The sequence below is a fragment of the Archocentrus centrarchus genome, chromosome 18 (genome assembly GCF_007364275.1).
Source record: "Archocentrus centrarchus isolate MPI-CPG fArcCen1 chromosome 18, fArcCen1, whole genome shotgun sequence".
In the NCBI taxonomy this organism is placed as follows: Eukaryota; Metazoa; Chordata; class Actinopteri; order Cichliformes; family Cichlidae; genus Archocentrus; species Archocentrus centrarchus.
Window position 1 is genome coordinate 6,352,414 of NC_044363.1, and position 72,089 is coordinate 6,424,502.

At 39.2% G+C, this 72,089-nt stretch overlaps 4 protein-coding genes and 1 long non-coding RNA gene across 11 annotated transcripts in view; 4 read left to right on the forward strand and 1 right to left on the reverse strand.

Moving 5' to 3' along the window:
* LOC115797113 (zinc finger protein 883-like) overlaps window positions 1–3,150 on the forward strand; it is a 13,059-nt gene extending 9,909 nt beyond the window's left edge. For 2 of the 7 annotated variants that reach the window (XM_030753589.1, XM_030753595.1), the window contains exons 6-9: window positions 1,744–1,793; window positions 2,302–2,319; window positions 2,439–2,542; window positions 2,735–3,001. Coding sequence is in view for 3 of the 7 variants with exons in the window: in XM_030753595.1 (XP_030609455.1) it covers window positions 1,744–1,793; window positions 2,302–2,307 (56 nt within the window). In the remaining 4 variants the exon portion in view is untranslated. The other 5 variants (XM_030753594.1, XM_030753590.1, XM_030753591.1 and 2 more) reach the window with 5 other exon arrangements.
* Window positions 3,151–3,694: 544 nt separating this feature from the next.
* LOC115797119 (uncharacterized) lies at window positions 3,695–5,985 on the forward strand. Its single transcript, XR_004021386.1, has 3 exons — window positions 3,695–3,731; window positions 5,144–5,209; window positions 5,290–5,985. It is a non-coding gene; the product is annotated as an uncharacterized LOC115797119 (long non-coding RNA).
* Window positions 5,986–14,763: 8,778 nt separating this feature from the next.
* LOC115797403 (fibrinogen alpha chain-like) lies at window positions 14,764–24,172 on the forward strand. The gene is made up of 8 exons (XM_030753974.1): window positions 14,764–14,921; window positions 15,897–15,998; window positions 16,214–16,397; window positions 18,845–18,990; window positions 19,488–19,586; window positions 20,994–21,158; window positions 22,073–22,709; window positions 23,448–24,172. Exons 1-8 carry the CDS (start codon window positions 14,871–14,873, stop codon window positions 24,146–24,148), a joined length of 2,085 nt encoding a protein of 694 aa, XP_030609834.1. The 5' UTR covers window positions 14,764–14,870; the 3' UTR covers window positions 24,149–24,172.
* Window positions 24,173–24,844: 672 nt separating this feature from the next.
* Window positions 24,845–29,059, forward strand: LOC115797153 (fibrinogen alpha chain-like). The gene is made up of 4 exons (XM_030753646.1): window positions 24,845–25,865; window positions 26,726–26,909; window positions 27,010–27,155; window positions 27,879–29,059. Exons 1-4 carry the CDS (start codon window positions 25,803–25,805, stop codon window positions 28,215–28,217), a joined length of 732 nt encoding a protein of 243 aa, XP_030609506.1. The 5' UTR covers window positions 24,845–25,802; the 3' UTR covers window positions 28,218–29,059.
* A 598-nt stretch (window positions 29,060–29,657) lies between these two features.
* LOC115797154 (fibrinogen beta chain-like) lies at window positions 29,658–37,569 on the reverse strand. The gene is made up of 13 exons (XM_030753647.1): window positions 37,411–37,569; window positions 36,002–36,025; window positions 35,767–35,873; window positions 35,374–35,476; window positions 35,002–35,070; window positions 34,664–34,778; window positions 33,351–33,457; window positions 33,060–33,174; window positions 32,417–32,536; window positions 32,202–32,324; window positions 32,001–32,095; window positions 31,234–31,424; window positions 29,658–30,264 (listed from the first exon to the last, which is right to left on the reverse strand). The coding sequence occupies exons 1-13, from the start codon at window positions 37,552–37,554 to the stop codon at window positions 30,033–30,035; spliced, it is 1,545 nt and encodes a 514-aa protein (XP_030609507.1). The 5' UTR covers window positions 37,555–37,569; the 3' UTR covers window positions 29,658–30,032.
* Between the last annotated feature and the right edge of the window lie 34,520 nt (window positions 37,570–72,089).

The window sequence follows — 72,089 nt, forward strand, 5'->3', positions numbered from 1 at the left end:
CACAGATTCAGTCTGCACCATCATGTCTGTGTGCGTAGTCCAGCCAGAGGACCTCATCTACATCACAGGCACTGTGGTCTCTTGCCAGGCAATTGGAGAAAATCCCTCTTGTGCTGAATCCAGCCTTGACAGTTCTCCACAGTCATATTGTCATGCATGCTTTGTTGCCTCCAATGAATTCTCCCTGGTGTAGAGCTGGCAGTCAAACACCTTCCACCGTCACCAGAAAACAACTACTCTTAGGGCTGTATGGTGGCAGGAAAATGTTCATGTGTGAACCACTGATGTATCTGGACAGCACAGTGGAAGTTCACATTGTCTCAAACTATGACATATACAGGTGGCACCACATGCTGATCCAGTTGATCATGTACAGCCATGATATCCTGTAGAACACCCAGAAATGTGAGGACATGTTAAATATTGTATGGTCCCAGGTTTGCATGACGGTGAACCCCCCAGTTACTAATGACTGCACAGAGGTTGACATTGCCACCATGCTGGCCAGGGACCTCCACAATAGCACGATGACCTATTATATTCCTGCCTCTCTGCCTCATTTTTGAAAGATTGAATCCTGCTTTATCCATGTAGATATATTCATTGGGCCCTTCCATGGCATCCAGTTCAAACACTCTGTGTAATAATCCCAGATAAATGGTAGCGAAGTGAAAATGGTACAGAAAGACAGTATGTGCATTCCTGATGTTTGTAGGTTACCATATAGTTTACAGTACTGTGGAAGTTGCAACTGGAACTACTAGCCTGCAGTAACAGCAGGCTTGTGAGAATGAAATTGCACTCTGCCTATCAGTCCTGAGTGTGTGTGTGTGTGCGTGCGTAGGTAACACTTGCTTGCACATACTGGTTTCCTAGCTCAGTGACCCTTGCAGAGTTGCGCTCAGTGGGTGCTCTGTACACCTGTTTCATGCTGAGTCTGTTGTGTTGGAGTACCCGGTCAATCGTTGACAATGCCACTGTTGATGCCATTAAAGTTTTGTCATTGTCTTCTATCATTCTCTGCTGGATTTCTCAGAGAGAGATGCCATTGTTCTGAAGGACCATGTTGACAAAGAGTGCAGTCAATCTGCCCAGATTCAGTTGTACACTCAGTTGTCCTGCTTCCCTCATTGACATCCTATGTACGAGGACATTGTGTACGATAGTTGCCCATATCAGTGATGAATGCTCTCGGTCATCCACGTCCTCATCCTTTTCCTCTTCGTCCAACACCTCTCACACACACTCTTCCTCCTCTGCCTCTCTGTACATCTATGTCCATTGTAGATGCCCATGTGCCACCTGCACTTTGACCCGACTTTTATCCTGCCCGTTTGGTCTGTTCACATCATTGGACACGTATTCAATTGTGAGTTGCTGTGTGTAACAGATGACAGTGGTGTTGGAGTTTGCATTCTGCTGCCAGTGTTTACTGTTTTGCAACGTAGGTGTGACGTGTGTTTAGTGACAGAATGTGTTTGCTGTTGCGCAAAACGAGTGATCGAGTTGCACCAGTGCCTGAACTGTGTTAGCAGTTTTACCAAAAGAGTGTGTGATTCATGAAATTCATTTAGGCCTCTGTCGATTTTGTTTGGGGAATGGAGTTTAGCATTTTAGCAATTCAGAAATACTGTAAATGGCACCTACTAGCTGGCTCAGTAGGCCGTTATCACCAATTAGATTGGTAGATGGCGGTTGGGAGGGACTATGATGATGATGTTGATGATTCCTGATCCATTCCAGACATCCACTCCAGTTCACTTCACACCGGGACAGGGCCTGGGGCATGGCAGGTAAACACCAAAATGTGTATTTAGCCTCTTTTAACATTATTTTGTCATTAACTGAAACAGTTATCATAAAGAAAATATGTTCAAACCTTATTATTTTTATGCTAATGTAGCCTGGAAATTGGTTGTTACTGCTGTATTACTTTAAGTGATGCTAACGTCAAAGCGCTGCATGCCGTGCTTTTAAAATGAATAGTGTTACTAGTGTTCAGTTAGACTTTACTTCCCATGTGTCAGATATGTCACTTAAATAAATTAGTAAAAAAAAATAGGATCTGTTTCATCAGGTCCTTGCTGCTATCCTTTGGCTAGACCAGGTAGGCCCAATTGAATCCATTTTTGTTGTTTGTGTACACATCACATGCTGTCCATGTATAGTAGGTTACCCTCATACTTTAATATCTGTTTCATAAAAAGAGTAGCATATCTGACAAATACACATGCAGCACATAACAAAAAAAAAACAGTTTCTTCTGTTTCATCATGTAAGTGTTTTCTGTCTTTCTTTTAGGCCTAATGTCAAGCAGAGGTATGTGTAACTGCTTTTGGTTGGTGTTTTCTCTGGCAAAATGGTATAAAATTTGTGCTTCTCTTTAATATTGTTTTTGTTAGTGCTGATTTGCTTTGTCTTTATCGTTTATCGAGAAGACAGAACCATTATAACAAAGGAGCAAAAGAAATTCCTCAAGTGTTGGCACTCTAAGATCCCCACAGCAGCAGAAGCCACTGGTTTGGCACCAGGCGTTATAGATGTAAGATTCATATATGTTGTTACTACAGATACATTTGGTTTCAAGTGAAGCATTGTGATATGAAAATAGTATCAACACAGTTACATTGTTATCTTTATAATGTCGTGATAGATTTCTGCCCCCCTGCGACTCTGAAAAGGATAAGCGGAAAGAAATGCATGGATGTTGTCTTGATCTTTATTTATCTTTCAGAACTGGATTGGCAACCACAGAAGGTCTCTTAAAGTGCCCTCTGGCCCAACACATCTAAAGAACAAACTTTGCTCCATCACAGCTGTGCAGTTTCATAGAACACATCTTTAATCAATGGCATTGTGGAATTGGTTTTATGTTTATATGGAACACCCATTTTCTTTTTCTTTGCAGTACTTTGTATCAACATGTACAGATAACTTTAAATGTTAATGAAAATTTTCTGAACTGTTATATTTGCATGAATGCTTAATATTTACGTCTTTTTTTTTTGTCCTAAACATTGTTAAATGTATCCAGTCTTGAGAAGCTGGGGGGTGGAAACAGCTGTTATTTCATTTGACTGTCAGAGATCCAACTTAGAAGTCCATGAAATGAGCAGCAAAGGCGCCGCTACTTTTCTGGATTCAACAGACACACTAAACTTTGCACATTAAAGGTTGGCGCGCACACACACACACACACACACACACACACACACACACACTGACAAACCCAAACTTGTCATATGGCACAGTTAACTCCCCTATTTACAATGTTTTTACAGTGAATTTTCAGCAAGCTCCTTAACTGCCTCTGCTTTCAAAGAGCCAGTTGATGCCCTTGCCAAGAAGGTGATTAAAATATTCAACAAAAAATACAGAAAGCATGTTTTATAATACTATAACATTTTAGACTCATAAAAGAAATGAATTACTGACCTATGTTTTATTAAATGCCATTCAATATGTGTCTTTGCACATATTGCTCTGAAATGCAGTGAACATTCACAGTATCATGAATAACATCTGGTCTGCAGTCTGATTATTCAGTTGTCTGGTGTGTGCTGAACTATAAATGTTTACAACATTTTGAAATGTCTGCATGTCATTTTAGATGAGGCTGGTGGTTTTGGCAGGGTACCGTACCAGTCTCTTCAAAATCATAGCATCACCATAAATGCACAATGTGTGATTATCTGTAGCCTGATAAGCAACTCAACAGTTTGCCGTACTCTGTAAGTAAAGCAAACTTGAAATTGGAAATAGTTTAATATATGGGATCACAAACAAAAGAACTTTGCTGCTTTAATATAGAAATGATCTTCCTCTCATTGACTGGCCTCTCCCTTAGAGATAGGGTGAGGAGTGCAGCCATTTGGGAGGAGCTTAAAGTAGAGCTGCTGCTCCTCCACATCAAAAGGAGCCAGTTGAGGTGGTTTGGGGATCTGCCTAGGATGCCTCCTGGGCAACTCTTAGGTGAGGTGTTCCAGGCATGTCCTACTGATGCTACTTTTCCACCGCCGAGGTACTGGTTCTCGTGCCAGTGGTGGTGCTGGTTTCAATGAACCGGCAAAATGCTTAAGAATGAACCTGCGTTTCCACCGCGTTTCTGTGAACTGCTCCTTTTCGTATGAGTGTGGGCGGGTGCTCGTCTGGACACGGAAGCTGAAGAGCGCAAATGCCACTGTTCTGGTCCAAACCAAACTACTGCAGCATCTGTGTGCAGCACAGAGGTAAACACAGACAATGATTAGAGCAGGATGACAAGTATGCACTTTTATCTGTGATATGAACTGATACAAAGCAGCAAGTTCAGCCTTAAGACCCAACCCATCGCTTTGCTTTTCTCATGTAATACACATGTAATATGGTAGAAAACTTGATATTGAGATGGCAGAGTCACCTTCTTCTGCCTCTTTCGTCACGCGTTCTTGGTTCGAGACCAGCTAGTTTGCAGGGCTGGAGTTGAACCCGTTTTTTGGCCAAGCACTGAGTGCGTTTGCAGTGGAAAAACCTCTGAACGGTTCAAATACTGGCACCGGCACCGAAACCCTGTCGGTGGAAAAGCGGCCTGAGACACCTGAATGCTGCAGAGTTTAAACGAAGCATCAAAGCAACAAATTTGCTACAACGATTTTTTGTAATCAAATTATTCGAGTTACTCGAGGAATTGTTGCAGCCCTAGGGATCAGTAAAGTATTTATCTATGTGGGGCATCATAATGTAGGAGAAGCTCAGTGCAGAACTGCTGCTGTTTTATCAAAGGTAGCCTGCTGAGGTGGTAGAGGATTTTGTCTAGGATATCTTGTGGATGGCTCCCAGATGGGGAGGTTAGGGTTCCCCACCAGAGTTAGACCCCAGGCCAGACCCAGGAGACACCAGAGATTGGGAATACCTTGGTATTGCCTTGGAAGTCCTGGTAGATTTGGTGAGATAGAACAAGGTCTGGATAGCTTTGCCCCACTGACTCAGATCCAGATAAGTGGTGGAAAATAAATATATAAATGTGTGGATATCAGCTCATCGCATACAGTGATTTCATTGTATGATATGAACTCATCATTAGTTCCATATTCATCTTAACACATTAACTTGCATCTGTGCTTCTTTCAATTACAGTGCTGCTAACCTGTGACATTTTCTTTAGGTGCACGCAGCACTGAGGAGCCAGTGGAAAAATCAAGAATTTAGACCGTGTCAATGACTGTAGATGGTATGTCTTCAAAGAAGGTCCATCTTTAATATTTAATAAATCCAGTATCCTGATCCAAAAACCCCACTTTGTTTTTTTAGTGGACTTTTACATTTGCTGCATCTGCCATGCTCAGCAGAAGAATACAATGAAGAAATGGCGTTAGTGGTGTCAGTGCAGTGCGTGCCAGCTGTGGTCATAAATGGCATGTGTTTTCAAAAAGAACATGTGCGTTCGTTGCCAGCATCACAGCTTAAAGTGCAAGATGATGTACTGCCAGGAGTTTACTTTCATAAAGTGTTCTTGGAAGTTGATACTTTGTTCTACATAGTTCAGCATTCTGAAAAATAATGTTAATACAACTTGGATTGGAACACAAAATGTTTGCTGCACAGCACGTACAAATATATGCAGGCAATGTGTAATTTGTACTGTGAATGGATGCAAATGTGTTTTTCTAATAAAGTGAGGTGACAGTTTTGTAAGTGGATGACAGTTTGAAATTCATTTAGATTGTCAAACTACAGAGTACAAATACATTTTCTACAGCAAGTGGAAGCAAGCCATTTGGGTAAGAGGAAGCATTCCAAATATATTAATGTAACAACTGCACATTTCATTCTCAGACAATATTAGAACAGCAACACTGCACCCATACTGATAATAGTGAAATATTTCAATCTGTATAGTTGCTGATAAATTATTTCACATCAACATATGTACAGATGAAGGAGCATTTTCTCTATATTTTTATTAATTTCTGTATATGATAAGGTTTAAAATTGATATACATTAAAGTCAGGCTTTCAAATGGCTTCATGACTGCTGTGTATCTGTGCTTGCTTTTTGCTTTCAACATAGGCACCTTCCTCAAAATTATGTTCAATAGACCCCTTGCAATGCTTTATTGCTTTAATGGTTTGGTTAATATGATCAATATGGAACACCATAACTGTTAACAATACAAGCAACACCACCAAGGAAATAAAGTAAAGGAAATGCGTTACACTTTTGTTCTGTGTCCGATGACCATAAATAAATTCCACTTAATATAGGAGTATGACTGAATTACCCTTCAGTCGGAAACATATTTAAATACACAAAAAATGTTGTCCTGTTAAATTGTATGATCAGCGTTATGTTCTACTTTGGAATCACAATCTTGTGTCCTCATTTGCTTGATGAACTACTGACATAACCTGCTCTTGAATGAAGGAAGGAAAATCTCATTTTGGAATAGAAACAGCAATTTATAACAATCTCTGATATAACATAATTATTCATTTAATATATTGCTAAGATATCAGGTTGAAATTGTTTATTATCTCAGGAAAAGTCAGATTGTTTTTCCACCGTAAATTTTTGCAAAATCCCTCAACACAAACCTGGCACTCTAAAAAAAGATGATGAAACCGTTTGTCTGGTGTTGCAGGCCAAAGCCCATACTTTAACAGGGGTGCAAGCTTTGGTTTCACATACACAAAAAGGAACTCTAGTTGCACAGCTGGCCTAGCAAAAAGAAAGAAAGAGATAAAATGTCAATCAGGATTTTTTATCCCAAGACCTTGTGTCCTCATGGGAACATTAAATTTTGTCTTGCAGCTTGTACTTAATTCTGGCAAATAATGTATTATAATTTATGCATGCTGACTTTTTGTTATGCTGTAAAAGGAGCTGGAAAATACATCCTAAACAACACCTCAGGTTTTTATGAAGGTGATACAGTCTTTACATAGGCATCCATATTTAACTGGCATATATTTAAAAATTATATTAAAACATTGCATAATGAATTTCTAAGAACAAACCTGTGTTCACAAAAATGTTCACGTCTCTTGTGTACACTGCATGGGTGATGTGATCATCTGGTAAATGCAACACTATCTCAAGCCAAGCTGCCTCATAGTAGGTTCTCTAAAGAGAAAAATGACAGAAAACAAACATCATGAGATTTCTTTTTTAAAGCTATCAAGAAACCTGTTTAATACATTCTAATTTATACTGCAAATTAATATACATTCATGAATAAGTACTTACATTCCATTTCTCTGGAAGGTGCAGAGAATTCATGTGTGTTTTCCTAATACAAGTTGTGCAAAATACACCAGTAGTGCTGCTTTCCAGACACCGATATTCTCCATTTTCATTGCAAACAATGCAAATTTTGGTGGATGGTGCTGAGGACTCATATAACACTTGGAAAATTTGATCTTTCAGTGCATCCCACAGGCTGACCTCTTTTCTCTTTGCCTTACTGTGTGCTGGCTCTTCATCAAAAGTGTTGCAAGTTATATCACCCATGTTTTCAGCCAAAGGCATGACTGGTCTGAGGACAGGTGTGTCAGTCTGACCTAAGCTGGGAGGTGAGGAGCTCTTTTGTAGATATGAAAATTTCATGCCTCCATGAATGGTTTTCCGTTTTACTTTTATGTGGTTTCTCCTGAAGTGGACACTGTTCCTGAGTTTGGCCATGATACCAAAGTGGGAGAGAAAAGAAAAAATAGGAACTGAAAAAAAGACAAGCAAGTAGACACAGATCAACTCAAATGCAGTTATACTGGCAAACAGCTGAACAGAAGCCTTTATTAAGTTCATTGGTTATCAGTGATTAGAATGGTAGACGTGAACCAACTGAGCCGGTGTTGTACCAAAAAGTGATCGCCTGTCAAAAAGAGATTTTCGGTGTTTGCCAGAAGATGCTTGCCTGTATTTAAACAGCTGTAAATGACTTGTTGACCTATAATCTGTGAAACATGTCAAACTTCTGTAAACAGCTGTAAATGACTTGTTGACCTATAATCTGTGAAACATGTCAAACTTCTGTAAACAGCTGTAAATGACTTGTTGACCTATAATCTGTGAAACGTGTCAAACATCTGTAAACAGCTGTAAATGACTTGTTGACCTATAATCTGTGAAACATGTCAAACATATCTCTCATGAATGATATCAGGTCATTTTGAGCAAGAAACAGCATTTCTATAACAAGGTAGAAGCTGCGATCAGTTTGTGGCAAAGCAACTTCATTTTTTAATCAAGGTAAATGTCATTGACATTAAAAATATAACATCACAGTTCTATAAAGATATTTTAAGTGGCCAAAAAGCGCTGGATTGATTATAATGTAGGTACAATAACACAGACTACTAAAGATTCTTATTTCTTCATTTTATATATAAGCCCTTCATAAATCATGCTGACTGCACTCTATTTACCAATATAAGCAAAAATATTACACATAAATACACATAGAAACATTGGAGTCACTTTATGGCACTTTTTGGCACAACAGAGGCTAGAGGGTGCGGGAGGGTCTGTCTGAACTATACTTATGGAAGTAACAGCAGTAACAATTTCCAGGCTACATAAAAATACAATGGTTTGAACACATTTTCTTTATGTTAATGACAAAATAATGTTAAAAGAGGCTAAATACACATTTTGGTGGTTACCTGCCATGCCCCAGGCCCTTTCCCAATGTGAAGTGAACTGGAGTGGATCGGGATTCATCGTAGTCCCTCCCAGCAGCCATCTACCGACCTAATTGGTGATAACGGCCTACTGAGCTGCTAGTAGATGCAGGAGGGCCAGTCTGAACAATACTTATGGGACTGATAACTGCTAATAATGTCCATGTGATGGACTGATAACATTCAAAGCGGGTGTAGTGGTTACCACAAGTTCTTGCAGCTGGTAGCCAAATGTGGGAAAAATCAGTGCAATTTCCAGGTAGCCAACGAGACAAGGATTTTGCTCTTATTTATACTCTGTGACCTCAGTCATCACCCAAATCAGAATCAGAATCAGAAGGTTTTTATTGCCATATGGGTGAACAGGTTCACAGCATTAGGAAATTGCTGCGGTACTTCGTGCTTACAGAAAAAAAAAAAACAAATAAGTATAAAAACTATAAGACAATATACAAGTATACAAATTGCAAATATACAGAGATATTAGAGCTTACAAAATATACAGTGCAGAGACTAATATTCCACTAATATGTACATCAGTGCAGTCAGACAGGTGCATAGACATAGGGTCATCAGCGTTTGTGGAGGGTGGTGGTAACAGTCTTAGGGTAATTGTTCATGAGTCCAACAGCAGAGGGGAAGAAACTGTTCTTATGGCGGGAGGTTCTGGTCCGTATGGACCGTAGCCTCCTGCCTGAGGGGAGAGGGTCAAAAAGTCTGTGCCCAGGGTGAGAGTGGTCGGCTGTGATCCGACCTGCACGCCCCAGTGTCCTGGAGGTGTACAGGTCCTAGAGAGATGGGAGGTTACAGCCAATCACCTTCTCAGCAGAGTGCACAACGCGCTGTAGTCTCTGTTTGTCCCTAGTGGTGGCTCCAGCGTACCACACAGTGATGGAGGAGGTAAGGATGGACTCAATGATGGCAGTATAGAACTGCACCATGGTCCTTGCTGGCAAGTTGAATTTCTTCAACTGCCGCAGGAAGTACATCCTCTGCTGGGCCTTTTTGACGACAGAGGTGATGGTGGGCTCCCACTTGAGGTCCTGGGTGATGGTAGTTCCCAGGAAGCGAGAAGAGTCCACTGTGGTGATGGGGGTGTCAGTCAGGATGATGGAGGGTAGAGGGGCTGTGTGCTTCCTAAAGTCCACTATAATCTCCACTGTCTTCTGGGCGTTCAGTACCAGGTTATTGTGGCTCCACCAGGACACCAGACGTTTGACCTCCATCCTGTAGGCCGACTCGTCCCCGTCTGAGATGAGTCCGATGAGAGTCATGTCGTCTGCAAACTTAATAAGCTTGACAGACTGGTGGTCAGAGGTGCAGCAGTTGGTATACAGGGAGAAGAGCAGAGGAGAGAGGACACAGCCCTGAGGAGTGCCAGTGCTGATGGTCCGGGAGTCCGAGACATTCTTCCCCAGCCTCACGTGCTGCTTCCTGTTCATCAGGAAGTCCACAGCTGCTTCAGTTTGGGAGTAAACCAGGGTTTGTCACTGTTATAACTCACCCTGGTGCGTGATGGCACAATGCTGTCCTCGCAGAAGTGGATATACGAGGTTACAGTGTCTGTGTAGTCATCCAGACTGTCACAGGCAGCCCTCATTGAGTCCCAGTCTGTAGTTTCGAAGCATGTGCGGAGCTCCTCCACAGCCTCACAGGTCCACTGCGATGCACTGTGATGCAACTGATCTGTTTGCAAAATGCATGTTTTAAATGTGATATAAATATTTGATTTCAACCCTCTGGAGTCTAGGGTATGTACCTGTAGTTTCCCTTGCCTTGTTTGGTATCATTTATTTCAGCACAACCTCACATGTGTGACTGTAGTTATGTTTTCATTTTGACCTACTGTATTAACAATTTGAACCTAAAATCACATAAACACAAAATCGGAGTAGAAATTTTTTTTTTAATACAAAAACATTTTTAACAATTTTTAATTTAAAATACAAATGTAAGTTGTAATTTCTAAAAACTTAACGCAACCCAATGCCACATGTTGCCCTATAATTTTGATTGGTTAATGTGGTGCATTTTTCCATCAGTAGGAAAGGGATACCATGATTTTTGTTTTACTCACAAACACTTCCTGCTAGTGAACGTTTCATTTTTACAGTTTCTTCCTGCACCAAATGTACATCAAACATGAGGACAGTAGTCAGGAAAAAGCATGGTGTAAGTTATTTATCCTCTGATTTTTCTTGGTCTATCGGCACAATTCAAAAACTGGTATTTAGTTTGAAGTTGAAATAGAGACTCAGTGAGGCAGCGCCTTGCTGCTGCATCATCTTAAATCTACAATATAATTTGGATGTGCCGGCCCGACCACTGACTCCAGAGGGTTAACCCTCTGAGGTTTAATGACTGATTTAGACTTCTGCTCTGAATTTTTGTATAGATCCTACAATGTAACCTACGCAAGCAGCCAACAGTTACCAGCATTCAAGCTTGTGCGTGGTGCATTATGTATTAATTACCTTATGGTCATGAACCAGTGTTTTCCAAGCAGTGCCTGTCATCATTGAAACAAATAAAATTCTGGGACTTTTTTCCTTCCCACTCTTTGTTGTGGTCAGTTTTCTTTTACAGGCAAACATGTTTGTCCCTCAAGTTCTTTGTAAATTCACTCTCATCCATTCTGATTGTTTCAGGAATCTCCAAGCAGGAATGTGCAGACATTTAAGTCTTTATATCGAGGCTGTGATTGTTATTCCTTATATTGAAGTGATAATAAATTAAAGAACTGCAGTGGAAAAGTAGGCAGAAATGTATAGGAGCAACTAGTAGTACTGAACACGCCAGTCACATAGGTGCAATGTGACGTGTAGCTATATTTCTAGGGAGGAGGTGCATTTCAGGTTATGACATGCCTACAGCATAGGTTTCACATAGACTTATAAGACCTCCTTGTCAGGCTGCCAGGCAGCAGATTTAAGAATCAGCTGTGACTGTTAGAAATCTCATGTTAGTGTTCCAGGGTTAAGCAGTCAGACTCATGATTGACTAATTATTTATTCCAGTAGATGGTGCTGGTGCTTCATTATTCTCCGCACCGGTAGACCAGTCAGAGAAAAAAAAAAAAAAAACTTTCCAGAAGTCCTCACAGGGCTTCACATGAGTCGCCCTTTGTGTGACTCATGTAAATATATTAGGCTGTCTTTAAATTTCTCATATTTTTGTTTTGGATTTCAGACTACTATGACAGAGCTTCAGGAAAACAGTAAATATTAATATTAGTGGTATGTATTTAATTGTGTTTGTTTCTCCTCATGTTTATATGCATATTTCTGTATGTAGAAAATGTATTTTTAAAAAAATACTCCGTAACATGATGTGGACACCAAATCCAGCTAAATGTATTATGGATTTTAAAGGGACAGTTTATTAATATGTTTGATGATCATGTCTGTTACCTTTATTTTAAGATTTGTAAAAGAATATTGCAAGTATTGACATGGTTGGATCAAAGAGTAGTCAGTTTTGTGTACCTCCCACCCTCGTTGTCCCCCTTAAAACTGTAACTTTCATTTTTACTATAGATTTTGTACTGGCCAAATAAATATCAGTGCCCTATTTATCATTCATTCCCCCACTACCCCCTCGTTCACTGAACCAAACTTTTATAAAAACTTTGAAATAAATGATAAATGTTGTCAACCCCACATGCCCCCTTTAGACTCACCCCCCCATGATGCAGGTATCTTTGCATCATGACTTGCAGTCAATCTGCAAGTTTACAAGAAAGCCAATCTCTTGTAAACATTTCCAATTTTGAAGATCAAGGCAAAATAGCCATTTATCTGCATAGAGAGACTTTATTTTAACTTGTTTAATTTATCACATTGTCACTGTGTAAAACATAGAGAGAGAGTGGAGCAGCCAGCGATAAAAGACTCTTTATTGGCTTTTTACCCACAGAGGTATTGATAATGATTACAGTAGTCAGTGCTCCACCTGGGTAACTGTCTCACTGAATAAAAGCACTTCTAAATATGTTTTACACGCCACAAGCAAATGAAATGCTGTCCAATCATGTACTGACTTATTTCAGTCACTTCAACCATTTGCTTTATTATGAAAATAGTGCAGAAAAATATTCATTAGTGATGGTTAGCTTTAACCTTGTTGCTTCACAGGTTAACTAATTATTGATTGTTGTAAGCACCATCACTACCCAAATCTGCCAGCAGTTGGTCAGTCAACCTGTACAATTTATTTTTATTTATTTTTTACTGCCCTGAGCACGTTTGTGATTTTGGGAGAATTGGTTACAGATGGCTGTTTCCTCTTACATAAAAGCCCAGTTACATTTGATTGGCTAATTTGTGAATGTATACTGAGGGATTACTCCCAGTGTTTGGGAGCAGTGCTGTCTATATTTTTGGGATGGTGTGCATGTTGCAAATGACCACATAATATAATCAGTGACCAGCTGATGTGAGAAAAGTCCCGTTATGAATATGAACATTTTTACAGCTACCATTTTGGTTGTTTGAAACTGGGTGTGAAAGAAAGGGGTGGATCTGACTTTCCATTCTGTGGGTATCATTTACAAAGTGAACATCCTATTATATTCAGTAAGTCCTAAAATTAGTGCCCGAGGTCTAAACTCATCAAAAAGTTAAGTGAGCCGTAAGCTTCTATGTAATTGCTTTTTTATTATAACCAAGGGATTACCTCATGAGTTTAAAAATGAAGCCAAAGCAGAACTTCCATAAACTGAAGTTTATGGTCATTTAAGGCTGGCACCAAAAGAGAACCAAAAGTTTAATGTTAAAGTCTAAAAAGAATGCGTGACATAACGCTGGCTACATCAAACCACCATTCATACGGTCTATGGCTGCAACCAGAGGAGGGGCCCCCTGCCGGACATTATAATGTAGTTTTCAGACCAGGAGGCTGCATTCACTTTTCATATAAAGTCTTTATTGAAAATCAAGGATTTAGAATGATCAGAATGCAACAGGAGGAATTTTATATACATTTACCTCTTATCTAAAGATATGGTAGCAGTTAAAGATCTAGCTTAGATTCAACTCATTGTTACTGTGCACACAAGGCACACAACGAAATGATCGTTCCAGATCACTCATCCAGAGACGAGCGCTACCGTTAGGGAAAGTGGTTTAAGTGTCTTGCCCAAGCAGTATCCGAAGAGAATGTTGACCTATGGAGTCTTCGAAACCCAACATCCAAACTGACGGTGACACAACTTGTAGCTCAGTGTTCACAGCTAGAGATTGATGAGGTACAACACAAATACGACGGCAAAGGGGAGCCAGGACGACAGGTCAGGGGGGAGATTTCATCCTCCCCACACTCCAAGATGATGATTATTATTATTATTATTATTAATATTATTATTATTATTACTACTAGGGCAGCACGGTGGAGCAGTGCTTAGCACTGCTGCCTCACAGTTAGAATAACATGTGGAAGGCCTGGGTTTGATTCCTTCTTGGCCCAGACCTCTCCCTCTCTCTGTGTGGAGTTTGCATGTTCTCCCCGTGCTTGAATGGGTTTCCTCCGGTTAGTCCGGTTTCCTCCCACATTCCAAAGACATGCACTTCCTGGGGTTAGGTTAATTGGCTGCTCTAAATTGCCCATAGGTGTGAATGTGAGTGTGAAAGGTTGTTTGTCTCTCTGTGTTGGCCCTGCGACAGGCTGGCGGCCTGTTCAGGGTGTACCCTGCCTCTTGCCCTATGTCAGCTGGGATAGGCTCCAGCCCCCCCGCGACCCTGAACAGGATAAGCGGAAGCGAATGGATGGATGGATTACTAATAATAATAATTTGAATACATTATAGCATTTGCCTCAACTGGCTGTGCTGTGACGTTCTGTCCTTTTCAGACTGAGTTAGTCACTGTTGTCTCTAACATTATTGTTAATGTCACTCATGTTTGTCACTATTTGCTTGGAGAAAAGCTACAGGAACTGCCAGTAAATCTTGCTGCAACAGAAGTGAGCAGGCAGCATGTTTTATCTTCTGCGTGTGTGTCTGTGTGTAGTTTCTGAGTAAAGATACACACAGTACAGCAAACAGCCTTCACATCGATCAGAAGCTGTTGCTTAACTCTCATCTGACCTGTTTGATGCTGAGTCACAGGTTCATCAGACTGAAGCTGGAGGCTTCAAATGCGCAGACAGCAGCATTAGAGAAGCATTCAGCAACACGTCTTTACACAGAGAGAGAGAGAGCGAGAGAAACAGCAAAGATGAAGCTACTCTGTTTACTTCTCTGCCTGATTAGTGTGTCTTCAGCACTGGTGAGTCTCTGTGATGTTTTGAAATATATTTTTAAATGATCTTTTGCTGAAATTGTAAAACTTTGTAGCTGCATTTTGTCATTTAAAGAAAAATATTGTACACTTATTTTGCTGCATACCATGTGGTGTTCAATATCACTGAAAATATTTCTTCTTATTATTATTTTTATTACTACTGATATGAATCCATGAACAAAATCCTTGACAGTAATTAACTTTTCTAATTCACATTTAGGATGTCTCATTCAGTAAATCTGTATAAAAGCCTAATTTGCATACTTACATACTTCTTTTTGTTATTTAAACCAATTTAGTGTGCAGTATATCAACTATATTATACAGCACTGACCTAAAGAAGTGTTCTCATCCTTTTTATATTTTTTTATTTTATTTTCTGCCTACTTTGTTTTAGTTACTGGCAATGATAATTATAAATAATTAACAATATTAATGGTTTAATTCATTAAGTAGATTTCAAAATAAACAGTTGCAATAGTGCAAGAACACTTTTTACTGTTCAATAAAGAGGCTCATTTCTGATTATTATTACTGTGAATATAGCAACAAAAATGGAATATTTTTAGTTATTGCTATTATTATTTTTCCAAGAAAACACCACCTGCTTTGATTTTAACTATAAACTGGTGATACTTGTTATAATGTACATGTTTGATATGCAGCATTTGTTCTGAATATAAAGATTTGTGGCAGCTACCAAAGAGGTTTAGAACAAATCACCAACTATTTTAACCAGTGTTTTGTTTATGTAGGGTTTCATGTATTCAAGCTTAAATACATTATTGTTTATAAAACTGACCAAAATAACAGACTCGGCACCAAGACTCTTTGCCTGGTTCTGTATATGCATAGTTACCCCTCAAAACCCCATCATGCACCAGGAAAAACCCAGAGATGATATCAATATTTTGCTCACTAACTAAAATAATTTCAAGTTTCTTGTCTGTCTTTATTCAGTCCGAGATTGACCCGAGGGGAGCTCGTCCAGTGGAGCCCGGCACCAGAAGTGAAAAATGTGCCACTGAGAAGGAGTGGCCTTTCTGCACAGATGCTGAATGGGTACGCAGCTTCTCCATTCTCTCTCTGTCTTCAACAAAACCAATAAAGATCGATTTTTAGGGCTGATTATTTGTTCATCAGAGTTCAAGCTAGGCAGTTTTTTTTTATTTTATTTTAACACAGTATGTGCAGATTTAAGATTATCAAAGTAATCTGTGATTTTGTATCCAAATGTCCATTATGTCTTTGATGTTTCTTCTTGGGTCATCCATTAGGGCCCTAAATGCCCATCGGGCTGCAGGATCCAGGGTCTGATGGACAAATATGACCACAATATGCTGAAGAAGATCGAGAAGATCCGCAGCCTGCTGGATCAGAACAAGGCCAAACACCGCTCCGCTGATCAGGGGTCAAAGCAGACCTACGACTACCTGAGGGAGAAGCTTGTCACAGATGCTGGTTAGTGTATCTTTGTATACTTCCTCTTTTTTTAACTCAAGATTATCGTGGGTTACAGGAACCACTCTAGGTGGTTAAAAGATGGGTGGTTAAAGGATGTTTCAAACTCAGGTCAGTGGGATATCTGTATAATGACATTTGTTTAATGTTGAGATGTTAAATACGTTTGTTCTTTATTGCACCATTTGAAGGAATATCGCCTTAATTTTGTTATGTTTGTATAATGGCAATACAGGGTTTGGGGGTGGGCTGTAGTTGAATCTTAAATTCAACCAAATATCATAATTTTTCTTTGCTGTTTATTTTGACCTGATATCAATGTGTTTATTTGAAAAGAGTTTAGACCTTAAATTTGTTTCTATGTTTAGACTCAAGCTGCTCTTGAGTTTATGTTATTCAAAATGTTTACTGAATGAATTCAGATCAGTGGTTTAATTGTGATTATACCTAACAGTTAAATAAATAAATGCATAAACTGACCCAAATGTTCTGAGTGTAAACCTAATCAGTGCAACCCTAACAAGCAGTCCTTAGGATTAAATAGCCAAAAGCTATTTAATGAAAGCTAAAAAATATCTTTATTTCTATGCCAGTCTTGCCTTGTAAAATGCTGCAGCTTTACCTCTAAAGATATTCATTCACACTCAGATGATGGGTGTAGTAGCATACTATGGTCAGTAGCTGAACATTGTGCAAGGTTCCCCATGGAGTTTTCTTGTGCACAAACAATAGTTAATTAGAATTTAAATGAACTTAAGGATCCACCCATGCAAACATGGGTGGATCCTTAAGTTCATTTTTTTCCTCACAACAGTTGCAAAACTCTTTTTTTTCTGCACAGCACAAAGAAAATGTGGGACTTGCACATAGTACTACTTTTTTAATTTTCATTTTAATGTTTCGGATCAGTTCATCAGAACTGGGGCAGCTAGGTCACTATCCCCTCCCTCCACCACTAAAACATCAAAACCAACTGAAATCGGGATTTGGGGTCTTTTTAGAATGGGTCTTGCGCTCACCTATTAGGTCTGGAGGGTGACTCGGTATTGCACACCTGTCCCAATAACCAAAATAAATGCTCAATGGGTGAAAAGGAAGGGCGGGAAAAAGTGCTGTTGCCAACAATACTGTGTTAGCAAGTAACACATTAACACTTTTGTCTAATTTATCTTACTCCCTCCTCCTTCCAAGTACAAAAGCCAAATAACTGTCTACAAAATATATGCTTAGAATATATATTGCTTACTTTGATGTGTTGTGGATTATCATTATTCATTATTATGAAAAAAAAATTTTTTTTTTCCTCTGGCAGTAACTCTCAAATTGCCACCAACACAATGCTCATATTTTTATTCATATAAATCAACACTTTGGTTTAACTGGCTGTTATTCTATTTTTTTGTTCATTTATTTATTTTTAAACATATATCCAAATGCACACTCACACATACACACACACCTAGACACATACATAGCTCTACTCTCAAAAATAACTAATAAGAATGAAATAAAAACACTGCTCCACTGGACTACGGTAGTTCAAAATCTTACAATAGCTTTGAGAAAGAAAGTCCCCCTTGGTAGGTCTAAATTCAATAAATCATTAGTAAGAATCAATCAATTGATCTACTAATGCAAACTAGCAGGCAGAATTCTTCATTCTGTATTTTGTGGTGAGTTGAACAAAATTCCCTCATGGACAAAGATTTTGGTGACCGTTATGTGATGTTATCTGACCAAGAGAGATCAGCAAAGATGAGGACACCAAGAAACCTGAAGGTGTGGACCCTCCCCACACGCTCACCATTGATGTAGAGGGGGGCTGGGTCAGTCCCAGGGATGGGCTGGGGTTAAAATTCAGCCCGGGAGCTTGGTTTGGAGAGGCCTTTTATCCGATCGTACAACGGACAAACCATAATTTTAAGACAAGAGAACTTTATTTGCAGGTGCGGACTGCACCTGTGGCCGCGAGAGCTGCAGCGGCGAGAGCCGCAGCGGCGAGCGCTGCGGTGCTTAATTGGGTAAAAAAGTAAATTCTGATCACCGGCCGTTCAGGAAACCTCCCGATAGCCACCACGCCCCTGGTCAGTCCTGTGCTTCCTGAAGTCAATGATGATCTCTTTGGTTTTCATGGTGTTCATTCAGTGCAGGTTGTTCTCTGAACACCAGGCTGTCAACTTCAGGACCTCCTCTCTGTAGGCTGCCTCATCTCCCCTTGAGATGAGTCCCACCACTGTGGTGTCGTCAACAAATTTGACGATAAGGTTGATATTATGGGCCGGGCTCCCGTCATGTTTTATGTATTATATACGTAATACATGTGTATATATATGTATATATATATATATATATATATATATATATATATATATATATATATATATATATATATATTACACACACACTTTGAGCATTATAGTAAGTTGTGTCTCATTTTCTTCCACCAGGTTCTGACAACAACTACCTTGACTTGGCCCAGAATCTTCGTCAGAGGATCACGGACATGAAGATTAAAATAGATCGACAGATGAGGATCTTGGCAGCCCTGAAGGATCGGGTGAAAGCTCAGGTCACAGAGATGCAAAAGCTGGAGGTACAGTGAGCCAACAGAGATAAAAAATGCATGTTTACATAATAATAATAATAATAATAATAGTAGAATCCCTCAAAATTAAAGATCGGTAATTACAAAAGCACTGAAGAAAAAGTATCGGGTAGTTGAATGTGGAAAATATTGTAATTCCATTGACCTTATAGTAGAAAACTGCATACTACTCACCTCTTAACCTCTCACAAAAGTCATTTTAATAAATCAAAAATTAAGATTAAATGAATTAAAATCAGTTTAAACTTAAAGTTAACTGTCGCACCAGCTAGATCACAACTTACTTTGTTTACCACAGTGTTTTATATGTTTTATTTTTTAAACCCAAATTAAAAAATCTTTTCTATGACAACAAATGTTGTTACAGTGACAGAATGAATTGAATTGATGTTGTTGGCAAATATTTAACACTTCTTTACAAGCTATTTTTAAATTTTTTTTCACTCTCAGGAATCACATTTTTAAATCTTTGTCTCCTCTTTCAGATTGATATTGATATCAAGCTTCGTTCCTGCAAAGGATCCTGCGCTGGTTACGCTGCGTACCAGGTGGACCAGGAGAGCTACGTCACCCTAAATAAACAGGTGAGAATTCAAGCAATCACATCAGAGGCCCCGGTTGAGGGTGAGTAAGTCAAAATACAATGTTCATAAAGGTGCCAATCAACAGTCCAGAGTGAGGCAATTACTAATTGTCTGGTTTACAATCGCTATAAAAGCCCAATTTTACCAGCTAAAAAATTTATATGTTAACCCTCTGGTGTTGATGGACGCACCAGCGCGTCCAAATGACATGCCTCGCTAATTCTCCATATCAACATGAGTCAAAAGTAGAGACTTCAAACTAGGTACCAGTTTTTAAATTTTGTTTGTAAAGCCAGAGTTATGATCAATAATTTACACCATGCCTTTCATGTGTATTGTCCTCATGTTTGATGCGCATTTCTGTAAAAATGGGACCTTCACTTGCAGGAAGTGCTTGAATGTAAAAAAAAAAAAATGAAAAAAGAAATCACAACCCCTTTCCTATAGGTGGAAAAATACACCACAACAATCAATAAAAAATAATATAGCAACAGGTGGCATTAGGTTGCTGAGGAACAGGTGACAGCGATATTGATAGAGAGTTCTGCCTGTGATGTTCCCCTCAGTCTGCATTTTAATGTAAATAGTTGCATATAATTTTATTTTTTGCTAAGTTTTTTCAATTTACCACTTAAATTTATATTTTAAGTTGTAAAAATTTCATTAAACCTATTTGTGGTTTTCACAGTAAAAAAAACAAACAAACTTTTTCTGCATTCAGATTTTATGTTTTTGTGTGATTTCAGGTCCAATGTGTTAACAAACCATGTCAAAATGAAAAAAATGACTACAGTCACACATGAGATTGTGCTGAAAAAAATGATAACAAGGAATGGTAAATAGATTTTAAGGTGAAATAGAAAAGGTAACATCAAGAGTAGTTGTCTTGGAACTCCACGTCTAACCCTCTTATATTAGTAAATTTCCACATTTAGGAGTTTTTGACATCAATTCATTATTGGATTAAGATGTTTTTTGTTACCTAAAATATATATATATATATATATAGTTTTCCCCCAAATATGCATGTTTTCTTTCTTTCTTTTTTTATTCTTTTTTCCTTTTTTTTTTTGCAGGGGGGGCTTAATAGGAGATCCACTCTTAAGGAAAAATTGGAAATAAATTACCCAAAATAATGTATATTAATAGATGTTTTTGTTTGTATTGATGTAAAAAAAAAAAAAAAAAAAAAAAATAATATATATATATATATATATATATATATATATATATATATATATATATATATATATATATATATATATATATATATATATATACAATTAATAAAAAATAATCTAACACAGGATTTGTGTTTCTTACTCTTCTGACAGTTAGAGCTAGAATATTTTAAAAAGGACTTCCCAAAATCAGGTTATGAACTTCCCTCTCTGTATTTTTTTCCAGATCCAGCAGCTGGATTCTCAGTCACCCCAGAACATCGAGACTGCAGGGACACTCTACGTGATGAAGAGCAGGCCACTGCAGGACATGGTTGTGGACAGTATCTACAAATCCAAGGACATCGGCGTGGGAGTGGCAGGACAGCAGACCGAAAACATGTTCCCTGATGTGAGAGACACATTACATTCAGTCATTTAATCTCTTAGCATGCACCAGGTGGCTGGTAACCATTTTAGGTTTAGTAAGATCTCCTACTTTCTTAAACTATGCGTGCTTAGCATGTTGCTAAAAAGCAAATCTTTAAATGTTTGCTTCACCCTGGGGGCTCTTTTTAGTCCTTTTGAGCTAGAGTGAAAATATTGTGTGCTTTCTGGCCACAAGTAGATCTCTATGGCTTGGAAGAAGCAGACAAATCGCATTTTGATAATATCAATTGGTAGTAGGATACATTTGTTATTGATAAGGACAGATACAGCTGGTGTGAGGCAATACCACCTCACCTGTGAAAAACTGAAAAATTTTTAACATGCACAAAAATGACAATTACCATTAACCAGGGGTGACAAAAGTACAGACATTCTGTACTTAAGCAGAAGTACAAATACTTGTGTTAAAAAATACTCTGGTAAAAGTAGAAGTACTGATTCAACTTCTTTACTCAAGTAAAAGTTAAAAAGCACAGGCTCTGAAATGTATTTAAAGTAATAAAGTAAAAGTAGCTCTTTGGAGGACATTTCTACCTGCTATTTTTGTGCAAAGCTAACTGAACCTGGTGCTATATTAATGTAATAATAAAAGAATATTATTACATGCGAATACAAACTTGATCTCAATCTAAATTCTAATTCTAATGAATACACTCAGCTTGAACAGAAAAGAAAATTTAAAAAAAACTTCTACAATGTAGAGGGTGACTCTGCCTCATCATCTAAACAGAAGAAATTGTATAATCAGGGGTTACAGTGGGATTCAGCAGGTCGAGGGATCCTAAGTTTGGTTGTAGTGGTTCCAATTGGGGAAATCTGTGAGCCACTTTTCCTCAAGATTTCTTTTTTCAAATTCACTTATTTTCCTTTTTCCAGGTGAGGACTGTCCATTTGGTCTTGGAGGAGGAAGGCTCCAGCTCATCCCCAGCAACTGTCTCCAAGGTCCCAGGTACTCCCCAGTCTTCGTCTACATCCTCCTCATCCTCCTCTTCCTCCTCCTCCTCCTCCTCATCGTCATCTGTCTCCACGTCATCTAAATCTATTACTGAGATCAGAGGACGTGGTGATGGAGATATGGTTGGTTTGGGCGTCCAGCCCAGCACATCTCACGTGTCCACCAAAAGCGTCACTTGCACCAAGAGCATCAGAACAACGGTTGTTCATACAGCAGATGGGCCGGTGGAAAGGACGGAGGAGGTGATTGGAGGTGGTCCTGAATGCCAGATGACAACAGGCTTCACCAAGGGAGGGATTAGCTCCCTGTTTCCCTCTCTCAGTCATGCATCCTCGTCCTCTTCTGCTGGCTCCATCAAGACTTCCCACATCAGCAGCACCAAGGGCAGCATCTCTGGAGATACCAAAACTGGGTTCGGCGATCCATTTGAGGCTGACGTCGGGCTCGACCTTGGTGCGTTTCTTACTGACAATACCGAAGATGACGTTCCTGATTTCCATGCCCGGAGTGTGAAGAGCGCTTCACGAATTGAACGGCAGGCAGATTATGTGGGAAAAGGTACCGAAACCACCCTGGAGTAAAATCTGCAAGGCCAAGAAGAGAATGTTTAGCTAGCTAGTGTACGTTAGCATCAGCTAGCTAGCTAGCCCTATGTACCAAAATGAAAAGTGAATACAGTATTATTTGTTGTTTTGTTGCTGGAGTTTAAAGATTTTAATATTCACTGTGACATATTTAATTGATGGATCCAGTTTTTAAGGTGTTTTTGCTTAGAAAAAATGTAAAATTATTACAATTTTTTTATGCCAAAAAATCCCATAGCTTTCTTTAAAAAAATATAGAAAATAACATTATCGTTATTGGAAACGTTGCTATGGGTAGACAATTAAAGTACCACATGTGAATTTTTTTTTTTTGTTACCATGGCTGTAGACACATTTTTAGAAAAATTTATGTTAAAATTTTAGGTTTAGGCACTGCAGATATGAACTGGCTAGCAGTTAAATGTACTACAACATACCTGTTCTTCTTTTGTTTAAGATCAGTATATAACTATTTTACACGTTTACTAACACATTTGATGAAAAGATATTTCTTGTCCATATTCTCCCAAATAAATTCTTTTTAAGCCACTAACCAAACTTTCCACCAAATTCCCCAAAATATCTCCAAAGAAATCCTATCTAATCAAAGGGAGTCAACTGGGGCAATGGTTAGCTTTTTTGTAGGGGAAGTGTCCATTGTAGCCAGTCCACGCTAACTCGTGGTTTGCGGTGTGCCCCTCTGTGTTTGCAGATTGTGTCGATATCTACCAGAAGCATCTGAATGGGGAAACAAATGGCCTGTTTAAGATCAAACCTGGCGGGCCTGAATCCATGGCAGTAGTGGATGTTTACTGCCAGCAGGAGGGGATTATGGGAGGGTGGTTGTTAGTCCAGCAGCGAGAGAGTGGCGCACTCAGCTTTAACCGCACCTGGGCTGAATACCGTGATGGGTTTGGTTCGGTGGATGCTCAGGGCAAAGGCGAGTTTTGGCTAGGCAACCAGAACCTCCACCTGTTGATTAATCAGGGTGAGACTATGCTGAAAGTTGAGCTGGTGGATTGGGAAGGTGGTATTGCCAGTGCGGAGTACACTGTAAGGGTGGGCACAGAGGAAGCGGGGTACCCGCTGCATGTCTCTGCATACACTGGAGATGCTGGAGATGCCCTGTTGATGCCAAAGGCATCTGACTTGTCCCACAATGGAATGAAATTCAGCACCTTCGATAAAGACAATGATCAGTCAGAGCAGAATTGTGCAGAGATGTATGGGGGTGGATGGTGGTACAATAACTGCCAGTCAGCTAACTTAAATGGGATTTATTACAAAGGCACATATGACCCAAAAGCAAATATGCCATATGAGACTGAGAATGGAGTTGTGTGGGTGACATACAAACCAGCAAATTACAGCCTGAAAACTGTTCGGATGTTTATCCGACCAGCTGATTTTTAATTTTAAACTTGCAAAATAGGTAAACAGATAATAACCAGAGGACGAAAACCAAAGGTGGACTCTGCAGATTAGATTTTTGGGCTGAATCATTCTGTGCAATGTGTATTTTTGCTGATTACTCTGTTTTTGTGAGCATGTTGTGTAAACGACATTGACCTGTTTGTTAGTACTGCCAGTCCAATGTTCCTGCAGTGACCCCAGTGTTCTCCATGTTACTCAACAACTGAACTCCACTCAATCAATAAAGATTCAGTGTTCACTTTACCCACTTTGGTTTGTGCTTTCATTTCACACTAAACAAATTTTGTGTTTTATATTCCTTTATAAGAAGATTGAAAATGTCTACAAAATGCTATGAAAATATGGTTACAGGGTAATAAGCTGCATTTAAAATAACTGAATAGGTTGCATCTCAAAAACCTAACCAGGAATAGTTTGCAAATTAGATGTAGCTAGACATCATCTATACAGTGAATAAGTTAAAATTTACTTTAATGTTTCATCACTCATCCAGGTGACTTCTTCACTCTTTCTGGAGACTGACTGATGACTGAGCATGCATCAAGATGTTTTATATATATATATATATATATATATATATATATAGTTCCCTTTATAGAAATGGGTCATTACAAAATTCAAATTAAGTTCTGTAAACTTCATATTTTTAAAAAAATGCTCTAACAAATAATTTAAGTTTCTGTTACTTTTTCTTCCTTTTGAGTTAAATAAAGCAACTGCTTTGTGGATTTGGTAAGAAAAATGACAGTAAAGCGAAATTTTACTTGAATTTTTTTGTTGAGTTCTTGAAAATGGGGAGCTGATCTGAGTACCCCTTTGTTTTAAACCCTGAAACCTTTGACGCCATTTTATTCTCTAACCCAGGGTCTGGGAGCAGAATAAGAAGTTAAGGGTCCTGGAATTTAAAGTGGAGCAATTCCAGTGTAGTCATTTGAAAGTATTCACTAAATGTGTTCCTGTGTTGAGTTTGTATGAGGAGCCTGGCTGCTGTACTTTGTATGGTCAACTGCTGAGCTATTAGAAATCCTGGTCAGGGATACACATTTTTTTCCCTAGCAACTGGTGGTTGGGGGTTGCAATCTCCCAGCTTGTGTGACTCTGGGCTTAATCATGTGGGAGATGTGAATTGGAAAAAAAAAAAGTAGTCTTTTAATCAACTATTTGACCTCTTCCACCCTGGAGAAACTTGTACTCAATACTGTATATTCATATTGTGTATAACAACCCAACCGATGACAGTTAATTGAAGGGTCACTAAAAAGGCCACAGACACATTGTATTATAAAGTCGTTTTGTATATTTTTATCAGTAGAACCAAGGGTTGTCCAGTTTAGCCTCACAGTTGTATAATGATTGCTATTTGATGTTGGGGATATTTTTTCATGTGGAAATGTTAAATAGCAGCCTTGGGCTTAAAACGTTAATGATCTTTGTTCAGTCCACAAGTTCCATCAGTGACACAAAATAAACACATGAAAGTGCACACAAATCACATTTTTGTTTGCATTGTCTTGTTTGAATTAGAGCTCAGTTGAAGGTCGATTGACCCCAGTCTTGTTTTTTATCCCCTGCAGTGTGTATTAGGTTCAAACAGCAGAATGAAGATGGCCGACTGTCCTCCAGTAATACTCAGATGTATATGAAGCAACAATGTCGAGCAAAATCAGACACCCCTCTGTGCTCAGATGCTGACTGGGTAAGAAACGTACAATTTTCTAGTATATAGAAAATTGTTGCCTTGTTTATAACATTATAACGATGTTAATATGTTTAAAGTAATGCTTTGTCATTATATAAAAAACCACGGAAAATATGAACTGAAAGATAAAAACACAACATGTATCACATGACATTTACAAAAAAACTGCCAAAAAAACAAATAACAATTGAATGCAGTATTTGTTCTTAGTTTACTCTGTTCTCAGTTTAGAGAGCTTCAGTCACTGAGTGGATAGTCGTGCATAACACAATAACTGTGTGGAGCCTAAAGACAAAAATCACCAGGTTTTTGTACTCCAGGAGGTCCTGCAGCTTGATCAAAATCTTACTATGTGTTTCCCACCTTCTCAGGAGATGTTTATTCCAGTGTGTTTATCTGTGAACCATGCATTGGCACATATCGCCCAACTGGCAAGATGTAGACTAATTTTCAATGTTAATAAATTTGGGGCAGCACGGTGGCGCAGTGGTTAGTTAGAATAACATCTGGAAGGTCTGGGTTCGATTCCACATTGGCCCAGGCCTCTCCCCCTCTCTGTGTGGAGTTTGCATGTTCTCCCCGTGCTTGCAATAGTCAAATTCTTTGATTTAATACACCCAGGGCTATGCTTTTTGTTTTGATTTGTTTGTTTGTGCAGAGCAATGTGGATGGATGGATGCGTGGTTACTCCTTTACTAGCACTACTGTTCCTCACTGAGAACCTAAAAAGCCTTAAAGGCAAAGAGTAAAGGAGATGCTGCTTTTATTCATTGTATAATAATGTTTATATTTATGATGAAATGACCAGTCTTTATGAAATACTGCCAACATGACAGTTCTCATGTCCTCCTCCGAAGGTTTCTAAATGCCCCTCTGGCTGCAGACTCCAGGGCTTGATCTTGCAGATGGAAAACAAGGTGCATAAAAAGCTGCAGGAGGTGTGTAAGACAGCAAAGATGTATGAAGATGCAGCTGAGAAATCCATGATTGCGATGACACACAACTACAACTCTAACCGGAGAGACATTGTTAACAGATACAGTTAAGACTCTTTGGGGATGTTTGCAATTAGTGTTGTGGATAAAATAATTAGTAAATACAGAAGCAATGCAGACTTACTGATGTGACATTTCATCTCAAGTTTCAGAGCTGAAGTTTGTGGAACATGCAGAAGGACTGGCCCGAAACCTCACATCGCTACAGAAACGATCAACCGGTCTGTCACAACAGATCGAAGAGCTGAGCAGCAAAATCCAGAAACAGATAGAGGAGCTGTATCGAACAGAGGTGAACAATCAACAAAATACTATTGATAGGTTGACTTTGCTACTGCTGACTGTGTTTGCATTTATGACCCAGCAATTTTTTCTCTTTTCACAAACGTCACAAACATCTTAGGTTTTCAGGCCTGTTGTCTCATGATTATCTTATTCATTTTTTAAGTCTCACTGGTTGTTTCAGTGTTTCAAATTTGTGGACCAAACATTTACTGTTATATTTGACTCATTACCCTACTCAGTGTAATTAGTGTTTATCAATTTCATAAATTATTAATTGTTATTAAATTACCAAAATGCAAAGTAATGCTGTTTAAAATGGATTTACCAACATTTGGTACGCACAAAAACAAACAAACAAACAAATAAGGTTTCTGTTTTTGGCAGGAAAGACCAAAATATTTGGTATATTTATTTGGAAAGACACATACTGTCATCTACTACAATCTCTGTTTGTCATGTTCTCCCATTAGAATGGCAGACTGCAATTTAGCAGCAAGATTTTATAGATGCTTGGCAACCTTACTTATATATAGGAATTTAACAAGAACACAACCATTTGGCAATCAGTTTAGTCGAGTCCTCTATTGCAAAGAAACACATCAGAAACCAGTTGTGTACAACCTGTTAATGCAATTCTTTGTAGTATTTTGCCTTAGCCTCTGATTCATAAGTGTTATTCTTCAGGGTGCTTGTTGCTGGGCTAACTTATTCATCTTGTTTTTGTTGCCAGGTGGACATTGACATGAAGCTACGAGCCTGTCATGGGTCCTGCCAGTCGGTCCTGCCATTTGGTGTTGATCATTCCAGCTATAAAGGCCTTCAAACTGGCATGGAAGACATAGACGAGACTTTCAACAGAAGAACCAAAGCAGCTGCACCTCCTACAGGCATCCCACATATTAAGATCCAGCCTATAGATGTAGTCCCGGGACCATCTGAAGGATATAAGACCATCCCGACAGTTCAGAGAGAACTACTGACCCAGTTTGAGGACATTGAACAGAATCAGTTAACTATGGAGGAGCTACTGGAGGGGTCTGAAGATCTCAGTGATGTAGAGTTAGAATGAAAGGGTTTAACTGAGAATGGGGAAGCATTTTTGTAACCTTGTTATTTAAAAACCACTATTTTTTTAGTCTGCAAAGTTTAGTTTAGTCACAGTTACAGTTGGATCAGCAAGCTGAGTAATCTGTGTGCCATTTGTTTCCATGTTTTTCAGTGGTGGGCCATCTAAATCGATGAGACCAAGAATAAAACTGATTTTAAACAGGCCATTTTAGAGTTCAGTCCAGGGGCATTTTTAATTAAAAGAACAAACAAGCTAAAAACAAGCGTGCCATGACTCTTCACACCACTAAAACCACTGATGCAGTGTTCTGCTGGGAAATTTGGGGTCATGGTATTCATATGTATATTGCTATGACAGAAACCAACTCCATAAACACAGATGCAGACTTGAGCACACTGCCATATTTGGCAGTCGCACTCCCCTACAGCAGCAGCCTCCTCGGGCAGAACAATGTGCCCCATAACATTACAAAACTAGCCTGTGCTATTGCAGGTCCATGTCGACCAACTGTGCTTTTTTTCTGCGGACAAGGGGACGAGGATGGAACTTGACAATATTATTCATTTTATGGCTTATCAGTGTGTCTTTCAAAGCTGATAAAAGCTCCTGTTATCTCCATTTATTATCCATACAACACACTCCTGTTTGGTCCTCTGTTATTTATTTTATGGACTTCATGATTAGGCAAAGAAACAATTTCTTTACACTCACTCTGCAGTCATTGTAACTCACTGAAATTTCATGTGTATATTGAGAGTGCATAAAAATGTAATTTGAATGGTTGCAAGGTAGTTATCTCTGTTATTCTTACCCTGCCTACATTATTAAATAGTTTCTTATAACTAAATTTGTTGTATTTACTTTGACTTTTTAGTAAATTTAATTTGGGTACTTTAGGAACTACTCTGGATGGGTCTATCGCAGGAGTGCCCAATACGTCGATCGCGATCTACTGGTCGATCACAAGAGGAGTGCAGGTAGATCGCGCGGAACCCCCAGTGGAGTTGGGGAAAAAATGTAGATTGCACGGAATAAAAGAAGTAGAAGATGGACGATAAGCTATCATCCATCCGTTTTGTTACCACCCTACGCATGCGCATTTAACCACGCTAGCTTTGCTAGTAGCTTGCGAGCTGAAAAAGTGTGGGCACCCCTCGTCTATCGGATTTGAAACAAGTCAAAAAAGCACCTCTAGTTTTTCTGATAATATAATTTCTATCACATATAATGAAAAGTCTGCTACGTACAGATAACTCCAGAATTGCCTAAAAGTCATCATGCTTTTGCAATTACTTCATGGTCACAGAAATCCATTGGTTGTTGGGTACATTGCAAAAAGGAGCAGTTAAAATCTGACATACATAAATGGTGCCATATTTTGTCTTAAGTTGTAAAGACATTTTCTTTACTAAAGTGAAATATTAAACAAAAAACAAAAAGTATGTTCCTCAATGTGTTTATTGAGTAGCGGAGGACAGTTTGCATCAACTCATCCTTTTAGTTATCACACATAACAAGAAAGGACAGATCACAGCATATTTACCCACAACTAATCAGGTTTTTCTCCTGACTTTTGATAGCATTAAGTTTACCTGACATTCTGTATGCATATTTTTAATACTTTAATACTTGTCAGTAAAACAGATCTCATTTCCCATGTTTTCGTCACTTCTTTAAACTTCCTGTTACAATTTGTTGACACTTATGTTAGTTATTTGTAAATGTGTGTGTCCATCAACATAGAACTTAGAGCCTAAGTATAGATTTTTTTTTTGACAGCTTCTTGTATGTGCTATATGCATCAACACTCTGGGATTATCTGGAGGCAAAGTAAGGCCTGATCTTCATGCTGATGGCCTTGAGCGAGTACCAGCTCCCCTTCCAGTTCATCCACACCACACCATCATCTGTGCCATGCTTGGCCATCTGCCGTGTGTAGGGTCCACCAATGTAGTACCGCCCATTGGGATTGGCTGAGTGGCAGCGATTGTACCACCAGCCACCTCCATCCTCCTTGGAGCACTGTTTGGAGGGATCGCCAGGGGTCCTGATTGGTGCAAACAAGAAGAGCAAAGTTAAAGCTTGATATTTCTGAAAATTTAGATACTGATAAAATTATTAATCACTGCCAGATTTAGCTTGTAGAAGGGAGGTAAATCAATCTTTTTTGAACATGTGAAATTTAAAGTGCTGGCTGATTTCAAATCGATAGCGTTGAACTCTGAAGAACTTTTAGAACTTTTACAATCATACAAACCACCCCACATACAAGCTGTAATTGCTGCTGGTGCAAACTGTTCAAATTTACAATGTATTCCCAACTGATTAGCATCCATTAGCTTTCCAGTTAAGGTATTTCCCTGAAATTTACAAGCACAAGTTTTAAAACTGAGCTGACTTTTCTGCCATTGTCCATGAAGCAGAAACATTTATAACTGTGTCCAATAGTCAGTGTAAACTTGAATGCACAAAATAATGAAATAGATAAAGTTGTTTACAGTTAATATTAAAAAATGGTTCTGCTAACTGTAATATTTGGGGTTGACATTTCCTTCCTTTTTTGAGTTAATGAAACATGTTTTTGATGACCTTGAACTCTTTTGCATTGCAGGTAGGTATCAATTAAAACTATAATTTCACTGTAGTATTTTCTACTGTTTCAATGTGAGAGTGTACATCTGGCAATGTCATTATTAGTAGATGTAGTGAGGGTTAATGGGAAAGTGTCAGTCCTTCACAGGCCTTTGGGATATCAATGTTTAATTTGTTTGTGGGCAAACAAAGTAATTGGAAATGTTGCTGAGTAAATATGTTTTATAGAATGATTGGTTATTTATGCATAAATTAATCCCACAGTTTTTTTTAAAGAGTTAGAAAACTGCACATTCATTTCGAGGTCCTGTTGTACATTAATTATCTAGCAGAATTTCTTTCTTTTTTGGGACTCCAATCTCATTGTACATCCTGTATAATGACAATAAAGGTATTCTATTCTATTCTTTTTTAGGACACTCACCAGTTGTCGTTGTCTCTGTCATAGGTACTAAACATCATGCCGTTGTGAATGGTCATAGTACGGTTTTCACCAAAGAGCGTGAGAGATCCTTCCAGGAAACAGTTACCAGCATTGCCAGAGTAACCATCAACAGCCAGCACATAGTTGGATGTCTGTGATTGGACAGTGAACTGGCGGTACTGGGCATGGACCTGATTAAAAGAAGAAACCAGTTTCAAATTTAATTCTTAACCAAAATATTTATAATTGGAATGGGCAGGTAAAATTACCATCATTATTAACTAAATTGTAAACTCAATTGAAGGTTTTAGAGTTTAAATTAAATAATTATATTCATTGTTTACATTCTACAGTAAATTACTATTAATCAAGTTTTTTTTCTGGTGTGTATGAAATCAGTAATTGGATAAACCCAAGCTAATGGAGGAAAAAAAACTAAACAATATACTAAAAGTACTGTCATTTACTAGGGATCAAAGACTTAAAATTAAAAAGAAAATTGAGTATAATTGATGTATGCTTAGTTATTAACCTCTTGCATGCACTTATCTGACCTTGATCTGACTAAATCCCACATTTATTTATTCAGATTGCTTGTTTTGTAAGACAGTTTAAAACCATAAGGAACTTGCTTTATTATCATTTAGGGCAAATAGGGTAACAAATTCCTACATCAGAGATGTACAATAATGCAATGTGGTCAAGACTTAAATATTTTCACTGATGTTATAATTTCTTGCTACAGGTATAAACCTTGAGGGACTCACCTTGGCTCCTGTCCAGTCCTCCATCTCAATGAGAACCTCAGTTGGGCCCATCTTGGTCAGCTGACTGATACGGTCATTACCCAGCCAGTACTCACCTGTAGGTACATAAAAAAGGTGATTGAAAAACAAATGAATAAGTGTAACAATTGAAATTAAGAAAAGGCAAAACCATGTTTTGTCTGGTGTTTTCTTTTGTCTTACCAGGAGTTGCACAGTGACCCTTGCCAGAATCGAAAGCGATGTTTCCAAATCCACGACGATATTCGTCCCAACGCCGACCAAAGTCAACACTACCATCCAGCCTGTTCTGGATAAGAAGCCATCCTGAAAACAAATTTTAATACAGACTCTTAAAAAAAAGAAAATATTAACTGAGAACCATTGCACTGAAGAAAAGATAAGTCATCTAGTCTCACCTCCATTCTGGGTGGTCTGATCACAGAAGATCTTGTATGGAGGGTAAAAGGTGTCAGGCTGGATCAGGTACATCTGGGAGTCTCTTCCTCCCCGACGGAAGATGTCCTCACACTCCTTACCTAAAACAAAGAATAAGGGTTATCATCTGTGTAGGCTCTAAGCCATCTGGGTCGTTATAGTTTTGAGTTTAAAGCAATAGGACTTGTTTTTTATATTCTACATGAATATTTAAAAAAAATAAGGCTTCTTCAGTTCTAAAAGCTGATGGGGAGTCCCAAAGACTACAAAAGCAACATTTTGTTTCATTTCTTATACTTTTAAGTTTTCTATCCATAATTTTTTATTATTGTTCGTAATACCCAATGTCCATCCAAATCCTTGGTCCAAAACTTACTACCAGTCAGACCTCTATGAAATTCATCATTCAAATTTATGGTCCACTGAGGACTATTTTTTGTGGTCACCTGAAGACCTTACGTGCTTCAATAAAGTCTAAATGTCATTTCAAGTTTATTACAACGTTACTGTATTTATGGATACATTCCTGCTGCCCAGAGAATGAGCTTTGCTGTCTTGAATCACAAAATTATCTATGCATGTTTCAGTCACTCTAATAGCTTGAATTTCTTTGTCTTTGCCTACCAGAAACTACTGGTATAGGACATTTGGTCTCGCATGGCTCCTTGCACTCATCCCTCTGGGCTTGGATGGCCTTCTCCAGCTTCTGGATCTTCAGCTTGATCTTGTCCAAAACTCCCTGCAATTGTGACATGTCATACCTTAAAACAGTGGTGGTTGTGTTGTTTTTGTTTTCATTTTCTGTTTCTTATAAAGTCCATATATTTCCTAGACTGACTGATGCACCACATTACTATTATTAATTTATTTATTTTACCCCCAATTAAATTAACTGCGATGTCATTTCTTATTTACCTGCAGCACTCTGATATTGGAAGGGAACACTGTGTCCACTATCTCCTTGATGTAGACATGCTGCTCCTCCACTCGGTCCGTGTACTGACTAACCACCCTGCTGTTGTCTAAGAACACAAGGAAAATATTATTTTATGGTAGCCATTGTCAGGGGAACAATTATGTAAAGAAACATTTATGTGTTACCTTGCAAACTTTTTTGTTATTTTTTTGTACTGTATTATATTTGATTTACTGTATTTCACTGTATTTGTTTGTTACTTGTAACTGTAAATTGTACAGCTGTCAGTGATCCTGACAATGCACGCTGTGTATTATGTTTGTCCATATGTTGTATGTAATAAGTTATAATGAATATAATGTAATTTAAGTAAAAAAAATAAATATTCAAATTACTGTAATAATAGTCATAAACATATTATAAGGTAAGTATGTTATTAACTATATATTATTTAATTGTGATGATGATTCTATGTAATATTATATTATTATTTTTAAAACTATAATAAGAATATAAAATTGTAATTTGAGGAAATTCATTTTTTAAATGAACTTTAAATTTATATATGAATATCAAATATTAAATAAAATATAACATATTGTTTCTATTAAGTGTTTATATTATTTATATATTAATAATTAACTAATATTCACTAACTTTGAATCTATAATATGTACAAATATTATAATTATAACTTCAATATAACCCATTTGTTACATCATCATTATTGGCAATATTATTATTAATAATTTATTTTAAGTGTTCTAATCATGTCATGTTAAACTTTAGAAAAATTATACATCCTGAGGATGACCAGAATTCCATATTTTTGAGAAACATACATCAAAATTTAATATCACGAAAATTATTTTACAAAAATTTAAAGCATATTCCTGTACTAAAATTTTTAACACATTACAATATCAAAAATAAGGTTAAAATAATAATAAAATAATTCATTATTTAATCTGTTCTTTCTCTGTAACCGAATGCTTGTCACAGACTAAATGAATGCCTGATTAACAAAATGGATTTCAGAGCTTGACTTTAGTAATAGTTGTTAAAAAAAAAAAAGGATTTATTTAGATTGAAACTTTATTACCAAAAACCTGACAGACTGGACCAAAATTAAATTTATGATGCTTTATTTATAGCCTTTCAAATTAAATCCGCACACTTTAAAATGAATGTTGAAATGTGAATGCTTTCATATTAATGCAAACAGTTAAAAAAAAAAAGAAAGAAAAAGTAGTCACTGTGTTTTGATCTTAATTTTAAAGTTAAAATGTTATTTAGCACTTTTCTTTCTCACCATTAGAGACTCTCTGCCGCTCCCTCAGAGAGTTGGACATGCCATTGACGTAGTTGAAGACAGTGTTGGAGGACCGGGACAAATCATCCACCTGAGGCTTGAGTTCGTTAATGCTCTGTGTGACACGGTAACAAAAGATTAAAAACACATCAGGCTGTTCCTGCTATTTTCTCATTGACAACCTGGCAGCAAAGTGAATGATTTCCCATAGTTGGTTTAAACAAATTTCCAGATTGAACCTTATCATGCCTGCATATATTTTTTGCAGGATTTTGTTTAGAAAGGTCTCAAAGATGATAACTATAATTTAAATGATTGTGTGAATGGGTTTAATTTACCAGCTTGACGTTCCTCTCTTGCTTCAGCAGTGTGGTCTTCAGATCACAACCAGTGGGACATAAATACCCTGAAGGATAAAAACAAAATCTATTATGCCAACGCTTGATTCACTAAAATACATTATAGCATGTTCTTTGGCTTTGTTATTATTTTCTGATTTCAAAATATGGTGAAATAAATTAGACACTAAAATTTCAGTTTTCATTGCATCCTGACTTGAACTGCCACATTTGAAAGAAGGATACAAGAAAGTTAGGGGGTGGTTTTGAAAAAAGCTGCTGGAATTGTACCACCCATGCACTTGTAGTTAGTCACGATTTTGGTGTCTTTGTACAGATATTTTATTCATTTTTTAAAATTTTTTTCATTACCATCTCTTCGGAAGCATGTGTACATCCTCCTGCATCGGGCTGCTCCACCTTCTCCTGGATCTGTCGGCCTCCAACTGGAGCAGGAGTGGGGCGTCCACGATACCTTAATGAGAAAAGAAAACTACAGCCAACTACACAAAAACTACACAAATAGTATATTGAGCGTAAGTTTTCCCAGCCAACTATTCCAAAGATTAAATGCTGATGCTGTACTATATCAAGTCTTTCATAAAACAACAAAAGGAACCATTGTGCTGAAATCAAATTTTGTTATCAATTTTAAACATGTATGATTTTTAAAGAATTGCAGTTTAAGCAGTATTATAAGGATGGTTACATTAGAATGCATTTTTTGTTTTTGTTTTATTTCTTATTAAAAAAGGTTTACTATACCTGCCACCACTGCTGATAGGGGGTGGGGCATATCTGTTTCCAGTGTAGGTCTCCCTGCCCCTCTGTACTGGGCGGTGACCACGAGCATCTACAGCTGCTCCTGATACCTATGAAGAAATAACAGTATGGAAGATAATGAATGATAAACAATTCTATGTAATATGATTATTTCATTTTATTTTATTATATTATAATTATATAAGTAAAATTGATTTTGCTGTTTTGTTCTACGTACTGTTGCATTTAATCCCGGTGTTACCTGTGAAAGATATAAAGAAACAGTTGTGAGCACAAAATCTGCTGTTTTTAATAACCAAGTCAGAAAGTAATCAAGCATAACAGTTAACTACTACAATTTTTTTATCTGTTCAAGAATATGAGTAAATAATCAAAAAGCAATGTCATTTACTATTTTTCTGATTTGTTGTAAAACAATAAATTTAAAATTTCTCAAGTAATAACAATAATCACTGTGATAATATTTCAACTAAAGCACTTATGTAGAATGGTGGATTAACTATTTAAGAAACATAAAAAAATTACTTTGGTAATTATCAATACTTTTGATTTAGGGTCATAATCTCACAGTGATTGGTGGTCCAATAAACCTTTAAAGTGCTGTATTTTAAATTGGAAAAGTTTAAACTGCAAATTAAACATAGAAACACAACACAATAAAACAATAAAAATGTCAATTTTATATATATATATATATATATATATATATATATATATATATATATATATATATATATATATATATATATATATATATATATATAAATAATTTTAAAGACATGTTTCATTTCTTCACTACGAGTTTAACTCTGAAAAGAACTCCTGCTTTGTTAAACTCTAATTAGTTTTTTGAACAGTGTAATATTTTAGGTAATAATTGAGGACTCACAATTTCAGTTTTTATTAAACAAAAAGGTTTCTAATATGTGCATGGCCAAAAAAACCCCCCAAAAAACAAAACAAAAATAAATTAATCATTAGAGATGGTTCCTAGACTCCTAGACTCCTCTTGGGTGAGGTCTTTCAGGCATGTCCCACCATTGGGGACATCCTGGGCCAGACCCAGGACATGCTGCAGAGATTTTATCTCTCAGCTGACTTGGGAATGACTCAGTGACCCCTAGGTGAGGTGGCCAGAGTGAGGAAAGTCTGGGCTTCTCTGCTCAGGCAGCTGCCTTTGTGACCCAAGTGCAGATAAGCGTAGAAAATGAATGATGGACAAATAACATGTTTTTTTTTTTTTAACTGAATTTTAGAAATGTAATAGATACTCTTAGAGCTTTAAATAATCATCTAAATGTAATTGATATCTTTTGCAGCTGCATTAACCTGACTTACTGGACTTACTGATAGATAGATAGATAGATAGATAGATAGATAGATAGATAGATAGATAGATAGATAGATAGATAGATAGATAGATAGATAGATAGATAGATAGATAGATAGATAGATAGATAGATAGATAGATAGATGTACTATTTTTATTAAATCTTGGAAAAATTAACTGATACACTGTAATGGTAATTCTAATGTATTTCAATTCCTTGTCACTTCATCAAAGAAGTAATTCTAGACATTTTGTGAAAGTAATATATAAACATTTCCTCTTTAAAACATACTCACTGAGTCATCCTCATCATAGTCCAAGTTATCCTGCGCCCAGGCGACATACACACACAGATAAACCAGCAGCAGCGTCTTCATGGTCGACCCTATACAGTTACTGTTGTCAAACTCTGTCCAGAGTGCTTTTTCTCTCCCAGACATCTGATTTTACCACATATTTATCCTGTTTCTGTGCATACGTGGCCGCCCTCCCCCACTTGTATTGATCTGCTAACGTTCCAATAACTGTTAGGACAGTTTACCCAACCTTAGTCACTGTCACACCAGGAGAATGTCAATGAGCAAAAGGGCAAAGGGGAATATTTTGTAATTCTGCCTTTTGGGCAGCATTGTTTTAAAAGAAAGTTTCAAATTCTCATGAGTGGTGGGTCAGGTTTAGAAATGCAGTGGGTTTAATTCAACTTGTCATTTAATATCTAAAACACAATATCATTACTTAAGACAATTACAGAAAGAATTCTTGTCAGTGTGACCAGTGTTTAATGTTGGGAAATAACCCTAACTCTTCTTGATTCTGGAATCCTGTTTACTTGTGGTGTTTTCATTAGCCAGTATTTGTAGAGCAATGGTCAGAGCACTCTTACATTTTTTTTCTGAGGGAGCTGTAGTGAGTCATGCACTGCCTGGCAGTTGGGATGATGGAGAAATCGATTCTAGTTTGAGTCCAATAGGTACATTGTACAGTGTTATGAAATCACGAACCTCAAAACTCAGTCATGCATGCATGAATGTGTACTGCTAAACTCATTCAGACATTATATTAAATATAATGGAATAAATACCTTTGTTCTTTAACCAAACCTCAACTGTAAGCTCCAGCTGCCTCTCCAGAACTTGTTATAACCTTAAAAGAAATTGAGAATTTAAGACAAAGGGTCACTTTTCAGACCAAATTTGTACCCAGTTTTTTAGTGCATTATTACTTTGTGAAAAGGTGGTTCTGCGGTATGTGTTGGGTGAGACTGATTAGTGTCTGATCGGTGTATTGTTTGGGAATTGATTTGTGTCTCCATGATGTCTGTGTGTTAAGTAAATGGTTTCACCAAATACTGTGAAACTGAAATGTTTATACAGGTTAATGCCCACACAATGTAGGTATGTTAATCAAATTATGTCCCCACAATGAGACTGTACAGGGTTTGTCTGTGAACAAATTAATGTCCTCAGCATATAGGTTTATTAATCAATTGATTTCCTCAAAGAGAAATTAATGTGACTTATTAGGTTAGTGTTCCCACAATGCAAGTGCAATAATAGATTAGTGTCCCTATGATGTAGGTGTGCCAACTGATTACTTATCAAGTGTCCTTTTAATGTAATCTAATCCCTACAATCTAGGCATGCTCATCAATCGAGACTGTACAGTGTCACAATATTAGTGTCTTCAGTGTGTTACTGTCCCCACATTATAGGTGTGTTAACCAGCTGGGGTCCCCAAATAGAGATTGTACAAAGTGGTTGTTTTAACAGATTGACATCCCTATAATGTAGTTGTGATCTCTGATTAGTGTCCCTGTAAAGTTGATATATTTGTCATTTTGTGTTTCCAAATGAAGAATGTGCAGTGTGAGTGTATTTGATGGCATTTGATCAGTGTCCACTAAATATGTGTGTGTTAACTAAATCCACAACTATGGTAATGTATCACAGTATGAAAAGACCTGCATACCCACAATGTAGGTGTGATGGGTGTATCTATAAAGTACGTATGTCAATCAAACAGTATCTCACAAGGTAGGTTTTCATAGACATTATTTTAATGTCTTTTCAAATTTATGAAGTAATTAATAATTTTCCTAATTTGTGACACAATGAAGACAAGTCGTGTTGCTACAATTGCTATTGATTATTTTTTATTTCAGTTCTAATCACAGTTACTGAAGCATGCTTGATTATAATGATTATTAGCAGACTAAGATGCAAGTTCACATGGATACATCTCAGTTCAGATCTTTCTGGAACAAACAAAGGGGAACGCATCATCGCAGGCTGCAGTGCACCACTTCATCTTATCTGCAAAGAAACAAAGACTTGAAGTTAGGAATTTCAAGCTAGAATTGTTTCTAAAACATGTGCTTTGGATAGGTTTTGAAGGGGTTTTTTTGGAGGTTTTTCATAGAGCAGGCTCAAAATTGTAGCTCACTGTTAGCAACCTGGCAAACATTAGCAATCAGCTAATACAGAGCATTCATGCAACCTTAGACCTGTTCAGAGGATGTGAATGGCTCGGGGTTACCATCAGGATATTAGAGTTTAACTCTGTAAATACTATACAGTAATGTTTAGCCCAACCCATAGACTGTTCCTGCCATGTTCTAACTGGACAGTGCATCTGAAATGTGAATATGCTAACTGACCAGTTGCAGGTGTGTTAACTAACCTATGTCCCTATATGCTAGTGTGCTTACAGTAATGTTAAATCTACCTCAATATTTCTATCCCTATTCACAAAATAAGCAGAGATAACAGCAGGCTAAATTTATTTCTTTGTATCGTTGTGTGTGTGTGTGTGTGTGTGTGTGTGTATATGTTTTTATTACAATTGCAATTCATCCTCAGACAGCTGCTAGTTCTCTTGTTGTGGCTGTGGTGATCGTCATGATCGTCAGCATCGTTATGGCTGTCATAATGGCTGGAATTGTCATGGTCATGCTCCTCGCTATTGTCATGGCTGTCATGATGGCTGGAATTGTCATGGTCATGATCCTCGCTATCATGATGGCTGGAATTGTCTTGGTCGTGCTCCTCGCTATTGTCATGGCTGTCATGATGGCTGGAATTGTCTTGGTCATGATCCTCGCTATTGTCATGGCTGTCATGATGGCTGGAATTGTCATGGTCATGCTCCTCGCTGTTGTCATGGCTGTCATGATGGCTGGAATTGTCATGGTCATGATCCTCGCTATCATGATGGCTGGAATTGTCTTGGTCATGCTCCTCGCTATTGTCATGGCTGTCATGATGGCTGGAATTGTCATGGTCATGATCCTCGCTATTGTCATGGCTGTCATGATGGCTGGAATTGTCATGGTCGTGCTCCTCGCTATTCTCATGGCTGTCATGATGGCTGGAATTGTCGTGGTCATGATCCTCGCTATTGTCATGGCTGTCATGATGGCTGGAATTGTCGTGGTCATGATCCTCGCTATTGTCATGGCTGTCATGATGGCTGGAATTGTCGTGGTCATGATCCTCGCTATTGTCATGGCTGTCATGATGGCTGGAATTGTCGTGGTCATGATCCTCGCTTTCGTCATGGCTGTCATGATGGCTGGAACTGTCGTGGTCATGATCCTCGCTTTCGTCATGGCTGTCATGATGGCTGGAATTGTCGTGGTCATGATCCTCGCTATTGTCATGGCTGTCATGATGGCTGGAATTGTCGTGGTCATGATCCTCGCTTTCGTCATGGCTGTCATGATGGCTGGAACTGTCGTGGTCATGACTGTCGTCATCATGATCATTGCTGTTCTGCCAGTTTTCATAGTAAAACTTGGAGCCATCAATCCACATCCAAACATCAGGCTATGGAAAGATACAAATAAATAGATACATGCATAATTACAGACAGGTAATGTGCATAAATACATCATATAGCTGGGATCTTTGTAGTGTTTAAGTTTGTAAATATTTGTTTGAAACTATTAATATCAATCATCATTAAGTATACATGGATGAATTATAATCATAATGTTATATAATGAAATTAAAGTATTTCCATACATGGATGGCATCAGTGCCACCAATCCAGGTTTCAGGGAAGTCGTGGGTGTTCCCTCTGGTCAAAGTCTGGACAAACTGGTTTTCTTCATTGCTGTGGATGGATGCCAGGTTGCCACCATCAAACTGACAGTAAATCTGGAGGAAGCCATTTTGTATTTATCACAACATGCATAAACAGCTGAGTGAGCAGTGTGTTATCTTTATCGTCTCTGTGAGAGCTCACCTGAGCTTCAGTCCACGTCTTTGCGGAACTGATGAAGCTGAAACACTGCTGGCCAAACTGGAACCAGCCGTCTGGGCAGTCATTTTTCACTAAAAAAAATCCAGTTATATTTATCTCGTATGTGTCAGCATATTGTGTACTAGAACATTTTGTGTATTAGACCATACACGTTTTTGTTTATATTGATGTAAAGGTTTGTACATTTGAATCAACAAGAAAAAAAAAAAAACACTCACTGCAGTTAACAGGCGTGACCCCCGGTGGTGTTTTTGTGTTCGGTATCTCTTTTCCAGTTATGACGTCAACGCACCAGCAGTACCCAGTGGACCCCGAGCACTGCTGGGGGTGGAAGTTCCCGTTGGTGTCACACTTAGGGCAGAACGATCCAATGAGGTTTGAGCAGTGCGGCTTCTGGTGGGCACAAAGGCCCTCATCCAAGGAGGTGGTAATGTTGATTGGACCAGCCTGGCTTATGGTCAGGATGGTATAAAGTATAGATGACACTGCGAGTATCTTCATGATGAACATCATGATGATGATGATGGCAAAGGAGCTTTACCTTCTAAAACACATCAGGTCAAAATGTTACCTTCCTGAGTTGGGTTTCGTTTAGAAACACATTTTTGAAAAAATTTAAATAATTGTTGATGTGTGTCAGTAGGAATGGCTACTTTCTGTTTTACCTGTTTACAAAGACTTGGAACAACAAGGGTTAGGGATATGTTAAGAAACCACTGACACTATCTGTGTAATTAACTAAATTCCAAAATATGCTCTTGCAGGAGGAAAACTAATTTATATTTGTAAAACTTGAACTAGGCAGAAGTTTGTAAAGTTTGTGGTGGGATGTAAAATAAGGACAGAGGAAGAGGTTTGATAGGATTTAGGTAAGAAGAGAATAAAAAAATAAAATAAACTTTTCCCCTTACCTTTTGTCTTTTAAGTTAGAGGAGGGGGACTGATGAAATAAGAACTGGGGAACAAGAGGAGAGGCTGAGGTTAGGTTTAGGGAAAGATAAGGCAATACATACAAAAGGAAAAGGAGAAAGGCTAGATTTAGTCCAACAAATACCAACAGAACAGGGTAACTTAAAGAGGGGAGACACATTGTAAGAGCACATTTTTATTTACAATGGTGGTCTTGGAACAGTAAAAGTCTTTTAGGGAAATGGAGGATGGTCTACAAAGAAGCATCAAAAGTTTAAGAAACAGGATCTCAACACACCCAGTGGTGAAAGGGTGCCCCCTGGTTGTGGCAGTTGCAGATTGCTTAAGTCACAAGTATCAAACTCAACACCCAAACTCAAAGATATAAATATATACATCCTGCAAGATAACATTATATGGCTATTATTAAGTCACAATATTATTAATTTCTGACACTACTTGCACCGCAACAGCTGCAGCACAGGTCGAGACCTGTGCACGAGCTTGTTTTGCCACGTTACCAGTCACACATTCATTAGTGGTCAGCGGATAAAAACATCGGTCAGCACTTTTTACGGTGACATTAACTTTAGCCTCATTGGTCCCTTCTGAAAGAATAATATGTGGTGACGTGTCTCATCACAGAGGTGAGATGAGCTGCCTGAGGAATTTTGTCAATTCATGGAAAGTAAGTAAGAGAAGATGAATAGCTCGTTGTTTCTTGTTTCAGGACTTTTTTTTTTTCTTCTGATATCACATCACAGTTTTTATCTGAAACATTTGCAAATTTTCATCAGCTTGAAATGTTCTCATTTTTTCTGATGATGTTTTGCAAGAAAAATATAGTTTTACATTTTATTTAATGTGTTGAGGAAAAAGCTGCTATATTCTGGCCATTCAAATTGATGTTGCTGATTAAAATATTTTCAGTTTTAGACCAAATGTTAATCCTGTTTGACATCCCTGTCATAAGTAATACAAATTAAATTCTTTATTCCCTGTAAGTCCTTGTTTTTGTTTTTTTTAGTTCAAAAAACAAATTAGTGCCATATAATACCAGCATAGTGTCAGTACCCTTTTTATGCAGTTTTTTTTTTTGTTTTTTGTTTTTTTTTTTGCAGTTTGCTAAAAAATAAAATAAAATAAATGAATAAATAAAGCGTGAGAGGCTTTTATATAATACAATATTTTTGCTGAAATTATTCTTTGCGGTATTATACATTTCTCCAGATACTTCCAAAATCTGACAACTTGTCCACAACTGTCTCTAATGTGATCAGGTTTTATGCAGTAAATATTCATATTGTGTTAATGTCAATTTTCATTAAAAATATCCAAAGTGTACTCACTCTCTTCAGTGTCACTCGCTGTGTTGAGTCGGGGCTGAAAGGCTCTGCTGCTCCTTTTATTCTGCAGATTCTGCTTTGTCATTATTAATCTCCCACAGCAGCACCGGATCTTTGATTTCACGTGTGGCATTAACAATGACCTTTTTCAGCAAACGTCACTTCATCGTCATCTTTTTTATTCATTCCGCATTAAAATAAATAGCCATTGTGAGCGCATTTATTCTTTCTCAGAATGCTAAGTCATGTTGAGTTTTGTGTTACATAATGTTTATGCCCCTCAGTGAGGAGCTCATTGAGACTTGAGTTCCCATACAGACTGTTTAGGTCACCTGTAACTTAAGGTTCTAAAGAAATCAGAACTTAGATTACAACCTTGTATTGTGCTGATCTAGGTTACAGACAAGTTTTGCAAGTAAAAATGACCTCTTGTGAATGACTTCAAAGGCTCATTTTATCGCTCTTAAATCTAATAATTAGTCTCCTTATCATACTGCCTCTTAATAGATTTTAGTCACAATATTATTATTTTTCATATAACAGTAAAAGACAATTTGCTGGTTCAGTTTTGTATAATTCTTAAAGGGGAAAAAATCTAGAAGGAGTTGAACTCCTCTCCTGAGTGAAAGTCTTGTGAACCACCATCACTCTGCCTTTCTACTTATAAAGACTCTGTCTTCAAATGATTTATTTTGTATGAAACATAATCAAGCATTTGGTGAAGTTGCAGGGAAATGTTTTGGGCCCACATTGTATTGGTCTTTTTTTGGACTCTTTGGGTGCATCGTATAGACACAGACACTTCTTAATACAGTGCTAACGTGTTAACAAAATATTACTACAATTTAATTCACTGAAATGAAGTACAGGTTTCTTAGACAGACTTTTACTGTCATTGACTGCACAGCCCATATTATTTGTCATATAATTTAATTAAAAAACATTCCAAAACCCACCAACACCATAAGGATGGTTTAAAGCTCCAAATATAGTCCCCCTAAATGATCATGGACTTTATATAAAAGGCAGATGTAGCTGCTGTGACATCGCTGTGGACTTGCACACATGACTGTTAAATATTGCAGTAATATACATATACAAAAATTTCATTCATTATAACAGGTGCACAAACTTTTTTTTAGCATCTGTTAACACAATTAACCACACACCAGGCTATATCATTTGTCAAGTAACTTCATTAACTGAGAATCACCACTTTATCGTGGTGGAGGGGATTGTGTGTCCCAGTTATCCCGGGAGCTATGTTGTCTGGGGACTTGTCCCCCTGGTAGGGTTTTACATGGCAAATTGGTCCTGGGTGAGGAGCCAGACAAAGAGCGATTCAGAAGACCCCTATGGAAGAATCATCAAGGGAACTGTTCACCCTGCCCAGCATAGGGTTACCGGGGACCCACCCTGGAGCTAGGCTTGGAGAGGGAACTCAAGGAAAAGCAGAGCTAATGTTGAAAGCTAATGGCCAGGAATTAGCTTGCATAGCCCAGAGAGGCCCTCCTGTAGGCCCACCACCCACAGGAGACATCGTAGGGGATAGGTGCATTGTGTGTCGGGCAGTGGCCAAGGGCAGAGGCCCTGGTGGACCGATTCCCGGCTATCAAGACTTGCTACTGGGACATGGAATGCCACCTCTATGGTGGGGAAGGAGCCTGATCTAGTGCTAGATATAGTCGGGCTCACCTTAACGCATGGCCTGTAGAGGGGCTGGACTCTGTGAGAGGAGGGAGCTGGGGTGGATATTCATGTATCCCCTCGGCATGCTGCCTGAACGATGGAGTTTTCACCCACAGACAAGAGGGTTGTTTCCCTGCACCTTCAGGCTGGGGAATCGGTCCTGACTGTTGTTTGAGCTTATGCACCAAATTAAAGTTCAGAGTACCCACCCTTCTTGGAGTCACTGGGCGGGGTGCTCAAGGGTGCATCATTGTCCTGGTGGGAGACTTCAATGCTCATGTGGCTAATGACAGTGAGACCTTGAGGGGCATGATTGGGAGGAACAGCCTGCCTGATCTGAACCTGAATGGTGTTTTGTTATTGGGCTTCTGTGCAAACTAGTTTGTCCTTAACGAACACCATGTTCAAACATAAGGATATCCATAAACTGCTGCTTAGAGCTGTGTCTGCCAGGTGGTTGGTACCTGTCATGGTGGTAATCCCCGAACCAGATGGTGGTCACCATAGGGGACGGGAGATATCAAGCTGAAGGAGTCCCATCAGCCTCAGGGACAAGTTGCTGCCCGAGGTGGAGTTGGAGGTGGATCACAGGGTCTTGTTCATGAGTCATGGGAGAAGGGAGCGGTGATTGATAGACAGATTGGGGCTGCATCTGCAGTGATGCGGACGCTACACTGGTCTGTCATGGTGAAGAGGGAGCTGAGTGTGAAAGCGAAGCTGTCAATTTACCAGTCAAGCTACGTTCCTACCCTCACCTATGGTCTTCTTAGGCTGCTGCCACTGCAACCCAGCCCCAGATAAGCAGAAGAAAATGGATGGATGGACTTCAAAAGGCTTTAACACCACAAATGATCCAGTTCAGCAACTCCTTTTAGCTGAGGTTATGTCTAGTAGACAGATAATGGCTTTAGCAGCCTGTTGTATCCTATCTGTCACTTAAAGCAGCCCCACTCCCAGTCATGCCTAACTTAAAGCTTTAATAATAATAATGTGTTTTTTTCATTAAAATAAATACCAGGCAGCACATGTCAGTCTATCAGTACCACATGGTCCAATTTCCAAATTCAGTGTTTCACGAGCAATTGTTTTGTACCTGAAAATATTCTGCAGTATTTGGTTCAAAGTAATATGTGCAATATTGGGATTAACTTGTAACACATGCTAAGACTTTATATAATAGTGTCACAATATTTGGTCAATGCAGACAGACGCGGACCCAAAATGCAGTGCTCAGGAGACAGATGTGACTGAGAAGTTACTTTAAAGAAGCTTATTCAAATATAAAGCGCATAGCACAGGACATGACAAAGAGGGACAAAACAGACACTAGAACATAGAGACGTGAGGAAGACAAGTAAAACGGGAAAGAGGAATTCAATATAAATAACAATAACTAATAACAGGACTTATAACAAACTAAGAATCCAAACAATAACCAAACTTAGAGACACAAGAAAAACAGAACCTCGAGGAAAAGAACACATAACGCTGGGCCCATGGCCCAGGACCATGACAAATACAAGTCTTAAGTAATCCCCAAAGTCTGCAGCATATATTTTCACAATAAATGCCATTAAATACCAGAAGCTTTAGAATAAAAAGTTTTGATCTATCAACTCTTGTTCCAGTGTAACCTAAAAATGTTTCTTGGTACCCATTATCAGTTGCTCACTGGTAATGACATTGCTGTAATTAATATATAATAATACAACAACAATACAATATGTTTGTTGTACCTGTGGCTACCTGTTCAGTTTTAAGTGTGATAGTTGGATGAAGAACAAAAATATGCCAGTCTGTGTAGGATAATATGATACAGGCCATAATAGCACGCCTACAAAAACTGACGTCAAAATGATGTAACCTAAAACTCATCATGATTACAACAGTGTGAGGAAAAAATAGCCGTACACAGAAAGCCTAAAGAAATGAGCACCCTTTGTTCAGTATTAAGGTTTTATGTATCAGGACTGGCTCTGAATAGAATAGAATAGAAGAAGCTTTATCATCATAAGTATGAAAGCACACACACCCACACACAAAATACTGTACTATCCAAGGTAGTGATACCTCTGCATTCGTCACAGATACAGATAATATCCTGACAAATGTGCACCAAATCTTTGAGGGATACATTTTGGAGATTTCTCCATAAACGGATAAGACTGGACCCTGAAAAATCCCAACTTTGGATACTCATCCATTAAATATCTGGGTTATATGCTAATTTTTTATCTGCTGAAGCTCTTGTCTAGGATCTCTTTGCATATTAACTTTATCTCTACTGAATTCAGTATCAAGAAACTGTATATTAATCCACTAAAATGAAATATCTAACAGATATCATTTTGCATATTGAATACTTGATAGCCTTAGATATACATGCATCAGGTATTCAACAACATTTACAACATTACTGCAATGCATGAGTTCTTAAATTCACATTTTATGTTACATCATATTCTACAGTATCAGGAAAAACATGCTGTCAGCGATACCAGCAAAACCCCTTTTGGACAGTCTAACATCTAAAACATCCAGATTTAATGTGGGCCAAGTCTTACATGCAGTACTGGCAAGTTACTAGGACGTAAAAGTTCAAAAAACAAGAAAGCTTAAAATCCCTATAAAATTCTTTTACTTCCAAAGCCATGCAAACAAAATCACAGAACAAAACAAGCTGGTTCTTAAAAATTAAGCAAGTGTTCACTGACCAAACAAATAATAAAGGCATCTGTGTTTGTATGTGTGTTAAGTGTATGCTTCTGTGGGAGTCTTTACAAGTCTTGCCTACATATAGTCAAGTCAGGATTTTGCGCATATACTAAATGAAAAATCGTTTTGCTACAAAAACAGGCCATATGAACATGAAAACACATTAAATATTTGAAAATAAAAGAGTTCCAGCAAGAAAGAGTTTTTTTTTTTTTTTTTTGCCTATAACTAATTTGAAATTGATTAACTGACAGTTGCTGCTATATAGTTCATACAGTTATGATTGACAGAAAATTAATCTGGCTCCCCCTGTGACCCTGACTAGTGGAAGAGAATGGATGGCTGGACAGAAGAAAAGGTATATAAAGATATAGCATTAGTTGGTTCTTTACAACCCAACTAAGCAGTCAAATCTGACAGAAAACACACCAGTGTCTAACTCCAACAATGTCTGTGTTCACCTCAGTTCCTGTCTCATCACAAACCCTGACTGCTTCACTGACAACTGGGATGGAGAACTTCATGAAAGGGGGAAAGAAAAGAAACAAGCAGGGAGTCATTTCTTATGCAGTGTTAAAGACCTGTGGCCCTGGCTTCTCATCTGATGAAGACCATAGAGATGCTCATCCTGCGCCATCTTCACCCACTGGTGAGCTCAGTGCCAGACCCCCTGCAGTTCGCCTACCAGCCTGGCATTGGGGTGGATGATGCCTTCATCTACCTGTGGCACAGATCCCTCTCTCACCTAGAGCAGGTGGGGAACACTGTGAGGGTCATGTTCTTTGACTTCTCCAGTATTTTCAGCACCATCCAGCCCGCACTACTGAAAGGGAAGCTGGAGGGAGTCAGAGTTGACAGGCAGCTGACTGCATGGACCATTGACTGACGTGCATGAACATAGTCTGCAGCACGGGGCGCCGCAGGGCACAGTCCTCTTACCCTTTCTGTTCAGTCTGTACACTTCAGACTACATCTCAGAAGTTCTCAGATGATACAGCCATCATCAGATGTGTATCAGACAGGAACAAGGGGTCATCAGTGACTTAGATAGATAGATAGATAGATAGATAGATAGATAGATAGATAGATAGTAGATAGATAGATAGATAGATAGATAGATAGATAGATAGATAGATAGATAGATAGATAGATAGATAGATAGATAGATAGATGAAAGAAAGAAAGAAAGAAAGAAAGAAAGAAAGAAAGAAAGAAAGAAAGAAAGAAAGAAAGAAAGAAAGAAAGAAAGAAAGAGATGAATGAATGAATGAATGAATGAATTGTCTGTGTAGATTCTCAGTTATCCAGGTCATAGTAGTCTCTGGAGCTTGAAAAAGGCGACTGGACTTCTTTTTGTTTCTTGAAGACGTTTCACCTCTCATCCGAAAGGCTTCTTCAGTTCTCAACCAATGGTGGAGAGACCCAGGTATTTAAACCCCTGTGGGCGTAGTCCCCTGGAGGTGGTTATGACCCTCTATTGATCATGTGCTTGAACACATGTGCCCAGGTGTGAAGGGGGGCGTGGGTCATATTTAATCAGTGGTTTCAGTTGAAACCAATTTAGGACTCCGCTCCATTGTTTCCTGTGGCCTATTGAGGTCACTGGAACAAAGGTGTGAATGGGGGTTGAGACGTCTGGGAAGGGAGCTCAAGACAGCACTGTAAGCGGGGGAAAGTTGGTGACGTAATCCACCTCCTCTGTTCAATGATGGTTGTTCACAGTGGACATAGATGGCTTCTTTCACTCCTCTTTCAAACCATCTGTTTTCCCTGTCCAAAATGTGGACATTGGCATCCTCAAAAGAGTGCCCTTTTTCCTTCAGATGCAGATGTACTGCTGAATCTTGTCCTGTCGAGGTGGCTCTTCTATGTTGTGCCATTCGTTTGTGAAGAGGCTGTTTGGTTTCACCAATGTAGAGGTCAGAGCACTCTTCACTGCACTGAACAGCATACACTACATCGCTGATCTTGTGTTTGGCGGGTTTGTCCTTGGGATGAACCAGTTTTTGCCTTAGGGTGTGACTTGGTTTGAAGTATACTGAGATGTCATGCTTGGAGAAAATTCTTCTGAGTTTCTCTGACAAGCCTGACACATATGGGATGACAATGTTGTTCCTCTTGTCCTTCCCATTCTCTGTAGTTTGTGTTTGGCCTTCATTCCTGTGCATCTTAGCTGATTTGATGAAGGCCCAGTTGGGGTAACCGCATGTTTTGAGGGCTTTCTTAATGTGTGTGTGTTCCTTATGCTTCCCTTCTGCCTTAGAGGGAACACTTTCCGCACGGTGTTGTAGGGTCCTGATCACCCCAAGTTTGTGTTCCAGAGGGTGGTGGGAGTCAAAGAGGAGATACTGGTCTGTGTGTGTGGGCTTCCGGTAAACTTCAATGTTGAGGCTTCCATCTTCCTCGATAAGCACCGCACAGTCCAGGAATGGTAACTTGTTATCTCTGGTGTCCTCCCTGGTAAAACGTATGTATTTGTCCACTGAGTTAATGTGACGAGTGAAGGCTTCTACTTCTTGGGTTTTGATTTTGACCCAGGTGTCATCTACATATCTGTACCAGTGGCTAGGTGCCTTCCCTTTGAAAGAACCAAGAGCTTTACTTTCCACTTCCTCCATGTAAAGGTTGGCTACAATGGGAGACACTGGGGAGCCCATGGCACATCCATGCTTCTGTCTGTAGAATCCATCATTGTATTTAAAATATGTTGTGGTAAGGCAGAGATCTAAAAGTGCACAAATCTGATCTGGGGTGAAGCTGGTTCTGTGCAGTAAGGAATCGTCTTCCGGTAGTCGTCTTCTGACGGTCTCCACTGCCTCAGTTGTAGGTATGCAAGTGAAAAGTGAAACCACATCAAAGGACACCATGGTTTCATCTGGATCCAGTACAAGATTCTGGACCTTGTTAGTAACATCTGTAGAGTTTTCAATGTGGTGGGGTGTGATGCCAACAAGCGGTGATAAGATGGTGGCGAGGTGTTTGGAAATGTTGTAGGTGACCGAGTTTATACTGCTGATAATGGGTCGAAGTGGGACTCCTTCTTTGTGGATCTTTGGGAGTCCATAAATGCATGGAGTGGCTTCTCCAGGGTACAGGCGGTAGTAAGTGGGGCGGTCAATGGCTTTTTCCTTTTCAAGTTGTTGCAGGCAGCAAACAACTTTTTTCTTGTAGTTGCTTGTGGGATCACGTCTCAAGACCTCATAAGTATTGTTGTCACTGAGGAGTGTAGTAATTTGAATGGCATTGAATGAATGAATTGTTTTGCAGTTGTCATTTCCAGGCCACAAGTTGGTGGTGTGGCTATAGGAGCTGCAACCATACTGTGCATGTGCGAATGCCCCCCGTTTCCAAAAAGCAGTGTTTTTGTACGTTTACATGGAAACGGAGGCTGGAGCTTTTCAAAAACACTCCATTCTGGAGTCCATTTCCAAAAAGTATAGTTTTCACTCTGTTCTTGTGTAAATGGGAGACTGAAATGCATCAAAACTGAGCTGTTTTCATTTTGAAATGGTGTTGTGTAAATGGGGCATCAGTGGTAGCATCTGGCCTTTTCTATGCAGTGGTCTGCTGGGGGGTGGGGGGGGGGGTGGGGGGGTGGTGGATGCACTGAAAGGGACATGAAGAGGATCGACAAACTCGTGCAGAGGTCTAGCTCTGTGCTGGAATGTCCTCTGGAGTCTGTGGCAGGGTTATAATAGTTTTGGATTTTACATTATTGTTTAGTTTTTACTATTTTTCTCTAATTCAGTTAGTTTTAATTAATTTTCAGAGCGGTTTCACTCATTTTTATTTTAGGTTTAATGCTTAGTTTTAGTTAGTTTCGTTAGTTTCAGTATTAGTTTTAGTATTTCATACTTTGTCAGGTGCAAGATTCAAATGACTATTGTGTAATAAAAACTCAACAAAAGATACCAATTAAAGAAATTTATTAAACAACCAACTGTTCACAAGACAGCAGCACTACGTGCTACATGTGTGTAATATTAAGGACACACATGAACATCAACAGGGAGAAATAAAAAAAAACATGAACTCCAAAGCTCAGTAAATTCTACAATAAACTCCACAATAAAGTTCAGCATCAGTGCAGTAGATTAACAACACCTACATGTGGTGTTTGACAAAAACTAACTCTTTGAAGGAGTCAAAGCTCAAATCCAGCTGCATCCTGACGTTCTCACCACGTGATGCTGCTTCTGTTTTGGAGCTAGCTTGGTTAGATGCTCGCTGATTAGACTTGCAGGGTCTTTGCAGCCTCTGTACACAACCTAGGGAAGTGTCCGATCTCATGTCCGCATTTATGCTTGTGTAGCTGGATTGTGTGTATTAATTAACTTGTGGTCATGTGCTGGTGTTTTATATGCGGTGCCGGGTGGCAGGTTTTTTTTTTTTTGCTCCTCACTCTTTGTGCTCAGTTTTTTGACTGCAAACATATTTGTCCCTGTTTTTTCACGTTCTTCATTCCGTCAAATCTATTCCGATAGTTTCAGCAGTCTCCCTCCAGGGATTTGCTGACATTTCTGAGTCCTTATATTGATGCTTTGATTATTAGTCCTGATTGTTATTCTCTGACTGATAAAGTAGCCGGAAATGCACAAGGACTGAACAGGTTAATCACAATGTCGGGGCTGCGTTGACCGGACAAGTAGTCATGTTTCTCCAGAGGTGAACGTCAGGTTACGTCAGTTCAGAGCACATGCACGCACACAGCTGCCCGACGGTGCTCCCAGCTTAAACTCGGAGAGTGGAAAAATGATCAGTCCACAAGGCTCTTAAATAAAATGACAGACAAGAAAAGAAAGGTAATTTTATCTATAATTTCAGTTAGTTTTTTAACTAAAGTTTTGAGTTAGTTTTGAGTTCAAATAACTTACTATACTGTATGAAATACAACTCTCCATTTCAAGTTAAAATAATTTAAATTTCAAATTTGTTTCAACTTCATGATAAATGACAGAACACACTGAATGCTTGCATTTATCCAAAATTACAAAATGTATTAATAAAAACATCTTTATAAATTTTAACACCATGCTTTCACAACCAAATAGCAAACCATATGGGAGGAGCCATGCTAATGGGTTAGCATTCGCGTCTCTTAACTTTACCACACTGTTCTTACCTAGCTAACCTGCACTGTGCATATGGTCAAGGCACGTACACACAATAGTATGTGATGATTGGCTGCGTATTGTACAGTAAGTGAACCGTATCATATCATTGGCTGAGCACCTGACACTCACTGACTTAAACTACAAAATGGTACGGAAAGAATTTTTATCGGTCTAATTAGTTTATGGTTTATGTTGGATTCAATTTTTTGTGCTGCTTAGATTTTCTTGTGCGCTGAGAATGTGCGAGCAGTGCGCGACTGTGCAGTCACGCAGCTTAGGGGGAACATTGGCTGTGTATCAACCAATAATAAATAAAATGATTCCTGCAAGTATAATAAAATGTGTATTAAACTTGATTGAAAAAACTCAGGGACATGAAACTAATACTGTGTTGGGGTGATGGCCAAACTCCTTGGGGGACCACCATAATGATCCAGAATTCAAAGTCAGACAAGATTCCTCAGCAAGGATCTTTAGACTCTCCTTGATGTAAATGTTTGCTGATGCTAACTTTTAATCACATTAGCTATTAAATAGATTAAGATTTCATTAGGACATTAGAAAAGAGTATCATAGCATGGTTGACTAGTGGGCTACATTTTTTTTCTATTGATCACATGTTACATAATAGCTATACATTATTTAAGTCAATTTGCCTGTCCCTGAGTTTTAACCATGTACGTATGGAAGAGTGCAGTACAGAATATGTAAATATAGGGTCTTCCATTACACATCCTGATTATGTCGGAGGAATCTTCTGAAAAGTAGCACAGGAGACCAAGAAGGGCAGCTGTTCTTTGGTTTTGGATTGTGTCCTACCAAAAAAAAGGAAATGGTACATGAATGCAATACAAAAGCTGGAATAATAACTTTAGTACACATTGATAGAAAATGTTTTGTATACAGTACATACCTCATTTTGATGGCAATCCAGAACGCTGCTCAGAGCCAACATCCTGCCTGATGCAGCAGCTGCTTTGTAAAGTTGTAGAAGACTGGGCATGAAGGCATCAAGTCCACCCAAAAAGGATTCCAGCAGGTCTTTGGTGACAATTCTCTGGAACTCGGCAATTACCTGAAGCAGATGGGTAACAAAATAGCACAGAAAAGGGCATGAGTGAGGGAAAATATAAGCAGCATAGAACTGTGAGGACAGAAACTCAAAGAAATAAGTTATTGCAACAAAGAGTAAATGTTTTCTGACTAAATGTGCACTAAAGTCACAAAATATACATTTTTATCCTGTATTCAGTTGGCAAAGGATTACCTGTCGCTCACTAAACAATGAAAGTGGTTCAGATAACATGAACAGAACCTTCAGTGTGGCTTGTTCGGTTGGTAGATCCTTCATATCAGTCAAATTTCAGAGCTCATTCCCAAAGTCTGGAGCTTCAAACCGTAGAAGAAAGTTCCCTTGGAGTCCCAGAGTGTTGTGCAGTACTGTACATAGCTCATCGACGGACGGGGGAACATCTTGTAGGGTGACACGTCTTATTTCCTGAGGTGAGACAATGACTCAGAGAAGCAGCATTGATGAGGAAGCAGTAAATGAAACACAGAGAAAAAACAAGGAAACACTTCATATAACAGTAAAAACTCAATCTAAAAGTAGTTGTAAAAAAAGAGTCAAAACAGTACAGGCTAGATAAAATGACTTCTATCTCTCTCTCTCTCTCTCTCGCACACACACACACACCATTCCACTACTACCAACACATCACAACATATCACTATCCTGAATTACGACACCCCAACCACCCCACCCCCCATTCCTCTGGGGCCTTTGACCACTCCTGCTCATTGTTGCCTCACCAAGTTTGATCTACCCCACCCCCCAAATTTCCAAGCTCCAAAGATTGAGTGTGCCTTTACATTTTAGCCAACCTGCCCAATTAAATATTACCTTAATGTAACACGAATGTCCTTGGAGTGATGAGCAGCTTTCCTTCAGCAGGGTAACAGTAAGGGGGGTGCAGTTATTGAGATTGTCAGGGTCAACAGCCACAGCTGCTGCAGGGTCTCTTCTGGTGAGCTGGTAACACCTTAGATGCTCCAGGAAGGTCACTGCGAATAGTTCTAAAATCATGAACTGGACATCCTCGTTCACTTCTGTAAACAAAAATGACTTGAATGATAAAAAAAATGAAACCAATTTTTTAAATATATAGTTCCTAAATTCTTAAATTGTTTAATCCTTAAAAATGTGAAAATTGTTGCACTTTGTGATTTTGCAAAAAATATGCCAAATATTACCGCTCTTTAGCTTCTACATTCTGACTATTTTTTCATTTTGTTTAACAAGCTACAAAAGAAACATTAGTTTCTCTTCTGATAGCAGTAGCATGATTGTCCAACGTACTTTTTCTTTGCAGTAGACCTCCTAACACTTTGTACTTAACAATACTAGAACTACATCAACGAGACTAATTAATTACAAACTGCACTCACAATTTATTTAACAATGAAGTGGCTGACAGTTTACTATTAGCAACAAAAAATAACTACAGTCAGACATTCAACATCTAATTTCTAAAAACACTTATTTTATTATGTTAAGGTTAGCTAAAACGTATGCAGTACATTGCAACAACCCTGCAAGAATTACAAACTTTATGTTTAAATATTGACTTTTGGTTTTGTTCTTATATATTGCACTTGACTACATTTTCATCCAGTGTTAAAATAAAAAGTACTTAGGACTGAAGCTCAACAAATTGTTGTCAGGATATGAACTAACAATAAACTTAGTGGAGCATAGTGCTGAAACTGACATGACAGTGCTGACATGCCACCCAGACAGTGTTAGATCAATGTCAGATGTCCACTAAACCATGTTAGCCACAAAACTATAATTCTATGTAAAATGACTTTCATTTTAACTTAATTCCTTATTTTACAAGCTCCTGTCTGTGCAAAACATACCGAAGGGGCACCGAGAGCAGACGTCTCTGTTTGTTTAATGTGTGTTTGAAAAATACTTTGTACCGTCTCTTGAAGAATTTGGTTACATTTTACTCCTGTCGCACATTAAACATATTATTTTAACATGACAAAGTCAGCATCTGCTCTGCTATCTGCTGCAAGTACCCTGCTTTCACGTAAAAGTCCAGCAAACATGCACCCACACACATGCATGCACACACGAGGGGGAAAAGGAGAAACTGCAAGGGAAGAAAAATTGAGTTTTTAACTCTACTGCATGAGCTGTACTAACACAAATTGTAACCAGCATTAAATCAGTTATCAAACAATGTTACCAAATTTTCCTACTTTAGTGGTCAATACAAAAGTTAGCAAAGCATGAGCGTCGTGCCCTATTTCAGATTAATAAAGTTTTTTGAACATTCACAGTTAGCTAATGCCTTGTATGCCCTTGACTGTTAGCTGATTAGCTAACTCATGCTTTGGTGAAGGAAATGAGTCAAAGTCAAAGTGAACTTTATTGTCAATCAAACCATGTAATAATACATTACACAGAAGACTGAAATTCCGTTTCTCCAAACCCCCAAAATGTGCAGTATTAAAAACAAAAATGACATTCAACTAAGCATATAAACGGAAGCATAGACTAAATATAAAACACTACTAAGCATAAAATGTAAATAAATAAATATCAACAAATCACACAACATAAAACAGGCAGTGGGGATACAGTTTCTAGGCTAACACAGTGTACCAAAATTTAGTCCGGTTGAGGTACATTACTCGAGTGCAGTGGTAATAGTACAGGTATACAACAATACAAGTGCAAAGTGCAGAATAGCAGCATGGAGATAGATGAGTTTCAGTAACTTATGTGTATGTGCATAAAAAGAGTATTTTGCAGGTGTTGTGTCTGCCATTTACACAGTTTACTGGTCATTTTATGCGTGTTTCATCAATCAATCAAATCAATCAAATATACTTTATTGTCCCCACAGGGAAATTTGTATAACAATAAAAGTCATTTTAAAAGTGCATAAATACCCCCCCCCCCAAAAAAAAAAAAATCAATAAAAACAAACAGTCAGAAACATTAAAACAATAGAACATATATTGAACATGTTGCATTCCCACATAGATTCCTGCAATGAACGAGCCAATAAATCAGTCAGCTAGAGCATCAGAGCATCACAGAACCTATATGAGGGCTGCCTGTGACAGTCTGGATGACTACACGGACACTGTAACCTCGTATATCCACTTCTGCGAGGACAGCATTGTGCCATCACGCACCAGGGTGAGTTATAACAGTGACAAACCCTGGTTTACTCCCAAACTGAAGCAGCTGTGGATAGAGAAGAGGGAGGCTTTTAAAAGTGGGGACAAAGACTGCTACAAAGAGGCCAAGTACAGGTTTAGCAAGGAAGTGGCCACTGCTAGATCACATCACTCTGAGAATATACAGCAGCAGATCTCAGAGAACGACGCGGCCTCTGTATGGAAAGTTTTAGGCAGATTACCAACTACAAGCCTAAAACCCCCCACTCCACAGACCACCTACAAACTGCAAATAGACTGAACGAGTTCTATTGTCGTTTTGATGGTCAGTTCAGCAGCCTTCCCACCTCCACCAGTCCCAACTACAATACAGCCAACACAAATATTCACCCCCCAACCTCCCCCACTCCCCACACCTCAGAGAAGCCCACATCATCAAGGACTCCCACCCCAGAGTCCCACTCCTCCCCCACCCCCACAGTCTTTTGTATTCAGGAGGACCAGGTGCTAAAGCAGTTCAGGAGTGTCAAAGCTCGCAAAGCTCCAGGTCCAGATGGTGTCTCACCTGCCACACTGAGACACTGTGCTAACGAGCTTGCCCCATTGTTCACGAACATCTTCAACTCCTCACTGGAGGCTTGCCACGTGCCTGTCTGCTTTAAAACCGCTACCATTGTTCCTGTCCCAAGAAGCCAAGGATCACTGGACTAAATGACTACAGACCTGTGGCACTGACTTCTGTGGTCATGAAGTCATTTGCGCGTCTGGTGCTGTCCCACCTCAAGTCCCTCACAGCCCCCGTTCTGGACCCCCTGCAGTTTGCCTACAGAGCCAACAGGTCTGTAGACGACGCCATCAACCTGACTCTGCACTTCATCCTACAGCAGAACCTACGCCAGGATCCTGTTTGTGGACTTCAGCTCTGCCTTCAACACCATCATCCCTGATCTCCTCCAAGACAAGCTGTCCCAGATGAACGTGCCAGATCCCATCTGCAGGTGGATCATTGACTTCCTGATGAACAGGAAGCAGCACGTGAGGCTGGGAAGAATGTCTCGGACTCCCGGACCATCAGCACTGGCACTCCTCAGGGCTGTGTCCTCTCTCCTCTGCTCTTCTCCCTGTATACCAACTGCTGCACCTCTGACCACCAGTCTGTCAAGCTTATTAAGTTTGCAGACGACATGACTCTCATCGGACTCATCTCAGACGGGGACGAGTCGGCCTACAGGATGGAGGTCAAACGTCTGGTGTCCTGGTGCAGCCACAATAACCTGGTACTGAACGCCCAGAAGACAGTGGAGATTATAGTGGACTTTAGGAAGCACACAGCCCCTCTACCCTCCATCATCCTGACTGACACCCCCATCACCACAGTGGACTCTTTTCGCTTCCTGGGAACTACCATCACCCAGGACCTCAAGTGGGAGCCCACCATCACCTCTGTCGTCAAAAAGGCCCAGCAGAGGATGTACTTCCTGCGGCAGTTGAAGAAATTTAACTTGCCAGCAAGGACCATGGTGCAGTTCTATACTGCCATCATTGAGTCCATCCTTACCTCCTCCATCACTGTGTGGTACGCTGGAGCCACCACTAGGGACAAACAGAGACTACAGCGCGTTGTGCACTCTGCTGAGAAGGTGATTGGCTGTAACCTCCCATCTCTCCAGGACCTGTACACCTCCAGGACACTGGGGCGTGCAGGTCGGATCACAGCCGACCACTCTCACCCTGGGCACAGACTTTTTGACCCTCTCCCCTCAGGCAGGAGGCTACGGTCCATACGGACCAGAACCTCCCGCCATAAGAACAGTTTCTTCCCCTCTGCTGTTGGACTCATGAACAATAACCCTAAGACTGTTACCACCACCCTCCACAAACGCTGATGACCCTATGTCTATGCACCTGTCTGATTGCACTGATGTACATATTAGTGGAATATAGTTCACATTCTTTTATCTTTTAATTAGTCTCTGCACTGTATATTTTGTAATTTTGTAATATTGTGTTATAGTTATAGCTCTAATATCTCTGTATATTTGCAATTTGTATACTTGTATATTGTCTTATAGTTTTTATACTTATTTGTTTTTTTCTGTAAGCACGAAGTACCGCAGCAATTTCCTAATGCTGTGAACCTGTTCACCCATATGGCAATAAAAACCTTCTGATTCTGATATGCCTACTTTATTTAATAATCTAATTGATGTAGGAACAAATGAGTTTTTAAATCTGTTAAGTCTAGGGTTCTGAACCCTTTGCCAGATGGTAAAAGTTCGTATTGTGGGTTGAGGATGTGAGCAGGGTCGGACAATACCCTCCGAGCAAGTCTGAGCACAGACTCTTCATACATGGACTGCAAGGAGGAGTTATCATTCTTACCTATCACTTTCATTGCAGTTTGAACCATACGATTGAGTTTGGTTTTTAATTGCACGGAGAGATTGCCGTACCACGCTGACATTCCAAACCTGATAATGCTTTCCAATACGGCCTGATAGAATAAAAACATCAGTTTCTGATTCACCCCAAAGACTCTTAGTCTGTGTAAGAAATATAATCTCTGTTGCAGACGACAGCACAACTTGTTAACATGAATTTCCCACTTGAATAGGTTATCTAGGTAAACACCTAGGTATCTATAAGAACAGACCTGGTTTATTCTTTGGTCATGAATAAGTAGCGGGAGGTTATTACTTAAGGACTTGGGGTCAATCAGCATCTCTTCTGTTTTCCTGGCATTGATAATGAGGTGGTGGTCATCACACCATTGAACAAGGGACTTAACCACATTAAAATACAGTAAGGGGTCCATATCTGCATACAGCAAGCCAAGGATAGCAGTATCATCGGAGAATTTAAAAATATAATTCCCCGGGCAGCTGCTGGTACAGTCGTTTGTGTAAATGGTGAAGAGAACAGGGGAGCTGACACAACCTTGGGGAACCCCAGTGCTGATAGAGTTTGGCTCTGATAGAGTGGTGTTAATTCTGACAAGCTGTGTCCTATTTGTTAAAAAAGAATAAAACCATTTAATAAGAAAATGATTCAGGCTCATCTGCTGTAGTTTCTTAATAAGCAAATGAGGCTGTAGGGTATTAAAAGCAGAGCTAAATCTATAAACAAAAGACGGACATATGCCTTCGGGTTTTCAAGGTGTTTAAGTGTTAGGTGTGTGATGCCATTAATGGCATCATCTGTACCCCGTCCTTGTCTGTAGGCGAATTGGAGAGGATCAAGACCAGGATTTATCTCAGATTTCAAGAGGGACACCACATGTTTCTCTAAACACTTCATTACTATTGATGTAAGAGCCACTGGTCTGTAGTCATTATAATCAGATGGGTTTGGTTTCTTGGGAATCGGGATAATAATTGACCTTTTCCAAAGAGAAGGGACAGTCTGTTGGTCAAGTGACTGCTGAAAAATAGGGCACCAGACTGGAGTGAGCTCTTCGGCAAAAGTTTTTAAAGTAAAAGCAGAAATACCATCTGGGCCAGTAGATTTATTTTTACTAACCCCGCTGAAGAGTGCCTGGATTTTGATTGGATCAACTCTCAGCTTGGGGCAGGAATCAGCAAAATCCATAGACTGTAGTACTCTATCACATTCTAGGGAAACATCCTGTGTTTCAAATCTCAAAAAAAAGTTGTTGAGCTCATTAGCTTTTCCAAGAGCATCGTCTGTGATAAAACACCTTCTCTTTGTGGTCATGTTGACTGCTGTTTTCATGGAGTCCCATAACTTTTTCGGGTTTCCCGATAAAAAGTTCTTTTCTATGATATCTCTGTGTTTATTCCTGGCTTCCCTCAGCTTTTGGTTTAGTTCTTTTTGCACCGTCTTCAGCCCTGTACCATCTCGTTTCTTAAAAGCTATTTTTTTACGCTTAATACAATTTTTGATTTCTTTACTTATGTAAGGTTTGTTGTTTGGATATGCCTTGACCACCTTTTGAGGAACCACGCAGTCAATACAGAACTTTATATAGTCTGTTATTGTGTCAACAGCAAGATTAATTTTCAATTTATGGAAAATGTCCCAGTTTGTGCATAAGAAGGAGCCTTTTAAAGTCTCAATAATGTCTTCAGACCACACAGATACTGTCTTAAACTGTGGTTTGTTCCTTTTAAGCACAGTTTTGTATGCAGGGATTAGGTGTACTGTGTTGTGGTCAGAATTAGAAAGGGGTGGTTTTGGTTTAGCGCTGTATGCGTTCTTTATATTTCCATAGCATTTGTCCAAAATCATGCTATCGCGGGTGGCACAGTTTACATATTGTTCATATCCAGGGAGGAATAGCTCTAGTTTGCAATTGTAGAAATCCCCCATTATGAAAACGGGGGCTCCAAGTGAGCGAATCAGTTGATGCTGGACACAGTCTGCAATTTGAGCTGCTGCCCGTGCAGCGTTGCCGCTCGGAGGGACGTAAGCAGCGCAGATTAAAATACTGCTGAACGCTCTCAGAAGATAATGTGGTCTCAAGGAGAGACACAGTAGTTCGACATCTGAGTTACATACAGTTTCCCTCACTGAGTAGTTGTTACACCAGGATTCACTGATGTACAGGCAGATGCCTCCTCCTTGTTTTTTTCCTGAGTTCATATCGCGGTCTGCCTGAACAGCAGAGAACCCTTCCAGCTCGATAGCAGAATCAGGAATGTCAGAATTAAGCCAAGTCTCTGTGATCACCAGCATGCTAGACTTTCGGTATTCAAAACATACCTTGGCGTTGATACGGAGCTCGTCCATTTTACGCCGTAGAGACCGTGTGTTGCAGAGCAAGATGCTGGGCAGGGGTGGCCGACTACCTCATCAGCGGAGCTGTTGCTGTACTCCTCCCCTCCTACCTCTATTCCTTCGAAGCCGTCCTGATGGTTGCACTTTCACCAATTCAGGCAGGTCTGCATACGGTGTAGCTGAAGCAGGACAAAGGGAAAGTAGTGCCTCTCTGGAATAAGTGAGTGGAAACTCACCCTCCACATGTGAAAAAGTTTGGCACGTGTGCAGGAGCTTTAAGATGATGAGTGCCAAAAGCAGTCTTTTTGCGAGTGATGCCATACTATTCCAACATACACATATGCAGTCCAAAAGACAAAGTGCCACAGAGCAAAATAGATAAATAACCAATTAAAAAAAAGAGATAAGACCATAAAATAACAGCAGCAGCAGCAGTAGTGCACGAGTCCAAGTCGCCAGCAGAGCAGCGCCATCGGAAGTCATGAGTGAGTTGAGCAGCCTGATGGCCTGTGGGAAAAAGCTATTACTGAGTCTGGTAGTCCTGCAGCTCATACTGCTGTAGTGCTTGCCAGATGGTAGGAGGTTAAACAGTTCGTGTGGTCTTTGATGACATTGATGGCTCTTTTCTGGCAGCGGGACGAGTAGAGGTCCTGGATGGAAGGCCGGGCTGATCTGGTGATCTTATCTGCTGTTCTCCCCACCCTCTGTAGGGCCTTCTGGTCAGCAACAGAGCAGCTGCCATACCAGAGTGAGAGACTGCTGGTGAGGATGCTCTCAATGGCACCCCTGTAGAAGGTGGTGAGTGCTGAAGGGGGGAGATTGGCTCTCCTCATCCTGCGTAAGAAGTGGAGGCGTTGCTGTGCTTTCTTAACAAGGGAGATGGGGTTGGTTGTCCATGTCAGGTCATCAGTGAGTTGCACCCCCAGGAACTTGGTGCTTTTCACTGATTCTACAGTACTGCCATTGATAGTGAGGGGCTTGTGATTTTTCCTGAAGTCTACAATTATTTCCTTTGTTTTGTTGACATTGAGGTGTAGATTGTTAATACCACACCAGTTGATGAGTTGGTGTACCTCCTCGCTGTAGGCTGAGTCGTCATCGTTGCTGATGAGACCCACTACTGCTGTGTCATCTGCAAACCTGATGATGTGATTTGAGTTGTGTCTGGCACAGCAGTATGAGTCATCAGTGGAACAGCAGAGGACTCAGCACACATCCCTAGGGGACTCCATTGTCATGATGGTGGTCTGTGAGGAGTTTTTGCCAACTCTTACTGTCTGTTTTCTGTTGGTAAGAAAGTGAAGAAACTTAGTGGCACATGAAAACAACATATATTGTGGTCAGGTTGAAACATTATGCCAGTTGTCTAACATGTTATTTTTTTTTTTTTTTTTTTAAAAGAGCGTGACCAAATAAGATTAAATCTGTCCAACAAAGCAAAGGGGGAGGGGGCAGTAATAACCAGATGGTTACTAGAAAAGTTTTTAAGTACAAGTTGGCCCTTTAAGTTACTTTTTTACATTTCGCTTAACCCTCTTAATTGGAGGGGAAGGCAAATGTTCAAAAAGGAACTTAAAGGGCCAAATTGTATGTTATTTTGACATCCAATTCGCAGACCGGAAGTGGGTGGGGCCGGAAGCGGCCCGTGGGCTGCAAGTTTTGACACGCCTGGTCTACACTGAACGGGAGGGGCATTTGCCCAGTGGGCTGACAGTCCTCAAGGGCCGATGCCGTTGGATTTTTTTTTTCTTCCAATTTTTTTTCTAAGAGACCGGCCCCAATTTAGAGGGGGCGGCCCATGGCCCATCTTCAATATAGACAGTGGACAGAACCAATCAGGATATAGGATGAAAGCGGCCCCACCCTTTCTCTGCGTGGTGCAGAACACTGAAACCACTCCTGCTTGTAGTTTCAGTGTTGAGCGCGGTGTTAAAGGAGAGGCAATATGGAGAAACCGAAGCGGCAGAAAGGGGTGCGGAGAAGTTACGTGCGAAGAAATTAAAGATTGCCACTGTAGATGCTACAAATGTGTAAAGATCACAGACATGTTCGCTGCTGTAGCCTCCACGTCCTCTGTAACAGTAATGCTGCAGCAACAGCAGCTGTAGGCAGAGCCGGCCCGAGGCATAGGCGACATATGCGGCTGCATAGGGCCCCCTGACCACCGGGGCCCCCCCAAGCTCGCCCACATTTGTCATGAAACTTTTTTGGTTTGTTTAAATTTTTTACAAATGCCACTTTCCTAAAAGAAAGAAGAGACTATTCTAACTGTCCAGATTTGTACACTTGTAACAACACTAGTATAATGAGTAGGCACACTCTATTTCTGTCTCAGACTGATGCTAAAAAGCTAATTCATGCATCTGTTACTTCTAGGATGGACTATTGTAATTTATTATTATCAGGCTGTCTTAAAAGCTCCCTGAAAAGCCTTCAGCTGATCCAAAATGCTGCAGCTAGAGTACTGACAGGGACTAGAAAGAGAGAGCAGATTTCTCCCATATTGGCTTCTTTTCATAGGCTCATAATACCGTATCACCCCAATAGAGCACTTTGCTCTCAGACTGCTGGCTTACTTGTGGTTCCTAAGAGTAGAATGGGAGGCAGAGCCTTCAGCTTTCAGGCCCCTCTTCTGTGGAACCAGCTCCCAGTTTGGATTCAGGAGACAGACACCCTCTCTATTTTAAGATTAGGATGAACGATGGGTTTCCTCTGTAATTATTGTGGGGTCTTTACCTTACACTATAAAGTGCCTTGAGATGTCTGTTGTTGTGAGTTGGCACTGTATAAATAAAATGTAATGTAATTGAAAATTGAATTGAAAGGCTGAAACTGTAATATATCCTAAAAAAAAAATCAACTTTAACCCTCCAGCATTAATAACAATTAAGTTCAGGGGACAATGAAGTGGTATGAAGGTGGCCCCAAATCAAATATTGCTTAGGTCCCCTTCAAGGCTTGGGCAGACTCTTCTGTAGGTGAAGACAGCAGCAGTGTGATGAGCAATGGTGATTGATTAATATCAATATTTATTTACATTTGCATACTTCCCCACATCTGGCAGCCATGGCACCTTAATCTGATAAAATAGCAAACGGTCAAGGCGAGAAGTGTTGGATGAGTAGCAAGTGTCCATTTTAGGCTGCATCATAGCATTTTAGATATTTAGGTTAAAGGTGTGTTGAAAGACTGCACAGTAGTTTGAATTTGTAGCGTCTGTGCTGGTTAAACATGTTTTAAAAAGCACTCAAGCAGGTGAAATAACACATTTTAAAAAACTAAATGATACGTCAAAGCTTTGCAATTTAAGCATTACTAAAGTAAGTTAAAAAAAAAAAAAGTATAAAAGTATTATTAGCAAAAGGTATGCCCACACTGAATAAGAGTAAAACAGTGTCAAATGCTTCTAAGACATCGTTGCGGGCCGGTCTAAGCCAAAAATGCCAGGGCTGATTTTTTGTCCCAGTCCAGCCCTGATATGATATGATCAATAACAGCGGAACAACGCTAATTAGACACCCCTGTGCTCCTTCACCTCGCCTCCTCCTGTCGCCCCCCTTAGACACACACAAACATTTTTTTTTGTTTGTGATTGATGGAAAATAAAAGCCTGTAATAAATATCTTGTATTTTATAAGTCCATGAATAAGTGAGATCTGCATGCATGAACACAGTAAACCTTGAGTGTGTGTGTGTGTGTCTGTGTTTTTTGGGGGGGGACTAAAATTTGGTTCCGCATAAACCTCAGAAAATAGCTGCGGTCCTGATGGGAGATGTATCAAAGGCATTCTGCAGATTTTGCTAGTGTATGTGCTCATCATGCTGATTTAATTCAACATGCTAATACCGAGAAGCACACAGACAAAAAACTGTGCATCCTTCTCTTCTATGAGGCTAAGAAACATGGGTTTCACTGCTCTAAAACACAATGAGACAAAACAAAGAAATGAGCTAAACTGCATTAAAGGTATACTGTTTAGAAGTGGCCTCAGTTTTACACAATGTTGTGGGTTGCCAGTTGGGCTTATTTTGGGCTTGTTTTCAGAGCTGGTTGCTTGTTTCTATCGCGAAATCTGGCAACACTGCTTGGAGACAGGAAAGAGCTAAAGGAAGTTGCACATTACATAGAGGCTACACATGGGAACGGTGAGGAAAATGAGTGATGGAAAACATATTAAAGACTGGACACATTTTAACCTTATGCCTTCAAACATGTCGAAGGAGACAGCGTACTTCAGAAGTGCCGCGGTTGTTGACTTCCGGCAACAAATACTGTAATACCACTACATGACTGTGAAGTGCAATTTCTGAGCTTTCAGGAACCGTTTGAATTTTTTCGATAGCACGAATGGTCGCGGAGTTACGGTAAAAAAACAGCTGATCAAGTTCCTTTGACCAGCTGACTCTGCGGTGAGACGGTCTTAATCCGCTGTTCGCGGCTAGTAAAGTCAGGAAACCCACGATTCAGCAGCAATCGCCTGGAGTTAAAAGATTAATGTGATAGAGTGTAGACTGCAAATTTAAAATTTAATATCGAGCAGGGTGCACAAACAACCTGTACAGGCATATATGAATTGTTCATCCCTCAGTGCAGTTAGAAGAACAAAACAGGGCAGGTCATCAGGCAGGAGAAACAGGATCAACTCCTCAAAGGCCCTTGTTTTTTCTGATTTCCAATCTTTTGTTTTATAATTTGTATTTGGAGCACTCTATTATATGTTGAGTATATAAACAAATATTTGATATAGGCCTAATGTATGTTTTTTCATTAGTAATTCATTTTTACACTTTTTTTGGAAATTAAAATCTAAGGAGCCATTTGGGAGCCGAAAGAGCCGGCTCTTCTTTGGGAGCCGAGCCTAAAGAGCCGGCTCTCTGAAAAGAGCCGGAATTCTCATCACTACTTTGCAGGTACAGACAAGTGCTGCATTGCTCCATCTAGTAGGAAGTTTTACTTTCCCGCCTTTTATCCTCTCCTTTTTTTTTCAACTTCTGATTTACAGACTCATGTTCAACCAACGCATAGAAATCTGACAAATTTCTCAATAGTCAACACAATGGATTAGCTGTAAGTTTTACTTTATAAAACTCATAATGTAAAGTTCAAAATCTAAAAATTGTCAGAGCTCGTTGTGTTAAAGAAATGTAGTAAGTGGATTTGACTAAATGAGGCTGCTATGTTTTACAGTGTGCAAGGCAAATCGCAGGTAAATTCGTGTCTCTTTGCCCCGCCTGTAATGTGTGGGGAAAAGAGCGGATTGGTGGGATGGGTGATGCAGAGGGAGACCTGCACAGGTCAGCTGACAGCGGATCACTGCATCACACACCAGGCAACTTCAGAACTTCAGTTTTATCTGAATTTAGTAGCAGGAAATTAGAGGTTATCCAGGCCTTCATGTCTTTAAGACATTCCTACTGTTTAACTAATTGAAGTGTGTCATAAAGATGTAAGTCCATTCTGCCAACAGCCCTCATGGGAAATGTGAACTCTTTCCCCATCAAAAGTGATGAGCTAGAGATATTGGCGAAGACTCAGAAGGTATACCAGAGATACAAAAGCTAATGGCGAAAAAAAAAGGTGGGGAGTCTGGCTTTGTTTGTGAACTTCAGGTGCTGTGACCCTGCACATATCACTGTCAATGGAAAGCTGTGTTGTCCTGACATTGAATTATTGGCAGTTGGTATGCTATCATATTATGTACCAAGAGAATTCAGTCATATCATAACAATACTTGCACACATTCCACCCAAGACAACAGCTTAAGTTCATTGTGAAATTCTCTATGAAACTGTTGCTGTTACGGTTCTGTCTCCACCACTGGCCATGTGGCCGGCCTACTGAGCTGCTTTGCCTCTTTTTCTGGTTTCCTGAACTGTTTGGACTCTTGTTCTCCATGTTTTTCTTTTGTTTCTGTTTTGCTCTTTCAGTAGCACCTGAACCTCTTTGTCATTCAAGTTTTCCTATTAGGGAAAATTCTGATGCATCTGCTGCTGGTTGTGTTTTCAGTGCAGGTCCTGATAAAGCAGAGAACAGTGGTCCTAAGGGTCTACACCTGGGTCACAGGTAGGTACGTTATCATAAACATTGTTTCAGTTGGAACCGATTACTTTTCAAATTTATGCAGACATGAATAATGTTCCTAATTTGAGACACAATAAACACAGTGTAGTTGTGTTGCAATTTATTTTTTATTTCCATTATAATCAAAGTTATTAAAGCATGCTCGCATTCTGATTATTAGCAGATTAAAATGCAAGTTCACATGGATAAATCATTTGGATTTATGGCTAGAACTGAACCAAATTCAGGGTGAATGGGTATTTGCGCAACAAAAACAACCCTCTAAAAGATGCATATTTAATACCTATTGATTACTTATTACTTTTGATTACTTTTGATACTTTTGACTTATTTTTTTTTGATTGTCAGGTCAGATGGTCAGAGTTCAGATGATTCTGGAACAAACAAATGGGAAGGCATCATCGCAGGCTGCAGTGCACCACTTCATCTTATCTGCAAAGAATAAAGAATTGAAGTTAGGAATGTCAAGCTGGAATTAGAAATTGTTGATTTGAGCTGGTCCCATTACCCGTCAGGGTCCTTAGATTTTTAGTGACTGACATATTTGGCTGCTCTTATGTCACTACTTTGGTAACAGTTAATCTTACTGTAGATTTTTTCTAAATGTTTGTAAAACCTGTGCTTTGGATGGGGTATTTTTTGGGGGTGGTGGGGGTGTGGGGGTGGTGGGTGATAGAGAAGGCTTAAAATTGTAGCTCACTGTTAATGACCTAGCAAAGAAGAAGAAGAAGAAGAAGAAGAAGAACAGCCTTTATTGTCCCACAGAGGGGAAATTTGGGTGTAACAGCAGCCGCAGTTATTATAAATATAAATAAAGATATAATAATTCACACTATAAACATTAGCAATCAGCTAATGCAAAGTATTCATGCAAGCTTAGACTTGGTCAGAGGATGTGAATGGCTCTGTAAATACTATACAGTAATGTTTAGCCCAATCCATACACCGCACCTGTTCTAACTGCACAGCCATCCATCCATCCATCCTCTGCCACTAATCCTGTTCAGGGTTGCAGGGGGGCTGGATGTATCCCAGCTGCCATAGGGCGAGAAGCAGGGTACACCCTATAACTGGACAGTGTATCTAAAATGTGGATATCCTAACTGAAAAGTTGCAGGCGTGTTAACTAACCTGTGTCCCCATATGCTGGTGTGCTTACTGACCAGTGTTCTCATAATCTAGGTGTGCTAACTGACTAATGTCCCCACAATGCATGTTTGCCAACTAGCTATAATTTCCTTAGCGTAGCAGTAGCAACTGACCTATGTTCCTACAGTAAAGGTCAGTTAACTGTTCATTATTCCTCCAATCCAACTGTTCTAACTGACCACGTTGCAGATCTGCCAAATGTGTGGTAACTGACCAGTGTCTACTTAATGCAACTGTGCAAACTGACTAGTGTTACCAAGATTTAGGACAATAAAATTGCTAATAGTAACTAAAAAGACAGAAAAAGCATAAGGGTGTAACAATTTTGTACTTTACAGTAATGTTAAATTTACCTCCATATTGTTATCCGTATTTACAAAATACGCAGCGATAACAGCAGGTAGGGGTGTGCGATACTGACAAAAAATAATATCTTGATATTTTCTGTAATTTTCTCGATAATGATAATAAATGATATTTTACATTATTTAAAAATGTATTCATACAAGAAGTGCAAGCTGGTAAAATATAAGACTTAAATGTGTTTCTGAGACATTAACTTGTTTTTTTATTTTATTTAACCAGGAAAAACGCAGTGAGATTAAAATCTCTTTTTCAAGTGTCCTGGGCATGACAAATGTAAATAGAAAAATTTCGAGTTTTTCAAAAGCAATTGCTTGACAGAATAATGAAAAAATAAAATAAAATAAGAGGCTGTCCAGGGGGATTCCCCCTACATTACAGCAAAATAAAATCACAGAAACTACACACCTTCGTCCGATAAGAAACCCGCTTTTTTCGCAAGACCGCTTCAGCGTATTATCCGAGGCTCCAAACAGGTGAGCTCAGAGAACGTTGCTTGGCTATGCCCAGTGATTGTAACATACCTACTTTAACTTAAAGGATATTAACATCCATCCTTTCATTATTTTCCTCTTTATCCCGCTAGTCGTGGTTTGTCTTGAACGGCGGATTCCTGAAACTTTTCATAGTCCTCATACTCGCTGATGATGAAACAGGTTAGTTGTTGAGCTATTTTCCTAATTAGCATACTCAATAATGTCAGCTCACACATCGTTAACACGGCAATTACGATATTATCGTAGACGATATCGCACAGCAGGCTAAATTTATTTCTTTGTATCTTTGTGTGTGTGTGTGTGTGTTTATGTTTGTATTACAATGGCAATTCATCCTCAGACAGCTAGTTCTCTTGTGGCTGTGGTAATCGTGGTGGTCGTCATGATCATCAGTATCATCATGGCTGTCATGATGGCTGGAATTGTCATGGTCGTGATCCTCGCTATCATGATGGCTGGAATTGTCATGGTCATGATTCTCGCTATCATGATGGCTGGAACTGTCGTGGTCATGATCCTCGCTTTCGTCATGGCTGTCATGGTGGCTGGAACTGTCGTGGTCATGACTGTCATCATCATGATCGTTGCTGCTGTACCAGTTTTCATAGTTAAACTTGGAGCCATCAATCCACATCCAAACATCAGGCTATGGACAGACACAAATAAATGGATACATGCATATTTACAGACAGTTAATATGCATAAATATATCATATAGCTGGCATTTTTGTTGTATTTAAGTTTGTAAATATTTGTTTGAAACTTAATTTTTTACTTAAGTGGTCAGATATCAATCATCATTAAGTATACATGGATGAATTATAATCATAATGTTATATAAACAAATAAAAGTATTTCCATACATGGATGGCATCAGTGCCACCAATCCAGGTTTCAGGGAAGTCGTGGGTGTTCCCTCTGGTCAAAGTCTGGACAAACCTATTTTCCTCATAGCTGTGGATGGATGCTAGGTTGCCACCATCAAATTGACAGAAAATCTGGAGGAAGCCATTTTGTATTTATCATTACATTATCATCAATTTATCACAACGTTATCTTTTTCATCTCTGTGAGAGCTCACCTGAGCTTCAATCCACGTCTTTGCAGAACTGATGAAGCTGAAACACTGCTGGCCAAACTGGAACCAGCCGTCTGGGCAGTCATTTTTCACTATAAAAATCCAGTTATATTTATCTCTTATGTGTCAACATAGTGTGTACTAGAGCATTTTGTGTATTAGACTATGCACATTTTTGTTTATATTGATGTAAATGTTTGTACAATTTTGGATGATCTAAATATTTAGTGTGATAAGTACAAAATGACCAAAACCACTCACTGCAGTTAACAGGTATGACCCCCGGTGGTGTTTTTGTGTTAGGTATCTCTTTTCCAGTTATGATGTTGACACACCAGCAGTACCCAGTGGACCCCGAGCACTGCTGTGGGAGGAAGTTCCCATTGGCATCACACTTAGGGCAGAACGATCCAATGAGGTTTGAGCAGTACTGGTCCTTGTGGGCACAGAGACCACCATACATAGAGGTGGTGGAGTTGATTGGACCAGCTTGGCTTATGGTCAGGATGGCGAAGAGTGTAAATGACACTGTGAGTATCTTCATGCTGAATATCATGATGACGATGATGGCAAAGGAGCTTTACCTTATAAAACACATCAGGTCAAAATGTTACCTTCCTGAGTTGGGTTTTGTTTTAGCCACATGCTGACTATTGGAAAATGTTGAATTTCAAATTAAGAGTCATACTTTTAAGATATATATATATATATATATATATATAATTTTTTATGTATTTTATTTCTGCTAAGAGATTTTCCATTTGGGTGTTTCAGACAGGCAAAAATTCTCTTAAATAAGTGATAGATGTTAACCGAACTCTAGCACTCACACT

Excerpts from the sequence above, each read along its gene's own strand:
- LOC115797154 (XM_030753647.1), bottom strand. The coding sequence starts at position 37,554 with ATGTCTGGGAGAGAAAAAGCACTCTGGACAGAGTTTGACAACAGTAAC. Across the intron at positions 33,175-33,350 it reads CCAATATCAGAGTGCTGCAG|GGAGTTTTGGACAAGATCAA; the intron begins GTAAATAAGAAA and ends TCACAATTGCAG. Across the intron at positions 32,537-33,059 it reads TCCTATACCAGTAGTTTCTG|GTAAGGAGTGTGAGGACATC; the intron begins GTAGGCAAAGAC and ends TCTTTGTTTTAG.
- LOC115797153 (XM_030753646.1), top strand. The coding sequence starts at position 25,803 with ATGTATATGAAGCAACAATGTCGAGCAAAATCAGACACCCCTCTGTGC. Across the intron at positions 26,910-27,009 it reads AGACATTGTTAACAGATACA|TTTCAGAGCTGAAGTTTGTG; the intron begins GTTAAGACTCTT and ends TTTCATCTCAAG. Across the intron at positions 27,156-27,878 it reads AGGAGCTGTATCGAACAGAG|GTGGACATTGACATGAAGCT; the intron begins GTGAACAATCAA and ends TTTTGTTGCCAG.
- LOC115797403 (XM_030753974.1), top strand. The coding sequence starts at position 14,871 with ATGAAGCTACTCTGTTTACTTCTCTGCCTGATTAGTGTGTCTTCAGCA. Across the intron at positions 14,922-15,896 it reads TTAGTGTGTCTTCAGCACTG|TCCGAGATTGACCCGAGGGG; the intron begins GTGAGTCTCTGT and ends GTCTTTATTCAG. Across the intron at positions 22,710-23,447 it reads GGCAGATTATGTGGGAAAAG|ATTGTGTCGATATCTACCAG; the intron begins GTACCGAAACCA and ends CTGTGTTTGCAG.